Consider the following 70,787-nt stretch of genomic DNA (forward strand, 5'->3'; position numbering starts at 1 on the left):
TGTTGTCAGTATCCTTTCTAAGAGAGTGGTGTCCATCTGGGAGGATAGAACTCAGCATTCTGTCAGGAAATAGGCTAATGAAACTTGGGGTTGTAGGCTTGCACATCTACTCCCTGCTGAAATTAAGGCTGTGGAGATGCCCTTAGTGAAGAGGCAGTAGAGGGTCCCATCCAGGGTAAACTCAGCACCATCCTCTGTCCAGCCACCTGTTGGATCTTCCGCATGAAAAGACCAACCATTGGCTTGATTGATGACAAAAACATTCACAAATACATTTTTCAATACTGTGATTGCTGTTGTGTATGGCTAAAATAGCTTCTAAATCATTTTTGTGACTGGAAACCTTAAACTTTTGTTAAGTGATACTGAATCAAATTTATTAACAATCTAGATTTTTAAACAAGATCAATGTTGAAGCATCATTTATTAACTGTGTTTACATATAACTTCCATTACAGAGAAAAATAAGAGATTTTGTGCTCTATTGTAAGACTCTCTCTATAATAAACAATACAATTTCAGATATTACAAAATTGATTTGTAATCCTGCCAGAGCAGAGAATTACAGTATAATGGAGTGTTTAGAGTTCCTCATTCCATATCAAACACTAGTACTTATGACAAGGAAGGATTTCTAAAGAATGCAAGTGATTAAAGCACTGGAAGCATCGCCCTCTGGAGGAAAAGTAGTTCTGAGCCTTCTGGAGGAGAAGGAGCAATACATGAGATGGATTTGGTGAGGGGAAGTTCATTACATAAAGCTGGTTATTGCAGATTTTCAAAGAAAAGTATAAGAGAAAATCTAAATGCAAACGCGGTGGACAAAGTTGTAAAGAAAATGTGGGGAAGGAATCTCGGAAAAGATGTGTTACATACATGCCAGGCTGTCTCATGCAGAACAACTTGGAGCGGGGAGAGTGAGTTCCTCTCTCCTCCCCAACAGAGACCCCGAAGCCAAAAAACTCCAGCTGCTCTCCACAGGCTGGGATGAGCTTCACCCATGAGTAAATCTCCTGTATAAACATGCGTTTAATTTTAGGATTCCTGGAATGTGACATCTCATACTCCACATTCTGATGTACCAAGAGTAGCATAGCATATTTGATGGGATGTAAAGTAGAAGGCAATTGACCTCATGGGGAATATATATATATATGTGTGTGTGTGTGTGTGTGTGTGTGTGTGTGTGTGTGTGTGTGTGTGTGTATTGGGCACACAAAGCCCAATCTTTAACAAACATGTTAGTAATCTCTTATACAAGGGCCTAATGACTCCAGGGTAAAATACAACAATCTTCACACACTTTCCCACTTTCCTCTAAGGAAACGTTATTGGGCCATTTTTAGTGGATTTTTCATAACAAGCAATACAAAATTAATTATTCCAGTTCTGCTGTAGGTGCACAGTTTGGGATTTGGGGTGGAAAGATTTGAAATATGATGGTGGTTGCAATGGTGGTGGGATTGGTGTTAGAATATTAAATCTAATGAAATGTTGTGAACAACTTTATAAAAATTAAAGTAGATCAAAATTTTTTAAAAGATGTGCTGTGAAAGATCAAACTGAGTCATATTTAATGAATATGTTATCAGTGTTTTAAAATCAAACTGCATTCATAGAAAATCAATTGATACTGTGAAGATGATTTTTGGGAATTTCGAAGAAATTTTTGAACTACTGTCTGCTTCTGAAATTTTCTTTTTTTTTTTAATTTATTTATTGAATCAGGCTGGAGCAATAGCCCACCAGGTGGGGCAATTTGCCTTGCACGCAGCCAACATGGCTGATCAGTGATTGATTCCTCCACCCCTCACGGAAAGCCCGGCAAGCTACCAAGAGTATCTCACCCGCACGGCAAAGCCTGGCAAGCTACCTGTGACATATTCGATATGCCAAAAACAGTAACAACAAGTCTCACAATTTGTTGTGAGATGTTACTGGTGCCCGCTCAAGCAAGTCAATGAACAACGGGAGGACAGTTCTAATTTATTGAATCATCATGAGAATAGTTACAAATATTTCAGGTTTAAGACTCGGTCATACAATGATCAAACACCCATTCCTTCACCAGTGCAGATTTTCCACCACCAAGAACCCCAATATACACCCCCATGCCACTCCTCTCCATGCCTGTGAAGCCACTTAACTCTCTCTACTTTGATTACATTCATTATTTTGACAAAAGATGCACCATTATTATTTGGAATTTCCCCCCAACAATCAAACCTGCTGAAAAGGCATCATGAAATAATTTGTTTTCTATTGCTGGTTATGAAGACCACATGATGTCTTTGGATTTTGGATTTCTGATATTTTACTAATTAAGTCTGGAGAGATTTCTGCCAAAAACCAAATAGTTCCGAGATTGATTTGTGTGCCTCTAGGCCTATGGCCGCACCAGAGAACTGCTCATGGGAGGCAACTCGTGGTCTCAGCAGGGTAAGAAGCACGTGCCAGTTCTGCCCCCCATGCCATGAGGCCGCAATTGCTCCGTCACTGCCAGCTCATACCTGGCTGTCCAATAAGCTCTGAGGCGGTGGCCACCATGCCACGGCTGGGGCGGCGAGGGGGAGGGGGAGGAGACAGACACCCTTTCCCTCCCAGGGGTGGGGGGGACACAGTGTCGTAGCTTAATGCATAGTCCATTCACATTTCTGCCAGAAGCTGCTGGGTTCCAAATTAGGTCTGTGTGCCTCTGGGGTCATGGCCGTGTCAGAGAGCTGCTCATGGGGGCCTGAAATTTTCTTATTTAACCTATAGTAATCTGTCTAGAAACACCAAGGGTTCTCTTTGTAAAATACTTTCCTGTGCTTTCATGAGCCTTCATGCGATTCTCTGGCTATAGGAAAGTGGGGCACTTCTGTTAACAAAGAAAGAGCAGGGGATTTTTTTGACCAGGTTACTTTCAGTGTCAGTGCCTGCAGTCATGGCTCGCTTAAATACCTGAGTAGGTGATGTGTCTCGGTGACCCAGTCAACTTGTGACCCTCTAGTATTTCATGTTCCCTGATTCGATCTTAGGGGGCAATGCTATTAGGACCTCTTTCATTTCTCCTAGAATCTCAGAATGGTGGCATGGACTTGCTCCCGGTAGAACCACAGCCATTAACAGTGCTCCCAGCACGAGAGTGTCATTCTCTGCTGCGGGCAGGAGGTTGGGGGAGAGAGGAAGCTCACAGCTGCAGGATGTGTGGCGCTGAACAGGGGATTCATCTCATCTCAATGACAGAGAGTAACTTCCAGGCAGCCCTCCATATACACAGCAGCACCAGGCAATTAAAGCAAAGGTCCTGCATGGCACATTTGCAAAACAGACTTGAGGGGAAATTCAGTCAAGGGATAATCAGGGACATTTGACTTTACATTCTGTCCTAGACCTCTGGCTTTCCTTGGCTGTGGGAAATCCTCCCCTTAATAATAAGTCTAAGGAGAGTCGCTTAGGGGAAATAAATTTTGATTAACTTAGACTATCAGGGTTGCAAAAGTGTGCCCAGGCCAGAATAGAAAGGAATGAACCATGATGCTAATGATGAACATCAAAGGAACTTTCTGATCAATTATCACCTGTGGCCAAAGCTATGTAAACCTCCCAGTCTGGGCTCTTTATGTGCTTATTAGTTCTTGATGTACCTAGAAAATCCTAATGTATCTGCCAACTTTCTTTAATATACCTGGTAACAGAAACAATGGCTCACACCTCTGGGACCAGGAGCCAGGCTCGGTGGTCAGAAGTCATGCTCAATAAATGGCCAGCTGTCATGATTAGCAGCAACCCGGAAAGCCCAGTGTCTGTCAGTCTCACTTTTCTTGATGATCCTTCTGGACCGGGGTCAAAGGTGCCAATCCCATTGGCTTGATTGTGGTAGATTGCCACTCTGGAGGATAAGCCAGGGCTCAGCTTTGAAAACCGTATGAGGGTTCAGCACTGCTGAGACACACACACACACACACACACACACACACACACACACACACACACACATGCACATACACACAACCAAACAAAAAAAACAAAACCACGTCCAGGCTATTTCCAGAGAAATAGTCATTGCTTTGTGAGATGTTGTGTGCAGAGAACGTCAACTGCAAGTCAATGTTAACTTCATTGCTGTCAGGGTTGGTAGCAAACATGAAGAAGCAAGAAGGATGGTGACAGCAGGGAGTGATGAACCCACGTCCCTGCAGAGCCTGATGTCCAGGCCCACGGCTCTTCACCGGCCTGACTCCTTCTGCTGACCTTTGTCAGGGGGCCACACCCAATGGCCTTCGGGATTCCTCCTGGCTCTGCTCTCAGGAATCACCTCTGGCATAGCTCAGGGAACCCTCTGGGATGCTGGGGATGGCACCTGGGTGCCCTCCCATGACAGACAAGCTCCCTCTCTCTGTGCTTGACTGCCCTCAGCAGGTCAGTAGTCGTGGGCAACAGTCAGGACTGATCAGCCAAAACACGCATCTGTGTGGAACCTCGTGGACCCTGACCCGCTGCTAACAGCTAACCAGCCTTTGCTTTCATGGCCTTCCTCTTTGAACTGTAACCCAAGGCCTCCCTTATTTCAGTTTAGTTCTTTCTTCAAATCTGTGTTCTGTCGTGGTATTGGGGACCCACTCCTAGGAGCTCTCAGCCAAATGGACCTGACAGCTAGCTGCTAGAAGTTGAGCATCTCTTGCAGCTCAGGCCCTGTCAAGACCACAGGGCCACTGAACACTCCCCACCCAGCAGTGCTCGGAGCTCACCATGGGACCAGGGCTGTAAGCAGGGCTGAATAAAGACCCCCTAACCCTCGTTCTATATCCCCAAACTCAGAGGTGAATCCTGTGTGGCTTGCTTGATTCATTGACTGCATGATTAAACAATCAGGAAATACAAGATACTTCCTGTGTCATAGAGAAAACAGCATGGACAGAGGATTAAGAAATTTGGTAAGTGAAGGCTGGCATCCAGCTCATGGACTGGGCACACAGATTGCAGCAGAAGACCTGGGTTTCATCCCCAGCACCACAGGCTCCCCTGAGCACCTCCACAGAAACCATGAGAAGCCTCTGATCACCACAAGGTGGCACTCAAGAAAAAAGATGAAATTCAAGAAATGGATAAGAGCATGTTTTGCCAGAACAAATTTTTTTTCTATTTTTTTTCTATTTTTTTATAATTTATTTCTTTATTGAATCACTGTGGGAAAAGTTACAGAGCTTTCGGGTTTAGGTCTCAGTCATGTAAATATCAAACGCATTTCCCTTTACCAATACTTATTTTTAACCCCGAACCCCAATAGAACCCCACCTCCCACCCCTCCCATTTCCTGTGAGGCAGATGAGTTCTAGTTAATACTCTATCTACTTTGACTAGATACATTGTTTCGATAGAAGATGCACAATTATTGTTTAGAGTTTACGACCCCCCCCCAATCAGACATGCTGAAACAGCGTTGTGAAATGATTTGCTTTCTACAACTTGGTTTAAGAATAAAATGATGTCGCGCGACCGCAATAGCGGCCGCACAGTTTTGGATTTCTGCTGTTTTACTTATTGACCCTGGAAGAATTTCTATTAAAAGTTAGATAGTTAAGAGATTGGTTTCTGTGCTCTGGAGTCGTGGCCGTGCCAGAGAGCCGCTCGTGGGGGGGCAGCTGGCGACCTCGGTCAGGTGTGAAGGACGGCCCAGAACGCCCCCCCTTCCCATGAGGTCCCTGCCGCCCCCAGCCGCGGCTCAAACCTGCTGTCCACAAGGCTCCCGTGTGGCCGCCATCTTTCTTTCCAGAGAGGAGCGGGCGAGTGGGTCAACACCCTTTCCCCTCCGGGCAGGCATGCTGGCGCGGTTTAACACATAGTCCATTTGCTTTTCTGCTCCAAGCGGGTGGCTCTCTGTGCTAAGTCCTTGTGCCTCCGGGGCCGTGGCCGTGCCGGAGAGCCGCTCGTGGGGGACAGCTGGCGACCTCGGTCGGGCGTGAAGGACGGCCCATTACGCCCCCCTTCCCATGAGGTTCCTGCCGCTCCCACCACCCCCGGCTCAAACCTGCTGTCCACAAGGCTCCCGTGCGGCCGCCATCTTTCTTTCCCGCCAGAACAAATTTAATTCTGAATTTAAAAATATATATATTGAATATCTTGGGAAATTATTACGTTATGTGGAAGCATATATAATCTATGTGACTTCAATGGGGTAATGTCAATATTGCAAAAAATAATTGCTTAGAATTTATGCATTTTAAAAAAGCTCTCCAAATTATTAAAAATAGACCCAAATGTGACTCAGAGAGTGACCATTTCTTCTGGGAAATGTGGATCTCTGGAAGATATTTGCCTGTGATTCCGATGCACTCTCCTTCACAGCAGACAAGAAACAAAGACAGACTAAATGCCCCCATGAGAGAGCGTAACTGAACCTCCCCAGGAAGAAGTGGGGCAGCTGCCAACAGAATGGAACAATGTTCTTTGTTCAAACATGATGGGAACGGGGAGATGAAATTGGTCAAGAAGGGAGAATAAATTGTTGCATGTTTTCAAACACCTAAGGACAGGATAATTATGAAATAGCTGACAAGTCAACAAAACCATACTCAGCTCTGCCCAAAGAGCTTTCACCCCCAATTCCCAAGTCCTATGCCATTTACATGTTGAACAGTTGTGATTGAATAATCAGGACACAAACCCCTTAATCTGAGTCTTTATTATTTCATGGGGAGAAAAAGACCAGACAGGGGGAGGCAGCTGAGCCTGCAGGCGCTGCTCCCGTCAGCCGAGCACATGGGTCCCTCCACGCAAGCACATGAAGCTTCAGTACTCGTCAGCAAACGGGTAGTTGGGGTGGCCTATCCCACTGTGGGCAGAGGACGGGTCAGTGTGGTGGTTGCCTTCTCGTGGGATCGACCAGGGTGCCCAAGGGTGTGGGCTGGGTCAAGACCCCCCTTTACCCACCGTGTCAAATTCTCCCCAACATATGGAGGGACCCTGGACAAGTTCCCCACAGTCCAGGGGACATGGCGTCAAGGCCATGGGCGTGACAGAGATCCCAGTGTCTGGGCCGGAAGGACCGCGGCCCCAAGCTGAGTCCCTCCTTAGGGCTCCTGTGGCCCCTGGACAGGAGGAGCCCATGGGGCTGCCCTGCACTGCAACCCCTCCCCCCAGGACACCCAGCCCTGCCCCCACGGGCCGCTCTAAGGGGCCTCGGGGGGCCCCAGAGACACCCCACACCTATTTCCACAGCTCTTTTCCTGTCACTCAGTGGTTGGCCCTCACTTTTGCTTCCTTCCACGCTTTTCTTTTTGGGAGTACCCGGCCCTATCCCCCCAGCTGTTCTGCAGTTCATGGGGCTGGCATCTGTGAGACAGAATCAGGGAATGGGTCCCCGGGCACTAAATCTGGGGTTCAGGCCACAACAGTGCTTTCACATGAGGCCACAAGGCATTTTGCGGCAGTCCTGGATCCAGTTCCTGCTGTTGCCCACTCAGTACCCTGGCTGGGCCTCGGGCCTGCGGCATCCAGAAGCTCAGTTCCACATCTCTGCTCATACCAGCCCTTTGACCTGACCCAGGAAGCTTGTTCCCTACTATCCGCAAAATGTACAGATACCCCATTGCAATCGCCTATGCCACACTTACAATTCCATGCTGAAATAGCGGAAGTTTTTGTTAAGGCTCTCCAAGGCTTTCATATCCTCTGGAGTTAATTCAAAATTAAATATCTGCAGGAAGAATAGAATCTCATGAGGACTTATGCCCAATCGGCAATCTATTTAGGGCTCCTATCATCAGCTTTGATATATTGATTGAGATGTACCTTTGCCTCAGTTTCCCTGTAGGCCTTCCCCATCTCCTTTTGTCCACATTGGACAAAAAAGAAATAAGATATAAAAGTCACACCACTGTGGGGCTGGAGCAATAGTATAGTGGGTAAGGCGTTTGCCTTGCACGCAGCCAACCCAGGTTCGATTCCCAGTATCCCATATGGTCCCCTGAGCACTGTCAGGAGTAATTCCTGCATGCAAAGTCAGGAGTAACCCCTGTGTATCACTGGGTGTGACCCAAAAAGCCCCCCCACACACAAAAAAAGAAAAAAGTCACACCACTGGGCCATCATAACTCTGAATGATTTGCTTCTGAAGCAACTGGATTCCTTTCCTTTCTGTTTTGCAATAGAAGAAAACCAGGACCAAATGGACAAAGAAGCTGTCCCTAGGGTCACACTTTGGTGGACCTTTTCATCCCCACGACCCCTGTGAGTTGATGAGTTCTAGAACTTAAGCAAACAAGGGAGAGAGCACACCTGCCTGCAGGCTCTCTCCAGGGTTAACTGGTCTCAGGAAGACTCCCTGACCACGGGCGTGACCACCCACTTGCCCAGGATGGGCCCCACACTCTGCTTTTTGCGTACAGAGTCCTCCCTCCACCAGGAGAAGCCCAGTGTGTCTGGGGATTCACACAGATCCCACAGTCAGAGAAGGCCCCTGTGAATGAAGCCTCTCCCCCACAGCCTCGATTGTGGCCTTTATTGGCGTCATGGTCTGTTTGGAGAGTCCATGAAGCAGACAGAGCAGCAGTAAGAGAGTCACAGTGGGAAGCAGAGGGATTGATGGTTAGAGAGCACAGTGGTCCTCTCTCTGTCATCGGCCTGTCCCTCTGCGGTCTCCTGAACACGCTGCAGGCAGGCTATAGTGCCGTGGATTTGGGGTAGCAGGTTGAGTGTACAAGAGCAGAGGATGACACTTTTTTCTCACTGTCCCAACCAGGCAGAATTGTCCTTCAGATTTTCCCCACTAACTAAATAAAACAATTCCAAAGCCCAAGAATAGGAGTATTTGCTTTATAAATCACTTGCCAATGTCTTCCTCTCCCAAAATAAGCACATTATGAAATACTTAGCCCTTATCTAAAATCAATATGGAGCTCACACAGTTCCTCAAAGTGTGTCCAGGTTCACAGGAAACCCTGGCAGCAAGCACTGTCCATAGGAAGCCCCAGGAGAGAGGAGAGAACTCTGGAGACCCCTTCCCTGTGAACCTTCTTCCTGCTCTGGCCTGCCAAGAGCTGTGTAGGGACAGTGAGCACCATGGCCCAGAGCCAACACTGCACCGGGTCAGACTGGAGAGCTCCAGAAACCTTTCTCATAGACTCAGTTTCAAGACATTGGGGGCCACACAGCACTGAGGCACACGGTGGGGCTGGGTGTCCCCTCCGGAAGGCCAGATCCCGTGGCTCCACGTGCAAATAGTGTCACCGGGTAGGAAAGGGAGGAGGGGAACCAAGGCTTTCTAGTTCTTTGTATAGGGAAGGACCCCAAGCCTGACGCTCACAGAACTAAGTCTGCTCATGTCACACCCAGGAAGTGTCTGTGCTACCCTGGAGGCCAGCAAAACTGGCCCAGGTGCCTGTGCTCTGTCGCCTGTCTGTGGTATTTCCCCCTGGACACCAGGAGGATTAAGTGGGAAGAGGACATGTGGGTGTTTGCTCACAGGTGAGAGAGTCAGCAACTCGTCACCCTCGTCACCCTCGTCACCCTGGCCACCGTGCCCATACCTGGAAGTTCTCCTTGATCCTCTTCTCCGTAAAGCTCTTGGCCAGCACCACCACTCCCCGCTGCAGCTGGTAGCGCAGGGCCACCTGCCCCGGGCTGCGGCCGTGTTTCTTGGCAATGGCTGTCAGGACTGGCTCCTCCAGGAGATGCGGACTGTTTTCAGGAATGCTAGAAAAACGAAACACAGGCACAAGGGTGTGAGGTATGAATGGTATAGATCATAACACCCAAGTCCCCATATGCCCGTAAACTGGAAGAAAAGGGGGATGAACATGGTTTTATTTCAGGGTCGATGTCAAGGGTATGCATAGATTCATTCCTAATTATAAGTCATTGATTGCAACCAAATTCACCATCAATAGCCAAATGGAAAATAATCAGAGGTAGATGCCCAACTACAAAAGTGACTTGTCAGGAGATGAGATGAAGAGATGGTATGCTAAGTAAGGAAGCTGGGTGCAGAGAGGGCCTCGGTGCCTGCCTCTCCCAACAGCCCATGCACAGGAACCTGCCCAGACCAAAAAATAAAGACGAGAAGAGGTCCTGGGGCAGGAGCCATGGGTGAACGTAGCACGGCTGGCCCCTTCGGGTGGTGGAAGGTTCTGTCTCCCTCAGGCTGCGGCCCCCACAGTCCACCCGTTTGTCAAACTGAGAAACTTAGAGTGCATGTGTGCCACGTGGGCAAACACGTCCATCCCCTCACTTTCTAAGTGCACGTAGGCTGTGAGAGGCGGTTCCACCTGAACCTGGCATGCTTAGAACATGGGCCCAGCCCAGTGTGAAGCGCCTTCAGCACTGCTGGCAGGTCTCCACACCAATAGTGAGAAGAGAATAGTAGAGTGGGTTGGAGTAGAAACATGGGTGGAACAGTTGTGCAAAAAAACGGCCAGGACCTCAGCCTGGAAGGCAGGAGGGCGTCTGCAGCTATGATGTTAGTGCATCTGTGTATGAACCATCTTGCAACATAGAGACATGATTTGGTGAGAAGAGGTTGGCAGGAGGGTTGCTGAGGCAGGAATAGCAGACTGTCTCATTACTAATTTGGAATTCTCTGCGACCCCAGGGCGCTGTAGGCCACAAGGATAATGTCCCTGGACTTGCAATAGTCCAGCAGCTTCTGCTGGTTCAGGAAAGGATGACACTCCACCTGTAGGACCAAAAACAGAGATGTCAGGTCCCTGGTCCACTGGCAAGGCCCAGAGGAAGCTCTCCTGAGTCAGGAGCAAATGGGGAGCTTGTTCCTGCACGTCCTTTCCACAGACCCTCACAGACTGGTCAAGAGCGCCATCATCAGACCTGAGGAAACTGTTTGCTTTGCTTTGCTTTGCTTTGCTTTGCTTTGCTTTGCTTTGCTTTGCTTTGCTTTGCTTTGCTTTGCTTTTTGGTCCAACACATTGATCAAGAGTTAAGGGTTACTCTTGGCTCTGCACGTGGGAATTACTCCTGTCGGTGCTCAGGGGACCCTATGAAGATGCCTGGGGTCAAACCCGGTCAGATGTCTGCAAGACAAATGCCCTCCCTGCTGTGCTATCGCTCTGGCCCAAGGAAACCAGTTTCTTCTGGTTCTTTATTAGTGTTTGGAAAAAATAGACTCAGACCACGTGGGAACCCTAAATGCCATTTCTTCCTGGGAGAAACCAGGGTGCTGAGACCCACAGCTGGTTCTGACTAAGTGCTAATGGAGTCAGGAAATGGAATCACATCACAGACCCATGCTCTCCACTGACCAAGAGGTCAACAGTGGGGTCCTCAGAAGGGCAGTAACTGCAGTTGGGACAGCAGTGGAGAGATACAAGAGCTGAGGCAGAACTTCAGTACAGAAACCAGTAAGTACAATCAGCTGTGTGGAGAAATTAAAGGAAAGGGCTTCATTTCCTTCGAATTTTTGGAGAGGAGGTGGGAGGAGCAGACGGTAGGAGGGGTGGAGAAAGAGCAACAGAGGAAGGAAGAGAGGAAATGAGAGAAGAAAAGGTGATCTCTTGGCTTAAGAGGGAGATGTGGCATTTGCTAAATGTTCAGTGAAGATGCTGTGTCCGCCTGCCAGCCTTCCAGATGCAGCAGAGGAAATGTTGGGGCTGGCCTATAAACTGATTATTGCATAAACGTGGAGATGCGTTGAGGAAGGGGGCCATTGTTAGAGTCTTGTACCATTTTACAGGGATATTACAAAGATAAAAAAATCTCCTAAAATCTACAAAAAGAATATCTCCATGCTTTATATTTTCTCAAAAAATAAAAAATCCATAAAACAAACACAATGCCAACAGGAATTCCATTTAAAAAAAACAAAAATTTTTCTAGCCTCCCATGCTAATGTTTCATCATTTTCCCTCATAAAGGGTTACGGTCTTTGCAGCATGGCACACGCTGTCCGTTCAACCAGCCTGACTGCATGTCATCACTCTCCCCTCCCGGACTCCCTGTCCGGGCCCCAGGAGCAGTGACCCTCTGGCCCCATTGCTGTTGTTAGTGGTGCTGACCCAGGAGCTTGGCTCCATCAGCAGTGCTGAGTGACCAGGACACCCTGGGGGGCCCTTGAGCAGAGCTCCTAGAGTCCCAGGAAGGCCCCATCATGAGTAGCGCCAGCCTCCTGCAAGCAGGAGCACAGGGCCAGCGTGTCTACCAAGCAGCTGGCCTCTGCTCCCAGGCCTGTCCGGATCCCCCATCAGAGGCTCCCTGACCATCCCGGCCCTGGGGGTACTCTGGGTGTGCAGGGAAGCACTGCCCTCCCCACAACAGCCTCCCGACCCACCCCAGCACAGATCTTCAAAACGCAGCTGGAAACTGCTGACCTTCCCGTTCTACAAGAGCTCTAATGGTTTTAGATTCTCTGAAAAGCTCCAATTAAAATCTTAGGATAGTTTTCTATTTTTTTCCAAATCTTTCCAATAATTCTTTACAAACAGATCCCTAGAAGCAGAGTAAAAGAACAAGTATTTGTTTCTGAATGCATTATTAGATCATTTTCAAACTCACTAAGAGTTGCCAATCTGTGTGGGCCACGAGTGACCATGGGCGGAGCTGGTACTTGTGGAAGGTGTTTTCAGGGGATGGTTCCAGCCCTCGTCTGCACCTGTCATGTCACAGCTCCTGTGGGGCTGCGCTGAGCCCCCAGAACTGACCCAGGGACTGTCTCTCCCGGCCTGGTGGCTGCTCACCCAAGCCCCTAGGCTCACTCAACCCATCAGACTCTCAGACACCCGCTGCTCCCAGCTCTCGGCCTGGCGGGTAATGCTGACAGGCCTCTGGCCAGGCCCTGCCTCTCCCTGGTCTTGCAAGCTCTGAGCTCACCCAGGACTGACTGTCCAGCTTCGGGAACACAGCTGGCCAGTGCAAACGGGGAAAAGACCCCCTCCAACTCCTTGGGGGGCTCCAAACACAGGCCCTGGGCAAGGACCCTCCCAGGGCATATCCACAGGCCCCTGCGTGCTCACCCAGGAGAGGGCTCTGCCCCCATCCGCCCTTCCTGCTCACCCAGGCATCTCTGGAGTCAGGACCCCTGGGGGGGACAGTGGGGGCGGGGAGGGAGCAGGAAGAACACAGGCCCACCTGCGGCTCACCTGGTTGCACACGGGCTTGTACTTGAGCCCCGGCTTGCTGAGGATCATCTCCAGCTGTTTGCGGTTGAAGTTGGACACGCCGATGGACCTGGTCAGCCCTGCGTCTTTGCAGCTCTCCAGGGCCTGGGGACGGCGCATGGGAAGCCCTATCATCTGCCCGCACTCCGTGACTGGGTGCCCTGAGACATGTCCTCAGGAGCCCCCTTTCCACAGGTGGGTCACTGCCTTCAGAGCCGCATGGCTTCCCGCATCCCAGTCGTGTCCAGGCATGGGACCTATCCCTGGCTTATGGGACCCACAAGGCTCTGGGCTCATACAGGGCCAGGACGGAACCCAGGCCTCCCTGTGCCAGGCTGTCCTTGGCACTCGGGCCTTCTCCGTGCCCTGTGGAGGTTCCATACCAATGGGCACCAGTGTTGGCCTTAGAGACTGGTGCTCTGGATGGAGGAAGCATCTGCCCGCGGGTGTGGAGAAGTTTGGGACAGGCACTCTGGAGGCTTTACCCCAAACTAGCACCCTTCCTGGGGCCCCAGCCCCTGACCCCCTACAGTAACCTGGTGTCCCCTGGATAGCCCCCATGGCCCCGACTGTCTGCCCCCTTGTTTGGCTCCAGTCTCCTCACTAAACTGGGGGCCCAGGACCCAACAAAGGCATCCCAACACCACGATAGGATGAAACCCTAGAAGTCACCCCAGCACTATGACATGGACAGACACCCCTGCCCTGGGCTCTGGGACTCGGGCCCTGATCCCTCACCCCGTTGGTGACTGTCGGGCTGTGGGGCCACACTTACCTCCCACGTCTGACACAGGTCCACAGTGTCTAAGATGATCTTCCCGCTGGTGTCCATGGGCAGGAGATCCTCCCCTGGCTGCGGGGTAGAGAGAGCACAGGGAGACGTCTCACTCACAGCAGCTTCACTGCTCAAATATGCACAGTGTGTGTGTATGTGTGTGTGTGTGTTTGAGTGTGTGTGTGAGCGTGTGTATGTTTTTGAGTATGTGTAAGGGTGTATATGTGTTTGAGTGTGTGCGACTGTGTATGTTTGTGACTATGTGTGGTTGAGTGTGTGTGACTGTGTGTGTGAGTCTGTATATGTGTTCGAGTGTGTGTGAGTATGTGTGTTTTTGGGTGTGTGTGACTGTATATGTGTGTTTGAATGTGTGTGTATGTGTGTTTGAGTGTGTGTGTATGTGTGTGTGAGAGAGAGAGAGACAGAGAAACAGAGAGAGAGAGAGAGAGAGAGAGAGATCCCAGATTTCAATTCTCTGAGTCTTGGATCTGGAATAAAAACAGGGCTGGGGCTGGAGCAATAGTACAGGGGGGAAGGCATTTGCCTTATGTGTCCAATCCACATTCAGTCCTAAGCATCCCACATGGTCCCCAGGAGTAATTCCTGAGTGCAGACCAGGAGTGATACCTGAAGATCGCCGGTGTGCCCACGAAAACAACCCAAATTACAGGTAGAAAGGTGGTTCAAGGGGAGTGGAAATGCCCACACCCATGTTGATCTCCTGAGGCTCCTCCCCGCCAACAGCAGCCATGCCGCCAGAGCAGGGTGAAGAGTCTCCTCTCAGAGAGAGCTACCTGCAGGGGGACGGGGATGTGAATGAGGACAAGGTCCACATAGTCCAGTCTGAGTTTCTTCAGGGATCCGTCCAGGCACTGACGGACCAATTCTGGTTGTAAGAAGGTTCCCCAGACCTGCAGGGGCCAAAGAACTATTAATAGCTTCTAGTTTTACACATTAGGGGCACAGATCCAACCCAGGCATTACAAGCATGAATACCAGAAGCTTGAGAGACAGACCAAGGGGCTGAGGCTGTCTGCGCAGGACCCCTGGGACCCTGGGTATGAAGCAGAAGTTTTCAGGTGGGGGCACTCCAGGTTGGACCCTGACATGGCTCCATCCTCGGGGACAGACACACATCTCAGAACCCATCCCTCACTGATGACACCATCACAGACAGTGCCCAGGCAGGTCCTTCCTCTCCAAAGGCCTAGGCCATGCAGGAGGAAACAGACACTCATACCCAGACTACCTGGGACACCCTCCAGGGTAGCAAGGCCTCACCCACAGCCCAGCCCTGTGTACCTTGGTGGTGTAGAACAAGTCCTCGCGCCTCACGGTGCCATCAGCCATCTTTGCATGCATTGCCTCTCCCACCTCCTCCTCATTTTCGTAGAAATAGGCAGCATCAATGTGCCGGTAGCCAACGTCAATGGCCACTTTGGTGGCCTCACGGACTTTGCTCTTTGGAACCTTCAAAACACAAGTGAAGAGGATGGTTGGCTTCGGGACTCAGGGGGAGCATTTCCCCCAGCTCCTCCCAGGGTACGCCTGAGGGCTCTGTGTCACCTCCTCCCTGAGGCCCTCCAGCCTCTACAGCTCCCCATCCCTGCCCTCACACTCCCTTTCTCCTGCACTAGGGGTGACCCTGAGCCTGGGGAGGGAGCTGGTGCCCAGGGAAGCCAGAGTCTCCACCTCCTCAAAGCCCAGGGCAGGCCCATAGGGTCCCCGAAAACTCCCCCTCCCACAGGAGAACTGCAGCTGGGACCAGGCTGGGCATGGCTGGTGCCCCCCAGATTCCCTCTGAGGGCTGAGGGATGGTGATGGCCGGCTAGTTGCTTGGACCCCAGAGAGCCAAGGGGTCCTGCTGCTTCTGCCCCGGAAACACCAGGTACTTCTGTTTTGAGACCTGCCTCAGCCCTGAGGATACCCGTCCCACACACTGGTTTCCCTGCCAAGGGTTGTGGGGTCCTGGGGTGCTGGGGTGCCTGAGGAAGAAGGACAGAATGGTGGTGCAGGACTTGGGGACCTTGAATTTATGCAGGACCCGTAGCAGAAGCCTCACATTTCACCGAGACCCTCGTCTTCCACACAGGCACAAAGCCTCCTCCGAGCTCAATTCATGACTCCAAGGACCAGTCTGCACCAGGCCCCAGGGGTCACCTGCCCTGTCCCGGGTCCAGCCTCTCAGGCCTGTGGGGACCGTCAGCACCCGGGACAGAGGCATCCTCATCAGAGGAAGCAGAGCAGGCGCCCATAGGCTCCTTCCCTGGGCCTTGCACAGTCAGTGCACTTTGCCTGTAAATACTGTGATTAAAATTCCTGCTGTCTAGAGGGCGAGGGACAGACACTCTGACTCTGGACTGTGTGACTTCACCTGAGAGGTAAAGTTGGGAAGGACACTGTAGGTGGTGAGTCCTGAGCCCCTTCCAGACATACCGTCCTGGGGTTGCTGTGCTGGTGTCCTGCTGACCACAGCGGCCTCTGGGCTCTGCCTCCAGGGCATGATCCTCCCAGCCCCACCCCACTGAGCTCCCGGAGGAGGGTCAAGGCCCTCAGTGGGGAGCCCAGCCCAGCCTCTGGTGCCCGAGCTCAAGGCGCCCTTCAGAGTTCCTGGCCTGGACTCGTGCAGCCTCTCAGGGGACAGCAGCTCCCAGCTGGGACCCTCCTGTGGCTCCCTCCAAGCCCCAACTGCAGCTGAGCTGCCAGGCAGCACCAAGATTTTGTTGACCTGTCTGATGCTCAGATGTGACCCTAGAGGAGGTACTTGGCACTTCGCTGCAGACCAGCTGTGTGATCCCTGCGGTGAGAGCCCCCTTCCTCCCCCCACCCCCACCCCACACGTGAAGGGAGCAAAACCGTGTCATCATGGCAAGATGTAAGAAGATTCCAGAAAGAATCCCTGGTGACCCAATGTCCCGGCCTGTCCCCGGGTTGATTACGTGCATTAATAATAGGGACCCAGGTCTCCACACAACTGGGAAGTGACTCTGACGATCCATCTTCCACCAACAGTACCTCAGGGCACCCCATCTGTCTGAGAGCCACCCCAGCCAGCCACACGCCAGGAGAGACCCTCAGAGCTGGGACCAACTCAACCCCAGCACACTTACACCCTTAGTGGCATAGGTGCCAAAGCCCAGCATCGGCATGCAGTGCCCGTCACTCAGCTTCACACTCCAACTTCTCTTGAGATCCATCCCCATGCAGAGTTGCTGGCCACAGTGCTTCCACTGGCCCGGCCAGAGCCTGGAGTGCTGTAACAACACGTCTTGCAGTTCTTATCACTTCGGCACAAATAGGCGGACCAGGGCACGATGCCAAGGATTCCGAAGTGAAACCGGGCCAGATGCTACAGTTTCTGGGCATCCCCTGTGTCCACAGGAAGCTGCAAGGGCCACTCAGCCCCCCGTGGCACAGTGCCCTGTGGAGGGGACAGACCCTGTGTGGCCCGTGATGACAGCTGACTGAAGTGCTCCCACCTCCTCGCAGGGGAGCAGCTGGGCCTAAGCCCCTCTGAGCACTCTTGTCCTCAAGGATGAACCCTGCCCCCACCAGGTGCCCCTCACAGCCTCTGTAGATCTGGCGGGTCCCCACCTGTGGCCAGCACAGTGCCCGCACACATCCCCCACAGCAGATGGGTCAGCCCTAAGGACCCTCCACACGGGACCCTCCTGCACCAGAACACTCCAACACCGGGACCCTCTATGTCTCTATCTATATTTGTGATGAATTATGTGTCATGTGAGCAATGCAGATTAAGGAGATGAGCCTTTGCTGTCTTAGTCCAAAGTCTGAAAGAATAGAGGATGGATGGAGAAAAAGGGAAGAGAGTCCAGTACAAAAGGAAAGGTGAACATCTCAGAATTAATGAAGTATTGACCTAATGTGTTTTTGGTGAGTAGGGTTAGGAAAGGAGGAGGGATACTGGGGACATCAATGGTGGAGAATGTGCACTGGCGGAGGGATGGGTGTTTGATCAGTGTATGACTGGAACTCAAACATGAAAACTTTGTAACTGCAGCTCATGGTGATTCAAATTAAAGAAAAAAAGCAAACGTGATTAGAAAATGCAAAATTCAAGTTTAAAATAAACTCAGGCAACTGTAAGTTTCTATTCCTTTGACTCCGTTCCTGTATCTGGCAGCTGTAGAAATACCTTTACTCTTCTGGTCCCTTCAGCCTCTCCTGTCTTGACATGCATGATGGAGAGGCACAGGAGAGTGGAGAGAAGGTTGGGGAGGGACTGAGGCATCCAGTGAGACAGGCCACAACAGGTCTTAGAGTGAAGGAGGGAGAGAGGTGAGGGATATTAATCAGCCGTTTCTCTACCGATAGTTCTTAACTCTGAGAACCTGGCAGGCTACCAAAAGTATCCTGCCCACACAGCAAACTCCCCGTGGCGTATTCAATATGCCAAAAAGCAGTAACAATGATGGGTCTCATTCTCCTGACCCTGAAAGAGCCTTGAATATGGCACTTTCTAAAATTTTAGGGCTAGGACGAAGGAGACCGTACTGGTGCCTGCTCGAGGAAATCGATGAACAACAGGATGACAATGACAGACATTGATTCTTTAACGAAGTGCTGGAGCGGAGCCTGCAAGGAGAAGGGCAGTCTGTGAGGCCAGCTGGGTCACCCAAGAATGAGACTGAAGGAAGGCAGGCTAGAGGGCAGGGAGACCTGGGGGACATCCGAAGTGTGCTGCGGATCTTCCATTTCAGAGTCACCTGAGGCAAAGGGGAAAGGAGGCTCTAAGGGAGATTCGAGATCACAGAATGAATCAGTTCAGAGATTCTAGGTTTCCCCAGGATAAAGACATGGAAGAGGCCTGAAACACTAAGACTTCTTGGGAGGTGCCCAGGGCTCGGCCCTCATGTGGCCACCTGGGTTCAAAGGCTGAGCCTAAAATCAGACACACTGGATACCTTTGACACCAAAGGAGAGCGAGGACCGGCCCAGCCCACCAGCATCTCCAAGTCCTCAAGCCAGGAGCCGGCTAGGTCACCAGGCACTCACCTCTCTATCTCCCAGCTTTGGGCACCAAATTACAAAACTGAAAGGAGGTTGCCATGAATGACAGGTCAGATTGGAGGTGAGACAGAGAGGTTAAATTAAAGAAAAGGAACGTGATGGGAACTGTAAAGTTTGCTTCACAATGTAGAACTGAGAGAGCAAAGGAGAGTCTCTGGCCCCTAAAACAGCAGGAAGCAGGTTTATATACAGAGAGGGCTTCACGTAGGTTCATAAAGAACAAAGGAAAACATTCAGGAATGTCTTTTCTTTAACCGCATTTTCTTCGGGCTAATCTCCCCATGTGGCTGTGGGAGCAGGAATTGGCTTGTCTACCACATACATGCTGGGAGTGGCATTTTAGCTAAGCAGGACCTTTTACTTCACCGGGGCTGACTCGCAGCGTCCCTGCTAACAGTGCTCTGTTCTCTGGATGAATCTTACCCTAAGACTCCAGCCTGAATAGATGCCCTAACAATATCCTTTTCATGGTTCCATCTAGGAATGAAAACTCTAAGGTGTGTCTTTATATGATCCTTAGGGATTATAACTTTCTACCTTTGCATGGTATTACCAAATTTGATTTTTAAATAGATTTTTTAATTGGATTAAAATCAGCACGTAGTGTTTTTGTGCTTTGGGAGAGATGCCAAGAAGTGGTATTGCTGGGTCATATGGTAGTTCTATTCTTACTATTCTTATCAAGTAATCTCCATATTGTTTTCCATAGTAGTTAAACCAGCCGATATTCCCAGCAACCTTGAAAGAAAGGTCCTTCTCACGACCTTCCCACCAACACTGGGTGTTATTACAATACTCTTTGACATAGGCCTTTCTCACTGATGTACTGTGATACATGATTATTGAGGGTTTTGTGCATTTCCGTAGTAATAAGTGGTGGTGAGTATTTTCTCATATGCCTACAAACCATTCTTGTGTCTTCTTTAAGGAAGTGTCTATCTTCTCTCGTTATTTTTGGATGAGGTTATTAGATTTTTATCTTGTTGAGTTTTGTATGTGCTTTATAAATATTGGCTATTCATCCTTTTTCTGACATATTGTGTGCAAATATTTTCTCCCTTTCTATTTTAGTCTTTTATCATGCAAATTGAATCCAAAAGGTATATGCACACCTGTGTTCATTGCAGCACTTAGTACAATAGCCAAGCTAAGGAAACAATCCAAATGTCCAACTACAGATAAATGGATCAAAATTGGGTGGTGTGGGGGCTGGAGCCATAACACAGAGGGTACGGCATTTGCCCTGCACGCAACCGACCCAGATTCCATTCCCAGCATCCCATATAGTTCCCCAAGCACCACCAGGAGTAATTTCTGAGTGCATGAGCCAGGAGTAACCCCTGTGCATCGCTGGGTGTGACCCAAAAAATAGAAAAAAAGAAAAAAAGGCGTGGTGTACTTACACAACAAAAGACTGTGCAGCAGTAAGAAAGAATGAAATCACACAATATACCTCTCTGGGTGGAAACAAGATAGAAATATCATATCTTAAGCAGAGTGAGAGTTAATAAAAGCTTTGTGAGCATTTTAATATCAACACTGTATTTATTTCTATAAAGCTAAACCTTAATTGCATTTCATATGTCAAAAAGATCAGCTCTCTTAGAAATTGTAAACAGAATCTTCTAGGATTCCTATCTGATTCTGAAATACTTTTATCATTTGGAAATCTGCTTAGAAAAACTGTGTTTTTGCAAAATAGTTTCATGTGCTTTCTGTCATCATTAGATTCTTGGAAAATGAAGTCTTTTCTGTTAAAAAATTGTGAAAGGATTTTCCTAACAGCTAACTTTCTGTATTAGTCAGCAGCTTTGATTTAACTTAAAAAACATGGTGTCAGACAGCGTTCCATGCCTGCTAAATAGTACCTCACCCAGACCTGCTGCAGGTTTCCTCCTTCCCCTGATTCAATCTTGAACAGATGTAAGCTGTTAGGGTCTCATTCCTTACTCCGAGATTTTCAAGCTGAGGATAACAGGTGCTGACTTTGCACATGCCTCATCTGGATGGTGCAAGATCATAAGGATACCCCAAGCCCTGCTGGGATTGAGCAGGTTTTTCCCCTCAAACAGAAAAATTATCAAGCTATGTGAAATAGGCTTCTTTATAATAAATTATATGTGAGGTGTCTGTTATTTCACCCTGACCTGATTTATTTATTTTCTTTTTTTCTTCAGGAATCTAGATAAGAGTTTGCCAGTTGTTTATTCTTCAAGTGTGCTTAGTTTCTTTGACCTTCTGTTTTGTTTTCTTTATTTCTATGTCATTGTTTTCTGTGCTGTTTCATTATTTTCTTCCTCCTACTTATTTTTGAGTTCTTGTTGTCCTTTCTCTAGGTTTGCAAGTTTAGAGATTAGATAATTTATTTGAGCTCTTTCTCATTTCTTTATGTAAGCCCATACTGGTATGAATTTCCCCCTTAGTACTGTTTTTTCTGTGTCCCATAGAAAACTGTGTAGACTGTAGGAAGGAGGAAGGAAGGAAGGAAGGAAGGAAGGAAGGAAGGAAGGAAGGAAGGAAGGAAGGAAGGAAGGAGAGAAGGAGGGAGGGAAGGAAGGAGGGAAGGAAGGGAAAGAAAGAAAGAAAGAAAGAAAGAAAGAAAGAAAGAAAGAAAGAAAGAGAAAGGGAAAAGAAAGAGAGAGAAAGATAAAGAAAGAGAGAAAGAAAAAGAGAGAGAGGGTGGGAGAAGGGAAGAAGGGAGGAAACCCTTTCAGAGACTCTTTCTGTGGGTATAGATATTTATTATTCAGCATTACGTTCTAGTAGTGTGCAGAAAATGCTAAGGGCATACTGACCTGTTGAGTTCATTGCTGTTAGAGTTGCTAGAAAAAGGAAAATGGCAACACAGATTATGGTTGCAAGTTCTTTTGAGCCAGGTCTCAGATCCAAGGCTGCTCACCATCCTAGCTCTTGATGACAGCTATGATGAGGAAGGTCAGTTCTCATCAGTCAAAACAAACATTAGCCAGACCCAAACAATGACCCCAGTAGACCCTGACCCCCCCAAAAAATAATTACAATAAACAAGACTTTGTTTTCATGGTCTTCTTCCTCCTGTAGACTATAGACCTAAGTGCACTCTTTCCTTTTGTTTTAGAGTCACACTCAGCGATGCTCAGGGGTTACTCCTGGCTCTGCACTCAGGGATAACTCCTGGCAGTGCTTTAGGGACCATATGGGGTGCTGGAGATTGAACCCAAGTCAGCCATGTGCAAGGCATACACACTTCCTGCTGTGCTATTGCTCTAACCCATCTTAGTTTAGTTTAATTCTTTCTGGAGAGCTGTGAAGTGGCACTTAGGAACCTGGGGGCATCCCAGGGGCTCTCAGCAAAGTGTACCTAACAGTTCATTGCTAGAACTTGGGCTTCTCATGTTACTTGGCACTGCTGAGAACCCAGGGCCACCAGACACTCCCCACACAGCACTGCTTGGCGCTCCCCATGGTGCAGGGGCTCTAAGCAGGGTTGGGCTAAAGAAAGCTCCCCCCTCCCGCCCCATCCTGTAGTGCTTGACTGATTAACTCGTGAGACAATCAGGCAAACAGAATATTTAAGAAATTCTTCCTGCACCAAAGGAAAAACATGCAAGCAATGCCAAAAGTAGACAGACTATTTTGAAAAATGATAAATGAAGGCTGGCATCCAGTTCAAGGACTGGGCACATGGTTTGCAGCAGGAGACCTGGGTTTCATCACCAGCATCACTGGGTCCCCTGAGCACCTCCACAGCAAACCCAGGAGAAAGCCATGAGCAGCCTCTGAACACCACCAGGTGGCACTCAAAGCAACAAATGAAATTCAAGAAATGAATAAAGATGCATACTTCACCAGAGAATAATATAACACTATAATTTTTTTAAATTTTTATTAGTGAGACATCATGAGGTACAGTTGCAGACTTACAAATTTTTGTGCTTGGGTTTCAATTATACAATGATCAAATACCCATCCCTTCACCAGTGCCCATTTCCCACCACCATGGATCCCAGTATCTCTCCCACCCTCCATCCCCCCCATCCCACCCTGCCTCTGTGGCAGGGCATTCCCTTTTGTTCTCTCTCTCTTATTGGGTGTTGGATATAACACTATAATTTTTTAAATAACTGATAGCTTGGGAAATTATTGCATTATGTGAAAACATTTATAATCTATATAACTGCAATTGGAATCTCGGGTAGAGCATTTGCCTTGCACACAGCCAACCTGGGTTCAATTCCTCTGATATGTCAAAAACAGTAACAATAAGTCTCACAATGGAGACGTTACTGGTGCCCGCTCAAGCAAACCAATGAACAATGGGAGGACAGTGCTACAGTGCTACACACACATACACACACACACACACACACACGCACACACACTTAACATGGCCACCAGAAAACATTACCAAGATTTCTTTAATTAAGTATAGACCTATACATGACCCAGCAATTCACCTTTTATCCAAGGCAAGGAGGACACTGGTTGGAAAGATATTTTCCTGAGATCTCACTTTTGTCAAGCTTTGTAGAAGCCAAAAAGATAAGCAAGTACCCACTGAGAGAGCAACTGAGAACCCCAGAGAGGAACATGACTCAGCCCAAAACAAGATGGAACACTTTGCACCAGCATGGAGAGACCTGGAGGCGATTATGCTCAGGAAATAGTGGTCAATGAGAGATGACTCTGGGATGCTTCATACATACACGGAACAAAAATGACAAACTCAAACAAAGAAACAAAACCACTCTCAGGCCAGCAACTGAACCGGGCACAAGAGAGTAAGTGGTGGGTGGCTGGAGAGTTTCACACAGCCTGTGGCCCTCACAGGCAGAAACAGCGCACTTGACACACAGAATTGTAAGCCGGTGACATCAGTACAAGAAGATAAAAAGAAACTTCTGAAGGAGCAAACCCTCTACAGAAGTGTTTCCACGGGCATATTACAGCTCCTTTTATTCATGGAACTGGAAACTGAGAGCTCATCAATAAAGCAAGAAGGAAAAACAGGGAAAATCATGAAGAAAATGTCCCCCAGTGACGCAGTTTTAATAGGTAAGTTGAAAGTTGTTTCAGTCTAATTCTTACCCTTTTACTTCCAAATTAAATGTAATTGGTCTGTGAATAACCTGTGACTGAATAATCGAGACACAACCCCTCAATCTGAGTCTTTATTATTTCCCTGGGAAAAACAGGCCTGTCAGGAGCGGCTGGGCTGAGCCGCAAGTGCACCCCCATCAGCCATGCACATGGGTCCCCCCTACCACATTCAGCTGAGGAACGGTGTCAGATGGCACTCTCGCTCAGTACTCGTCAGCAAACGGGTAGTTGGGGTGGCCAATCCCACTGTGGGGAAGGAGAAGCCCGGGTTAGTGTGGTGGCCGCCTTCTCGTTGTCATGGCTGGGGAGGGGTTGGTCAGGATCCCCCAGTCTCCTACTCCTGGGCAGGGGAAGTCCCCAAACACCTGTCCAACCCCAGAGCACTGCTAAATGCTGCTCAGCTCCGGACGCTGCTGGGCCCAGGGGTCTGACCGAGGCTGAAGAGCTCCAGCCCGGGACTGATGCGCTTCCTCCCGGGTCACACTGTCCCGACAAGAGAAGGAGGCCCATGAGCCCGCCCTGCACTTTCTCCCCTCCCCAATGAAAACCTAGCCCCATGGGCCACTCTAGGGGATTTGGGTTACCCCCTGGAAACACCCCCACAGGGGACGCCAGGGGGCGTGCAGTTCCTCCCCTTGAAATGTTCCTTCTCTGTCACTCTGTAGTCGGCTCTCTCCTCTGCCTCCTTCTACATATCTCTCCTTTGGGATGCCCTGACCTGTCCCCCAGCTGTCCTTCAGTCCCTGGGGTGATCTTTCTGTGTGAGACAGAATCAGGGAGCGGGTCCCCAGACACAAAGTCTGGGATCAGGCCACGACAGTGATTTCTCAGAGCTGACCAGGGCATTTTGCGGTGGCTTCTGGGCCCAGTCCCCCACTGCTATCGACCCTGCTCCCTGGGATGGACATCAGGTCTGCGGAGTCCAGAAGCTCAGTTCCAAGCCTCTGACACTACAAAGCCTGTCCCGCTAAACCTCCAACTCCCCGAACTCCCCAGGAGAATCATCACTTCACACTCACAAGTCCATTTTGAAATAGCGAAAGTTATTGTTGAGTCCGTCAATAGCTTTCATGTCCTCCGGGGTCAGTTCAAAGTCAAACACCTGCAGAAAAGAAAGAATGTGCTGGAAGTCACCCAGCACCCAGCAAGCAGTCTCTCCTCAGGACAGGGCTCCTGCAGACACAGAGGGTGGGGTCTGGCACCAGTCCCATGTGTGTTGCTCATCCCTCTGCCTTGGGTCCCCCCGCCGGGATGCCCCCTCTTTGACTATCTACATTTCACTGAAGGAAGCCTCAGGTCTCAGCCAAACAACTCTTTCCAGGCAGATTGCTGTGAATCCAGGGAACCTTTCTTTGTCCTTCTCAGAGGAACAGCAAGGTCGACTGAACAAAACCACTGTTGCACATGTGGGGTCCCTCCTTCCTGCAGAACCCCAGGAGTTGGATGAGCCTTGTATCTTGAGCAAGCTTGAGATGAGACAACAGACAGCCTGGACGGTCTCTCTATAACTGCCAGTCTCGGGAAAATCACTGATCTTCCTGTCAGCCTCTCTGAGTGACGTCCTCAGTCCAGATTAGTTTCTACTTGACATTCATGGTCCTGATGGAGATGCCATTAGCATCAAGCGGGCAGACACCGGCAAGAAACACTGAAGTGGGGAGCAGAGAGATTGATCCATTGGACAGCCTCATGGAGAGCACAACGGTGCTCTTGCTGTCACCTGTCTGTCCCTCTGCTGTTTCCTTCAAGTGCTGCAGGCAGGTCAGGGTGCCATGGGCTCTGAAGAAACATGTCAGCCTGAGCCAAAACAGAAGTTGGCCTTTCCTCTCCCTGAGTTGCCTTCATATGTCTCCGTGGATCGAATGATGAAAGCCCAGAGCTTCAAGGCCAGGAACGTGCGCTCTAGGACTAATTGTCATGGGTCCCATTCTGCAAACTTTAAACTGATACTGACCTCTCAGGCTGCCATCAGTGGACACAGGCTCTCCAAGTGTGTCCAGGTTCGCAGGAAACCCCGGCAGTGAGCACTGTCCGTAGGAGGCCCGGGGAGAGGAGAGGACTCTGGAGACCCCTCCCCTGTGATCCTCCTTCCCACCCCGGCCTTCCAGGTTCTGTGTGGGGACAGTGAGCACCATGGCACTGCACCAGGTCAGGCTGGAGAGCTCCCGACACCTCCCCCTCAGATTCAGTTTCAAGAGGAGATGCTGGGGAGCCAAAAAGCACTGAGGCCCGAGGTGGGGCTGGGCGTCCCCTCCCAAAGGCCAGACCCCATGGCTCCAGGTGCAAACAGAGCATCACGGGGTAGGGAAGGGAGGAAGAGAACCAAGGTTTCCTAGTGGCTGTGTACAGAAGGGCCCCAAGCCTGACATTCACAGAGCTAATTTTGCTCACATCACACCCAGGAGGTAACAGAGCCAGCCCAAGGCCCCAACTTGTGTCTGGGAGTGTCCTGTGCCACTGAGGCTGGGCCCTTGGACAGCAGGGAGAGACGTGAGGAGTGGGTGTGTGGGTGCCGGCTCACAGGTGAAAGTCGGTGACTTGTCACCCTCATCACCCTGGCCACCGCACCCATACCTGGAAGTTCTCCTTGATCCTCTTCTCACTGAAGCTCTTGGCCAGCACCACCGCCCCCCGCTGCAGCTGGTAACGCAGGGCCACCTGCCCCGGGCTGCGGCCGTGTTTCTTGGCGATGGCCCTCAGGACTGGCTCCTCCAGGAGATATGGACTGTCTTGGGGGATCCTAAAAACAAAACCCAAACACGTGATGTGAAGCATGTGGGTGACGTTCCTGGCCCTCAGGTTCCCTGGAGAGCTGAGAGGCGGGAACATCTACTCTGACGTAAGGCTGGAAATTCCTGAGTATTCACGGAGATTCATTTTGCATCGCACCAAAATGGAAATGACAACTTTTGTTACCAAGCAAATGGGGGAGCAATCTGATGCACCCACAAAATCACACAGCAGGAGAAAGGGATGCTTGAATGTCAAGAGCCCATCCTGGGCCTGACGGCGGCCTCAGAGCCACATGCTTCGCTGCCGTGAAGACTGTTTTATGACTTCTTCTGTAGATGAGCACTGCAACCTACAGACACTGAAGTGGCAATAGAAGCAGCGAAAGGGTTCTGCTGAGCGAGAACTTCTGTGAGGGGACTAGGGGGTGGATGTTCTGTTTTCACCAGTGGGCAGTCACATCATCCACCCATGGTTAAACAGGGACAGTTACAATGACCTCACGCCCAGCTGGATGAGATGCAATCTAGGCTCATTTAGCAAATAACAGATGTTCGGGGGACACAATGCTCTTGGGCATCCCTTGTATGACCTAGGCCCCGGAGTCCATCTCTGGCACCACAGTGCTGCCCGGGTTGGCTGGCTGTGCTCTGCATGACAATAGTGACCAAAAAATATGAATCTGAGCAGACTGATTCATGGACCAAAGAAGGATGAACTGATGGAGAGTGCTTCATGAAACTGATGGCAGAGATTTAAAAAGTCTATTAGAAATGCTAAAACTGTTTCATTGTCAATAGATTGCTTAATTACTAGGTAAACAGAGACCCTTCATTACCATCGAGGGTCCCTGTGGGACCCCAGGGCGCTGTAGGCCACAAGGACGATGTCTCTGGCCCTGCAGAAGTCCAACAGCTTCTGCTGGTTCAGGTAGGGGTGACACTCCACCTGCAGGACCAAGAACACAGACTCAGGCCCCGAGGAAGCTCTCCAGCGTCAGGAGCAGATGGGGAGCTTGTTAGGGCATGTCCTTCCCATAGACCCTCTCACAGGCCAGCCAAGAGTGCCAGTGTCAGACCTGAGGAAACTGGTTTCTTCTGGTCTTCATTGGTGTTTGGGACACCTACACCCCTGTTGACAGAGACCAAGGTGCTGAGACACCCAGCTGGCTCAGTGCTGGCAGAAAAGCCACAGTTTGAACCCAGAACACCTGACCCCATGGAAATAGGGACAGCGGGTGCCAAGATTCCTGGGAAGGCCTCCTGCTGACAATGATGACAGTTGGCCCTTAGCGATCACAGCAACGGCACAGCTAAGAAATGTGCTTCTCGTCACGACTCAGGAACCATGATAATGTACCAATGTGGTCAAATCTTCAGATCTAACCTCCAACTACAGGAATGTCTCTGGGATCAATGAGAATAATTTCAATGTAGTTGAAGAATTAAGAAGGAAAGGTTGGGTTTCCTTTACAAGTAAATTTGAGGAGAGATCAGAAGCAAGAGAAGGTGGAGGGAGAAGAGGTGAAAGCAGAGATAAAGATGAGAGTCAGAAGAAGAGAAGAAAAGAGAAACGGCACGTATAAATTAAAGATATTTCAAGTGATTAAACAGCTGTAATGTTTGGACCTTATTTCATACCCCCTGTGAATAACAGCTAGAAAATCAAACAAAGACAGCAATGATTTAATCCTTGTATGGTGTTGGTAAGGAAACACTGCAGGCAAAGCCCGTTTGCTTGTCTACGCTTGCAGGTAAGATTAATCTCTGGCTGATGGGAAGAAGAGTCCCTACTTTTGACCTAGGTCCAGCAATCTCCATGGCCGACGTCTGCCATGTTAACAGACCCACACCACAGCCACTGAAAATGGGCAGCAAGGGAAGAGCAGGGCCCATCTTAATCCTTCAGCACCTTCTCTACTGGGTCTGACCACAAAGACCCACCCCAACTCTGCAAACGCCAGGAAACAAGCGGGGAAAACAGACGCCCACCTAGTTTCGTGAGGGAAACAATAACCAGAAGGCATAAGACACCAAGCAGCTTTGTTCATGCCCAGACAGTGTTTAATGCGCTCCCAGAAACGCTTGCATGCGTCATCCATGAAGCCTAGGAAACTGCTTGGCAATTGTGCTCTTGAAATGAGAAAACTGCCAACAGAAACCCAGTAGATGGCAGAGGCTACCAGACTCACTATCTCTGTGGTAGAATCACGGCGACTGAGGAAAGAAACCGAGAAGCTCCCAGGTGAAATGGAGAACACTCTAGAAAACACCAGAAGATTAGGGAAGTCTGTAAAGACATGAGCAGTGCACCAGAGACATATGGAACAGCTCAGGAGGGACAATAGAAGAATCAGTGGGCTCCCTGGGGACCAGAAAGGTGAATTTGATGAAGAACCAATAGTTAAAGGCATCATAGATAATTGGAATGAGAGTACAGTGGGGAGGGTGTTTGCCTTGCACGTGGCTGACCAGGGTTCAATCCCTGGCATCCCATATGAGTCCCCAGTCATTGCCAAGAGTAGTTCCTGGGTGCAGAGGCAGGAGTCATCCCTGAGCATCGCTGGTGTGACCCAAAAAAAAATAATAATAATAAAATAAATAAATAAATAAAAAAGAAAGAAAGAAATCATAGATAAGAATTACCTAGACTTGTAGAATTCAGGCAACCAAATACAAGAGGTCAGTAGAGTTCCAGTGAAAATAGATTCAACTAGGAAAACTCCAAGACACATAATGCTCAGAATGATAGAAGCCAAAACTAGAGACAGAGTAGAGAATGCATCAAGATCCAAAAAGGGAATTGCCATATGAAGGAAAACCTGTGAGCTTCTGGGATCTATCAGATGGGACTCTGCGCCTGAGGAGTTCGCGGGATAGAGGACAAAACACAAGGGATGGAAACCTCACCACGGACAGCCTCTGCACTCAATCCTCACTCAGAGGTGAAGGGACGGCACAGAAAAGCAATGGCTGAGGGATTCAGAGCCTCAGACCCAGTTTTACAAGAAGCACTAAAGGAGCTTCTTGAAAGGCAGGACAGGTTTCCCAGACGTGGCCCTGGGCCTGCCACTCATGGAACTCAGGGGCTCCCTGCGCTGTTTGGAAATGTTTGTTTACACAACTTGCTAAGGGCTTTTTATACATTTTCAATAATGAATGAAATCCCACTTACATTGATTGTTCTATGTCTGATCAGTGTTTCTTGCATGCATAGAGATTTTTACTGCAATTTTTACTTATAATACTATATTATTTACTGTATACTAATTACCATACTCAGGTACTATATTAAGCAGTATCAATAATTTAGTGTTCCCTAATAAAAAGCCAATATTTGCATTCTTAGGGTAAACATTTGTATTTATAGAGGCCTGTTCAGATTTTTCATGTTTAAACTTTCTTCTGTTCATTCTTACTAAATTTGATAGTTTAGGTTTCACCTATCTCATTTAAATTCTAAAATGTATTAGTAGATAATTTTTTTAAAGTTTCATTTCTGATAGGTCGAAGATATGATAATTACTACATAAGATTCAAGCACAAAATAAAATTTAATGCAATGTATTTTAGATGCCAGGGTTAAAAACTTATTTGTGTAAGTGACAATAGGCATAATATTATGTTGTGTTAAATAATTTGAATTTTTTTTCTTTTTGGGTCACACTGGCAATGCACAGGGGTTACTCCTGGATCTACACTCAGAAATTACGCCTAGTGGTGCTCAGGGTACTATATGGGAATCAAACCCAGGTTGGCTGCATGCAAGGCAAACGCCCTTCCTGCTGTACTACCACTCCAGCCCATAAATTGAATTTTTATTGACGCAGGTTAAAATCATACAACAATCAACCACACCAAAAAAGGCTTGTTGATTTGTTTTCTAATAATTACATTTGTCATTCTTTTAAGTTATGTTGGAGTAAGCAATATGAAATAAATTTGTTATATGCCTGGTGAGGCAGCAGGCTGAGAGGTGAAGGGAGCATGGAACTCTGATGGAGGGATTGGTGTTGGAACATTGTGTATCCAAAACAACTCTATTATGAGCAACTTTGTAAATCACATTATCTAAAAATAAATAAATGTTTTAAAGCTTTGCTAGGGAGGCTGGAGCAATAGCACAGCAGGTAGGGTGTTTGCCTTGCACACGGCTGACCTGGGTTCGATCTCCGGCATCCCATATGGTCCCCCAAGCACCGCCAGGAGTAATTCCTGAGTACAGAGCCAGGAATAACCCCTGGGCATCACTGGGTATGACCCAAAAAGCAAAAATAAATAAAAAATAAATAAAGCTTTGCTAGATGTTATAATGGTATAATGTTATTACAGCTATGTTTCTTAAAACATCTATATTTTAGAAACATGAGTTAAATACTTGAGATTAAATTTCTCTCCCCCAACAGCTCCTGCAGGGTTGCACTGAGTCCCCGGCACTGACCCAGGGACTGTCCGGCTGCTCACACAGGCCCCTTGGCTCACTCAGTCGATCAGACTCTCAGACACCCCTGGCTCCCAGCTCTCAGCCTGGCAGGTAACGCTGATGGGCCTCTGGCCAGACCCTGCCTCTCCCTGGCCTTGCGAGCTTTGAGCTCTCCCAAGACTGACCGTCCAGCTTCGGGAGCACAGTTGGCTAGCACAGACAGGGACAAGACCCCCTCCAACTCCTGGGGGGTCTCCAGACACAGGCCCTGGGCAAGGCTCCTCCTAGGACATGTCCACAGGCTCCTGCGTGCCCACCCAGGAGAGGGCTCTGCCCCCATCCGCCCTCCCTGCCCGCTCGGTCATCTCTGCAGTCAGGACCCCTGGGGACAGTGGGAGCTGGGAGGGAGCAGGGGGCAAATGGGGCCCACCCTCGGCTCACCTGGTTACACACGGGCTTGTACTTGAGCCCCGGCTTGCTGAGGATCATCTCCAGCTGTTTGCGGTTGAAGTTGGACACGCCGATGGACCTGGTCAGCCCTGCGTCTTTGCAGCTCTCCAGGGCCTGGGGACGGTGCACAGGAAGCCCTGTCATCTGCCCGCGCCCCGTGACAGGGTCCCCTGAGACCATGTCCCCAGGAGCCCCCTTTCCACAGCTGGGTCACTGCCGTCAGGGCTGCGTCTCTCCCCGCACCCCAGTCGTGTCCATGTCTGGGGATTGTCCCTGGTTTATGGGGCCCTCAGGAGGTGCTCGGGGCTCACACAGGTCCAGGACGGAACTTCCCCAGGTCAGGCGCGTCCTCAACCCCTTGGGCCTTCTCCTGTCCTGTGGAAGTTCCTTGACAGGCACCAGCAATGGGCCAAGAGAGAGAGAGTGGGATGTGTCCGCAGTGGGCATGTGCCTGCCCCAGGATGGAGGAGGCCTGGACAGGTTCTTTGATGCTTCACCCCAATACTCCCTCCCCTCCGCTGAAGTCACAGCCCCTTCCCCATGTAGGTATGCCAGAATCCCCTGGCCTGACCCCTACTGCCCTGTGTGTCTCACCCAATCCCACTAAAGCAGGGGCTCAAGAAAGCCCACTGTGGCCCCCTGAAGATCAGCTGGCAACCGAGACTGGGCAAACCTTACACTCCACCACTGGCAGACGAGAACCCCGGAGCAGGGGCAGACTCGAGGCTAGAGCCTCAGCGACAAACTCTCCTTTCCAGAGATCTGGGGGCAGGCATCCCTCGTTGCAGGCTGCACGTACCTCCCACGTCTGACGCAGGTCCACGGTGTCGTGGAGCATCTTCCCACTGGCATCCGTGGGCAGGAGTTCCTCTCCTGGCTGCGGACAGAGACAGGGCAGAGGAGATGTCTCACAGCGGTTTCACATCTCAGCCACCGCACAGAGGACATGTGTGGGTGCACGTATATGTGTATGTGTGTGTGAGTGTGTGTATAGGTACACATGTGTGTCTGTGTGTATACATGTTTGTATGTGTGCATACGTGTGTATGTGTATGAGTGTGTGTATGTGTGTGCACATATATGTACATGTGCATACGTGTATATATGTCATCCCTGATTTCAGTTCTCTAAAGCCTGGGACAGGGAATAAAAACGCAGGTAGACAGGTGTCTCAAGAGAAGCAGAAAATGTCCCATCACCCACATCCACCTCCTGGGCCCCCACCCAACAGCAGCCGTGCGGCCAGAGCAGGGTGAAGTCTCCTCCCAGAGTGGGCTACCTGCAGGGCGACAGGAATGTGAAGGATGACAAGGTCCACGTAGTCCAGTTTGAGCTTCTTCAAGGATCGGTCCAGGCACTGACGAACCAATTCAGGTCGGAAAAAAGTTCCCCAGATCTGCAGTGTCCAAAGAACTATCAGTAGTTTCTAGTTTTACACATTTGGCAAATAAATTCAGTCAAAACATTCAAAGTATGAACATTAGGACCCAGGAGACAATTTCAAAGATTAAAGCATATAAGTCATGTGCAGGGTCCCTGGGTTCCACTGACCTCTTGGTCCCCGTGCACACACCGGGGGGAGTCCCCAAGCACTGAACCCCAGAAGGCAGGCTAGACCAGGGGCCAACTGCAGCTGCATTCCCACATAACAGACCCCATCCTGGGCCCTCGCCAACACGATTTACACCATCACAATTTACACCAACACGATTTACACCAACACGATTTACACCACCAGGCAGGTCCTTCCCTCTCCAAAGGCCTCGGCCACGCTGGAGGGAACAGACACTCACACCCATACTGCCTGGGGGCGCCCTCTGGGGTAGCAAGCCAGCCCCGCATACCTTGGTGGTGTAGAACAAGTCCTCCCTCTTCACAGTGCCATCAGCCATCTTCTTACGCATCGCCTCTCCTACCTCCTCCTCGTTCTGGTATAAGTAGGCAGCATCTATGTGCCGGTAGCCAACGTCAATGGCCACTTCGGTGGCCTCACGGGCTTTGCTCTTTGGAACCTTCAAAATACAAGTGAGGAAGACAGTTGACCTCCTGGCTCAGGGGGAGTGGTTCCCCCAGCTCCTCTCAGGGAATGCCTGTGGGCCCCCTGTCACCTCCTCCCTGAGGCCCTCCAGCCTCTGCAGCTCCTCCTCCCTGCCCTCACACTCCCTTTCTCCTGCACTAGGGGTGACTATTTTAACCCCGGGGAGGGAGCTGGTGCCGGGGCAGTCAGAGTCTCCACCTCCTCAAAGCCCAGGGCCGGCCCATGGGGTCCCCACAAACTCCCCCCTCCCACAGGAGAACTGCAGCTGGGGCCAGGCTGGGCGTGGCTGGTGCCCCAGGATTCCCTCTGAGAGATGTTGACTGCCCCCGGTTGCTTGGACCCCAGAGAACAAAGGTGTCCTGCGGCTTCTGCCCCAGAAACACCAGGGGCTTCTGTTCGGAGACCCGCCTCAGCCCTGAGGAGACCCATCCCACACGCTGGTTTCCCCACCAGGGCCTGTGGGCGACCCTGGGTGCTGGGGTCCCTGAGAAGGGGGAGGACAAGTCACAGGCCAGGACGTAGTGATGAGACGGGCAGAAGCCATGCGATTCACGGGGACCATGACCTCCCCCACACTCACAGTTCCTGACCCGGAGGGGCAGCGAGGGTCTGCACAGATCAGTCTGCCCGGGGCTACAGGGGTTACCTGCCCTGTCCCAGGTCCAGCCTCTCAGCCCTGTGGGAACATCAGGACCAGGATGAGAGAAGCGGAGCGGGTGCCCAAAGGCTGTTTCCTTGGCTCCCCTGGCACAACCAGTGCATTTTGCCTGGTAAATATTTGTTATTTAAATCTCTATTCTCTGGCGAGCAAGCTCCAGGGGCCTCGGGCCCTCCAGGGACCAAAGAAGCACAGAGAGACTGGCGACTGGCCACTCTCTGAGGGGACTGGAGGAAGGACAGGACATATGCTGGGCACAAAGGAAGAGGAATGAAAGATCTGGGCCGGAAATCAGAGCAGCAGGACAGCAGGTGGGGACCGGCCTTGTACATGGCTGACTGGGTTCCAGCCCCAGCCCTTCTAGGAATGATCCTCAAGCACAAAACCAGGAGGGAGATATGAACTGCTAGGTGTGGCCCAAAAACAAAGAAACAAAAACCCATCTCTGTGCAAAGCCTTAGGGTCACTGGTAGGATTCAGTCCATGTGAGTTGACCAAAATGATCAGAGTGACGATAATAATATATGAAGATAGGAACATTATTAATATTTATCTGTGTTTATTGCTTTATGTATAATAGCCCAATCATATGAATGATAACAATAAAGATCTCTCAGCATCACAGTGACTACTACTGTGTCCACAAGTCAGCGGCTGGACATCCTGCTTCAAACAGGTCAGCGTTGGTAAGCCTCCTTCCACAGTACTTAGGGGCAGGCAGGACCCCAGGGCAAAGGCACTCAGCTTCGGTCCACGACATTAAATATGGTCCCTGCGCACAGCCAGGAGTGGCCCCTGAGCAACACAGGGTGTGGACCCAAACCAAACAAAACAAATAAAAAAGAAAGCAGCATTCTGGAGAGCAGTGCATCCAGCATCCTCATGAATCCCCTACGTGACGGGGCAGCACCGGATAACCGTCCCCTCATGCACCCCACAGACACCCTGGCAATTGTGGCCTCCAACACTCATGGGTTAGTAGAGCCCCAGGTCACCCGGGAAGCAGCTGAGTGACAAAAAAAACTCGGGGACTGCCAGGATCACCATGTCCCATGCAGCCCTGCTGGTGTCCTGGGCATCTGGTGTGCCCTGGGCAGCCTCAAGGCACCCTCCGCCCCTGTGTGCCAGCGCTGAGTCCTGTTTGCAGGAAGCCCTCGGGCCAGCCCTGTGTCCCCGTCCCACTCACATCGGGAGAGGCGTAGGTGCCAAGCCCCAGCACTGGCATGTAGTTCCCGTCACTCAGCTTCACGCTCCGACTCCCCTTGAGGTCCATTCCACACAGTGCTGCTTTCTGAGGTGCTTCCTCTGACCAAACCCAGAGTCCAAAGTCCTTCACTGGCAAGTGTCGGGGTTCTTATTCCCCCCTAACAAATAGGCGGGCCGGGGCATGATGCCAAGGATTCCAAAGTGAAACTGGGCCAGGCACTACAGTTTCTGGGCGTCCCCTGTGTCCACAGGGAGCTGCAGGGGCCTCTCACCCCACCCCCACCCACGGCCCAGCACTGGTGGGAGGGGACAGACCTTATGTGGCCACTGGTGGCAACCAACCTGCATGGACCTTTCTCGGCGGTCATGGCACAGAGCTTGGCCACTGTCCCTGCTGCCTCCTCAGACACCCACGGAAAGTTGAGGCTTATAATGGGCAAGCCCAGGACGCCCCTTGGGCTGAGCCCACCCGCACAAACGCCCCGGGGCCTGCCTGAGCACCTGCTGCAGAGCCCCGAGCTGGGCTTAGAATCTTCCTGGCAGGAAGTACAGTGGCCTGAGGAGCTCGAAGGCCCAGGCCCTGTGTTGGCCCCGTGGGCTCCCACTTCTTCGTGGGAAGCAGCTTGGCCTGGGCCCCTCTGAGCGCTCTTGTCCTCAAGGATGAGCTCTGCCCCCACCAGGTGCCCCTCACAGCCTCTGCAGATCAGGCAGGTCCCCTCCTTTGGCCAGCACAGTGCACTCACACGTCCCCCACAGCAGATGGGTCAGCCCTAAGGACCCTCCACAAGGGACCCTCCTACACTGGGACCCTCCTACACTGGGACCCTCCACACGGAACCTTCCTACACTGGGACCCTCCTATACCAGGACCCTCCTACACCAGGACTACCCCCATACCGGGATACTGAGCGTGTTCCCCTGTATGATTGGCATGGGGACAGCAGTATCTAGAGCCAATCCGGAAGGAAGCTGGTTCCTAACTTACTCAGCCCCTCCTGTGGCTGGTAGCAAGTGCTGGCCTTGTCCATTGGCCATGTTCAGTGGCCCTGTTAGTGTCCTGGGCCCCCTGCACAGAGGGCAGCCACCTTCATGCCAATAACAGGGCGAGACAGTGCAGGTGCCCCTGCTCAGCCTGGACCTGGACTAAGGCCACCCAGGCTCCACTCATGTGTGCTCTTCCTCCCTCCCTCCCCTCAAGCTCTGGACTCCAGCTCCTTGGTTGTGAACTCAGCAACACACTCCCCTGTGACATCCTAGACCAAGACCCTACAGCCATGTGCTGTGCTTATCTATGCCAGCCCCTGCCCCACATCCCCATTGTGTCACACACACACACACACACACACACACACACACACACAGTCTCCCTGTGGCCCCAAATGTGTTGTGTCATCTCCAAGTCCTTAACTAATGAAGCTGAACTTCCATGAAAGGAACAGCCACACTGGCTAGGGGGCACCTTTCAGGGCTAACAGGCAGGCAGAGATTATATGCTTGTTTGCACTCATCCTGCTTGCATTCCTGGCCCACCCCAAGTACTACCAGGAAAATCCCTGAGCGTAGAGCAAGCAGTAAGTCCCGAGCAACACCAGGTGTGGCTCAATACTTGTTAAATGCATTTCCATCATAAAATATCCACAAGAGTTGGCCCAAGCCCTGCCACACTCATGCTGAAGCAGCACAGGGAGCACCAGCCAGGTTGATATCCTTAGTCATGCTTGTACTGTTCACCCCCACGTGGTGTCAGCAGAACCCTAGCTGCACCCCTTCAAGATCTGCACAGAGAACCAGCTGAGCCATGCCTGTTGGGTGTCACCAATCCCACAAGCTGGCATGAAGCCCCGAGCATGGGGGACACACACACAGGATGCTGGGAGAACAGGCCGTGGCTGAGCCCACCCAGCCCAGAGTGGGGCAGGCACTTCTACAGTGACCTGCGTGGGCTCCCACAGTGACTCACACTCACGACCCCACACACACTCGGCCAGTAGCTCCCACGGGCAAGACACAGGCCCATGGCACCGTACGAGGGTCTCTTCAATGAGTTCATTACCCAGCACAAGATGGGAGAGTCCAAGGAGGAGGGCAGCATGGGAAAGGGGCTGAGGCAAGAAGGTGGGCAGGACACTCACAGAGCGGCAGAGCGGCAGGAGGAGGGCTGGGGCCCACAGCCAGGCTTGATGCCTGGATTTATCCCACATAGAAAGATCAGAAGGCCAGAAGGATGACAGCAGGGGTGGGTCTGGGCCTGGAGTCTGGAGTTGCCCAATGCCAGGTCAGGGACGTGGATGATGGGGCAGGACTGCGAGAGGCCAGTTTACCTCTCCAGGGGGAATTGAGAAAGCCATGTGAGATAAGGAAGGAGAGAGAGGAAGAGAGGGAGAGGGAGAGAGAGACAGAGATAGGGAGAGAGGTAGAGAGGGGGAGAAAGAGAGACACAGAGAGAAGAAGAGGGAGGGAGAGAGACAAAGACAAAGAAGATTGAGAGAGATAGAAACAGACAGACAGACAGATAGACAAGGGCATAGAGAGACAGAGATAGAGAGGAAGAGAGGTTGATAGAGATAGAGGTAGACAGAGAGAGGAAGAGGGGCAGAGACAGAGACAGACAGACAGAGGAAGAGAGAGAGACAGAGAGAGAGGGAGGGAGAGAGACATAGACAGAGGAAGAGAGAGACAGAGACAGAGAGGAAGAGAGAGGGAGAGAGACAGAAAAGAAGAGGGACAGAGAGACAGAGACAGAGGAAGAGAGAGAGACAGAGACAGAGAGGAAGAGAGAGGGAGAGAGACAGAGACAGAGGAAGAGAGAGAGACACAAAGAGAGACAGAGAGAGGAGAGGGATGGAGAGAGACCAAGAGAGGAAGGGGAGGGGGGCACTAGCAGACAAGCCTAAGCAACCAGACTCGGCCATTTGGCTCTTGTCCTGAAACACAAAGTGGAAGGAGAAGGGGGCCGGCCTGCGCTGGGCAGGGCCCAGGGGGTGAAGTCTGGCTGGGGACAGGGGGCAGTGAGGGGTGGGGGAGGGGAGAGGGGAGGGGCCTTTGAGCCACAGGGTGTGGAGGTAAGTAGACATGGTCCCACAGAGCAGACAGTGAGAAGATTAGGAGAAATGGGGTGAGGGGTTCGAAGTGGGGCCAGAGAAACTGTGCTTTCTGGAGTCGTAGCAGGCTGGCTCACCCCAAAATACCATTTTTCTGAGGCTGGATTTAGTGCTGTGGGAGCAGTGGACTGGAGATATTTGATTCCTTGCAGGGGGATCTGTGGATTGGTGGTCTCCACAGCCTCACTTTCAGAGCAAGGTCACTCCCCAGGAGCCCTAGACCCATCTCCTGGAGATGGCGACTGAGTCCGAAGGGGCAGCTCTCCTCTGGAGAAGCACACCCCCCAGCTGCACCCAAGGAGCCTACCAGGTGCAAGGGAAAGCAGAGAGCACACGACAGAGACCTCCGTCTGCACAACTCTGCACACCTGTCACACCCACTCTCAGCTGCTCTCCTTCCCAGCCCTGCCCCTGCCTCACTGTCCAGGAGACCAGGGGAGGGTGGGCTGCAGCAGTGCTGGCCCAGAGAGGTACGGACCTCCGGAGGCCTTGCACCCTGACCACAGGTCATTTTCAAGGTCATGCCTGCGATTTCAGGATTTTGTTCCTTACTTTTCTGATTCTCAGACCCCACGCTGGCACACGCTATGGGGCACCTGAGAAGCCCCGGGAACTAAGAACCAAGAATTCCTCTCTGGTCTCAGGGCAGCTGGGTGGCAGGATGGGTCACAGTGGGAAGAGAAGCTTCCAGAACTAGAATGATCTCCATAACCGACATCCTCATCTACAAACTTGACCCCAGCGGGCAGGGATTGGGAGAGAGTGTGAGCAGAGGTGGGAGCTCAAGGGCCTGAACACTCGTAGAATCTTCTGGGAGCTTCTCTGGGCTGAGCAGAGGTTTCCTCGGTGAACCCAGGTGGGACAGGAGCAGGAGTTACACAAGCTTCTCGAGGGCCTACACTCGGGCCGTTCTTTGCTGTTTGTTTTGAAAAGCCAGGCAACTGGTATTCTGCCCAGCCCTTCACCTCACACCACCCCCAGCTCTTACATAACCACTCACCCTCTCCTGAGTCATTCCCTCTGGCATGGACAGGAATCATTAAGTTTCTGCCCTAGGCAAAGCAAAAGTTTGCAGCATTGAAGTTCCCTGGTTTTGGATCTCCCTCCTACAGGTATGGGCTCCAGATACGCAGGGTCACTGTCCCGACACCAACTCCTGGGGAGTTGGGGAATCAAAACCACCAAATGCTTGAGTGATAACACACCCTGCATCCAAGTGTGGTTGCCTCTTGGCAGCCTCGAGCAAGCGACAGGAGCATCCCTGCCGTCCCCCAGGCACTGTGCAGACAGGCAAACGGACCCCACTCCACCCCCCACGAAAGAATGCTCTCCCTTTGTCTCCCAAACTCTTGCAAACAGGAAACCTGCGTTCTCAAGACAACACAGGGCCCCTGTGCCAAGCTCTGGGCATGCAGGGTGAAGCTGCAGAGCACGTGAGGGCTAGAGCTCAAGCAGCCCCCAGAAGGCTGTGATAAGCAAACAAGGAGGGAAAACAAAAACCCCCGCTTTGGCCCTTTTCCATGAAGGAAGAGACACTCTGTTCCCTCTTTGCTTCCTGATGATTTCTAATGGCCCAGAAAATGCAGAGTCCCACACACAGGCCTCAAGGACCCTCCTCAGGCGGGGGTGAGCTGGGGACAAAGAAGAAAAAGGTCTGAATGAGAACTGGCCATTTGGCCTCAAAGATCACCCCTGCCAAGCTCCCTTTGGCAAACAGAATGGGACAAGTGGATTTTCTCTCCCCAAACATTCCTGCGTTTCTAAGAGGAAGATTATCCTACTGACCCAGGGCCAGTAGGATAGGAAGTTGATAGGAAGTTGAACTTTGAGTAAGTCCTACAAAGTGCTGAAACAGAGAGCCTCTGGATCAAGTTCTGCAGACAAAAAACAATTGCAATTTTGCAAAAATACAACTATACAGACACAATCTAGATTTCCTGGTTAAGGTCGCCAAAAGGTGACATAATCCTGGACACAGACATTTGGGCAGAATGGGGCCAGGGACAGCTTCCTGTGATGGGATGGTGCTGTCCAGTCACAGGAAGGAAGTCCCACGTAGGAAGGAAGTGTTCCCAAAGGTGGCCGCACATGGGAAAGCAAGAAAAATCTGTTCTTGAGGGGTCTGCAATGGCCGTCATGAGAAGAGATGCATGCCTTGCAGAAAAACGGCAGAGAAACAGAGTTGGAAGAAAGCCACAGGCGGCACAGAGCAGAAGGGGTGAGGAAGCAGGGAAGGACCCTGTGTGCAGCCGGCAAAAAGGGAAGGGCAAGAGGCAAGTGTGCTGTGGGTGGACAAGAGACAGGCACAGGGACCCCAAAGGCCTCCCCAGCCTCCCGCTGACATGTGAGAACTCTGAGAACTGCAAACATGCTGCGTGAGCTTAAAGGCTTTGTTTGCTGGCCAGCAAACCTGCAGAAACAGGTTCTAGTGGACATGATTGCAAGAACCCTGAACTGACTTCAGAAAGAAGCGGGCAGGAGGCAAGGGCTTAGGAAGCTCGAGAGACGATACTGTTCAACATCTCAGTCCTGAGGTGCAGATCGGGTGTGGCAGGGACCCCTCAGAGGCTCACCTGCATGTCCAGCGGCTGACTCTCCCCTTCTGCCCTTCTTTTCAAATGTCAAATCTCCATGAGAGAAACTGGAGCTGAGAATCGTGATTCTACTCCTTGGCTAATCCGGAGTCAGCCAAGATCACTGATGTGGGAAAGGTGCCAGAAGCCCAAAATGCACCAATCTGGAATATGGATTCTTATAAGGCAAAGACAGCCACGAGTTAGAAGACTCATCAGCCACAATTCCTGTCTCTTTGTGAGGAATCGGGTAGAGAGTTACTCCCAAAGGCCATCGTTATCATCCTGAGGCTCTTAACTGAAGAACTAGGCAAACTTTATACACCTCCTCCGGTCCCACTCCGAAAATTTCCTCCCAACCCTGAAGTCCTCAAGTTCTTCTATCTTGACTCAAGTTATATATTCTTGTTTTCCTAAACTGCCCACGTGAAATTCACTTCTAGGTACTTTCCCCATACTAACATAGTTCACTTTTCCATCCTGTTAATCTACCTGAAGTCTATGTGATTACACAACCATCCAGAGAAGAGCAAAGAATTGGTAGGGGGAAATTTCCCCCTTCCTGACTATATATTTGCCTCAAATCTTCATTGCTTGTTCCCTGCATGTGCCTCTGTTCTTTGAAACTGGAAGGTGCCAAGTGGATACAGATATTCTACTTTCAGAAAATTATACTAAGGAAATAATTAATTCAAGGTTATTTGTGTGGAGATGTTTATTTAGTCCATGGTAATACTTACAATAGTACAATTTGAGGAGGTAAATCTATGTGTCCTAATATTTAGAATGCGGTAGTGCGTTTGCCTTGCACGCAGCCAACATGGCCGACCCGAGTTCGATTCCTCCGCCCCTCACGGAGAGCCCGGCAAGCTACCGAGAGTATCTCACCCGCACGGCAGAGCCTGGCAAGCTCCCCGTGACGTATTCGATATGCCAAACACAGTAACAACAAAGTCTCCAATGGAGACATTACTGGGCCTGCTCAAGCAAATCAACGAACAACGGGAGGGCCTCGAGCAATTTACATAATTAAACTCCAATCAATCACTAAAATGATGCTTTTGAAGAATATCTCAAGAAACAGGAATATGGACAGGACACATTAGTAATTTTTTTAAAAAATCAAATCAATACACAATATCCACATTGATTCATCTTGCTGAAGATTTTTAATCCATGGACATTTTTAGGCCTTTCCAAAATCATAACCGTACCTCTCCCCCACCCCCAAGATGTTACCTTTCAATCTTGGGGACTCAGAGGTTCCCCAGTGTAGGTCTCCTGGCTGATTCGCCAAATAACATTAGTGGGAGAAGAGGGAAGAGAGCAGGAGAAGCCTCGACATAGCTCCACCACCTTCCTGTGTGCGCCATTCTGCTGCCCAGGGAGGAGTTCCAAGGGGGGTGAACTGGTTAAGCAACATAAATGACTGCATGGCATGGACCCTGGCATCCCACTGGGCAGCTGTGAAGTTGCACCACTTACTCTTCATGGCACAGGAACTGGTCCAACACAGGAGCACTTGGAAGCCCATGGCCTCAGAGTAGAACAAAGGGGCTTCCCTTTGCAGGGAAAGAAAAATGTGTCCTGACCTCTGCCCAGGGCCTCAAGTCCATTATCAACCATCACAGAAAAGAAATTCCAGGAGAAAAATCGTGAAGTAAAACTGCTTTACTTAGAAGATGAGAGACAGAGGAGAGAAAGAGAGAGGGAGAGGGAGAGGAAGAGGGAGTGAGAAGGGAGAAAAGAGGAGAGAGAGGAGGGAGAGAAGAGGAAAGGAGAGAGAGAAGAGGAGAGAAAGGAGGGAGTGAGAGAGGAGAGAGATGGAAGAGAGGAGAGAGAAGACAGAAAGAAGAGGGAGAGGGAGAGAGAGGAGAGAAGAGAGGAGGGAGAGGAGAGGAGAGATGAGGGGTGTTTGATGAACAACACAGGCTTCTCCAGAGGGAAGCAAGGAGACCACACCTGTACCAAGGTGAGAAGCAGGAAAGTCCCAACACCAGAATGGGGAGTGGGTGTTGTTTGCCTTTGCAGATTTAATTTTACAATTGTTGTGCGTGTGAGTGGGGGGGGGGTTATACCCCAAAATGCCCCCACTTGGAACCTTCTCTTCAGCTAAAAGTCTATTGCTACAGTAAGAGTTTGAAATTGTTCACCCAATAGGAGAGAGAGAACAAAAGGGAATGCCCTGCCACAGAGGCAGGGTAGGATGGGGGGAATGAGGGGTGGGCGGGATACTGGGATCCGTGGTGGTGGGAAAAGGGCACTGGTGGAGGGATGGGTGTTTGATCATTGTATAATTGAAACCCAAGAACAAAAATTTGTAAGTCTACAACTGCACCTCATGGTGTCTCACTAATAAAATTTTTTTTTAAAAGTTTGAAGTTGTTGATGGTCTTCCTTCACGTTCTTGTCTCAACACTTTGTTCCTGCTAATGCTTCTCTCCTGGGAAGATCTTGCCTCTCTGGCACCAGATAGAGTCTTACCAGTCTCAGTCCCTGTGCCCACGAATAGAGCCCAGTGTCATGCTTTTTCTGACTCCTTGAGAGATGGTGACAGAGTTACTTCTTCAAACGCATCTCAGTTTAATTCCTTCCTGAGAACTCATTTTCAACACTCCCATTTGCCTCCCTGCCCCTCTTGGATAGTAATGAAACAAACATTTCAGTGCTTCATCCAAAACACAGTCAGTCAAAGTTTCACTGTTCTTATATCTCCTACCAAATTTAATGCCATGTACTAATCCAATTCCCATGTATTTCCTCTGTTGAAAGGTGGGCCAAATTTTCCACTGAGAAGTAACTCTGAGAGGAAAGATTAGTGTTGTTCCCTTAGTAGGGCAGGGAACTCTCAGGTCAGATATGTCTTATGAAATCGTTGATTTGGCACTGCCAAGGTCAAAATGATTAAAACATGGTTATTAAATATTTACAATACAGCAGGGTGGGTTCAAAGTGTGTGTGTCTGTGTGTGTTCAGTAGACAAGAACCATTTCCTGGCCAGCCAATGTTAATAGATAAATGAAGGTACAAGGGATTGGTAATAAGTGACCATTTACTTCAGTCTCACAGTGCTATACAGAAATATAGTTATATAGAAATGGTAAAGGGTGGGGTATTGTAGGTGGGGTTGAACATTATCATAACAATAAACAGATGTAAAACCCTTCCTTCAGGGAAAGTTCTGGGAGATTGACTCAAGGACAAAAGCTCATCTGGGGGTTCAGCACTCTAGGTTACTAGGAGATCACTCTCAAGGGGTGGGATTCCATCTAAGGGAGCATTGATTTCTCCTTTCCTTAGCTAATAATCCATTTAAACAATCACACTAAATACTAATATTTTTGGGCCATTTTGTATGAACACAGGAAGAGATATATTTAAAGCTCTTCCTGGGGACAGACATCTCTATGTATTCCAGAGTATGATTCTCAGTCCATGTTAGTCTTTCCTAGCAAGTAAGTAACTGGTCCTTATCCAGTTATTTCTTTTTAGGTCTTGACAGGGTTTGTTCCATGACTATGCTCTTATTATACTACTTGTGGCATCTAGCTTGTTCCTTTTCAGTGTTAGTGTAGCTTACAGCTTGCCTTGGGTCCATCCTTGTTCCTCGCCTGGGCCTTACTTTTGGGGTTGTTAGGAAGTAAGGGCAACTGAAGCTGAAGTCAAGTAAATATGATGAACACTCAGGAATAAATACTATTTGGAGTCAATTAATCCCAACTTGCAAAAGTATAGCTTTAACTCGCTTCCTATGTCTATACAAAATGGACATTGCAAAACCATGAAAAAGACATAAAGGAAAGAGAAAAGCAAAATGGGATTAGGAGTGCCTGATGGAATTGTGTATGCCTCAGGAGCACTGTGATGGGTGCAACTCAATAAACCTAAGCTCCCTGAGGGAGGAGCAAGGATAACCAATATTATCCTACATAGCCTCTAATGTGTAAGCTGATAATTTTGTGTAACCCGAAAATAATGTTATAAGTACATAAATGGCCCTTGGCAGAAATAAAGGTTTCCCGTCCTTGCGTCAGAGAGATTAAGGTGGCAAGGAGGACAATGGGGTTCCACATTCCAGGTCACTGAACAGTCTCAGGAACAAGAGAGGAGGTTGGGAATATTTCTGGGTGCTAATCGTGTGACTGAGGTAGAAATTACAGAACCTGGTGATAGCCAATGACAATCTTCTCTTGCTTTATTTGAGATATAACTCTCAAGTTTCTCCTCACTTTAGAGGAAAAACTAAAAACAAGATTGTCTGGCAACCACATAATTCCTCTCCACACCAGCAGAACAGAAACACTTTATTACTGAATGTGCCTTAAACCAGACTGAGCACCACTTATAACACACTAAAACAGAAAGAAATCCAATCAATTTATAAAGCCATCTGAACATATTCTCAAGATGAATGATGACCAGTCTAGGTCAGAAGCCTGAACACCACCATTGTGATACATTATGTCATGATTCTCTCCGAAATCCATCTGCTATTCAGTAGTGCCCATCAATGTCCGTTTACAGCCTTAGGAAAAAATAAGACTATTGTACCAGCATCAGTCATGGCCTGAGCGACATTCCTAGAGAGACAGGACTATCTTCCCTGTTATTCACATTTCAAGGATAGGGTTTTTAGTCCTTTAAGGAAAACTTCAGCAAAACTGACAAGCCTTTAGGAAGACTAGGCAAGGAAAGAAGTGAGAGAGTGAGAGGGCTAAAATAAATAAAATGACAAATAAAAGGAAGTCATGACAACAGATCATAAAAGTCTGTTGTAAAAAATACTATTATTTAACCCTTGGGACAACCTAGAGTAAGTGGAAAAATTCCTAGAAATATAAAACCTACCGAGACTGAATCATGATGAAATAGATAGTCTAAATAGACTAATAATGAATAAAGAGACCGGATTGGCAAGCAAAAACCTCCCAACAAAGAAAAGCTCAAGATCAGATAGCTTCATTAATGAGTGCCAACAAGCATGTGGAAAAAAAGAATTCACAGAAATCCTTTCCAATTCTTTATAAAAACTAAAGAGGAACTTACCTCCTACCTCCCTCAATTCATTTTTTGTAGCTAACATCACCCTGTTACGAAAGCTAGGTATTGATTTTACCAGAAAAAAAAATCCTCAATGAATAAAGATTAAAAACTTTATAGTAAATGTTAGCAAATAAATTCAGCAGCACTTGAAAAGTAGCAGATAATCAAGTCAGATTTATCTGTGGAATGAAAGGATGGTTTAATATAGACAATCAGGTACATGAGTGAAACAAAAGATTAAAATCACATAATTATCTAATAAATATATAAAAATCAGGTTACAAAATTCAACATCTGTTCATGATTAAAAAAAAATACTCTGGAACCAAGTACAGATATAGGGCACTCTCCTTGCACACCACCAACCTGGGTTCAAATCCCCAGCACCAGGTATGGCTCCCTGCACTCCACAAGCGACCCTTGAATGCCAAGCCAGGACAATCCCTGAGCAACACCAGGTGTGCTTCCCTCCCCCACCAGCAAAAACAAACAAACTTCACTTATCGGATTTAAAAGGAATGTACCTTGGGGCTGGAGAGATAGTACAGCAAGTAAGGTATTGCCTTGCCTGCAACCAAACTGGGTTCGATCCCTGGCATCCCCTAGGGTCCCCTGAGCACTGACAGAAGTGACTCATGAGTGCAGAGCCAGGAGTATACCCTAAGCATCACCAGGTGTCACCAAGAAAAGGGAATGAACCTCAACAAAATTAAGGTCATATGTGAGAAGTCCACTGCTAACATCATCCTGAGCAGTGAAAGGTTGACAGTTTCTCCTACCAAGGACCGCGGCAAAAATCTCTTAGAACTATTCAGCAAATTCAGGAAAGCTAAAGATACAAAGGTCAATACTAAAGAAATTGCCTAGATTGTTAGACAATAAATCATTCGAGAAAAAAAGAAGTAAACAGTAATCAGCATTAAAAGCAATAAAATATTTGTGAATGAATCCCATGCAGGAGCTGGAAGGGCTGAAGACAGAGACTATCACACAGATTTGACGTGCGGAGGGACAAGAGACCCCATGCTATGGATCTGAGGGTGTTTCCCCCATGGACCCAGAGGTGCTCCATCTAGGAGTACTCCCGAGCTCGCAGCTCATGACGCTCACCTTTGAGCCCTGGCAGTGGCTCACGCCTGAGATTAGTGCCTCAGCTTGGCTACCATGGCAGAGCAGCCGTGGGGGGCGGGGGGGGGGGGGGTGGTACTGGAACCTTGGCTGCAGATTTCCCAGCATTCTCAGGTGGCCAGTTCCAGGCAGAGGTGCTGTCGTGACCAGGTTTGGTGGGCTGGTCCCTGTGCCTTCTCCCCGTGTCAGCAAACAAGGGAGGAAGAGAAGAATGAAGGAGAGCTGGTGGGGGCAGTGATGGCATCATGTCATCTGATGTCTCTCTTTTTCCCCTCCAAATTTCATTTTATTAAAGCACCATGAGTTACAAAGTTATTCAGAGTTAGCTGGTTCACAGCCAATGTTTTGTCACCCCTCTGCCTCTGGTGTCTCTGCTTAGAAAGCCGCAGTCGATGGGACCATCGACTCGGGGCCCGCTCTGAAGCCCTCTGTCACCTAAACCACCTGCCCAGACTCCTTGCTCAGATGCAGTGAGAGGGAAGGTGGGGGCTGGGGGAGAAGTAAGTCAGCGCTGAGCGGCTCCTCTCAGCCCAGCTGCCCTCAATGTCTCTGTGCCCTGCTGGTTTCTGCACACATCCCCAAGACCTAGGATCTATGATTACCATCTGCTGGTGGCAGGGAGGTCGCTGGCGCAAGGATTCTCCTTCCCTGTGCCAACCCTTTCCGGAAGGAGCACAAGTGCCCCAGACCTGCCCATCGGGGAGAGCCAGATCTGCTTCACCCTGGGCTCTGGAAGAGGAGGACCATGAACACCCCTGGGCTTGTATGCCTGCCGTGCCACATTCCAGACACACACTCCGGCCCTTGGAGCTTTCTCCCAGCTCTGAGGGCAACTATTATTGACAGGAAAACTTAGGAAAGGCTGGAAGGAGAATGGACCCCTGGGAAGACAAAGGTCAACGAGCCCTGCAGTTCTGGAGGAAAGGGCATGAGAAAAGTAATCACGGCGCAGGGCAACGCAGGGTCAAGCCCCTTAACGATCCTCCCTAAGCAGGTGGGGTCAGCTTGCCAAGTGGCTGGGAGAAATTTGGCCACAGGAGGGGACAACCCTTCACCCCACTTACACAGTTGAAAAAGCAGAGCAGGAAAGAAGTCAGCTCTGCAGCTCTGAAATGTGCCAGGGGGGGTCTGAGGATCCCTCCCACCATGCCCTCCCCACCTCCCCAGCAGGGTCTTCTGCCCTGGCAAGCTCTGGGCAGCACAGGACTGAGCCTTGGCGAGTTGTCAGCCTACAAGGCCTCTGAGCACACTCAGACCTTGAGCATCTGAACAGAGGTGCTCATTGCTGCAGAGTCCCTCTCCACCACTGAGGGTCTCAATTCCCACGTCACCTCCTCCACGAAGTCATCCTTGCTCCCTCTTCTCCACACACCCTTTCACCGTCACACTTGCCTCTCTCTCAGGGAACCCTTCCACCATTATTCACCGCTGCAACCCGTCCAACAGTAAGATACAAAATCAGCCCTGGTGTCTGGTGTAGGCGAGCAGATTAGGAAGATGGGGTCTGCAGACCCAAGGGGATACTACACAGCTGTAAGGAGCGATGAAATCAAGCAATTTGCTGCAACACAGTAGAACTGTTGTGTGAAGTAAGTCAGAAGAGAAACAAACACAGGATGATCTCCCTGATCTGTGGTGTATAGAATGCCGGGCAAGGAAAGAGGGGAGGCCTAGTTCCCCCTGGGCCCCAGAGGTTAGGGAGGAGGACGGGGAAAGAGAGAATCTAGGGGAGAAGAGAGCAGGAATAACGGGTGAGCAGGCACTGGGGCTTCAGTTATGCCAAGGTGGGGTGAGGGGTAGAGCCACAGACCCACACACAGACTCAGCAACACTAACGACACGAGAGCTAAGCTCAACCCTGAAACTTTGTCAGGAACCTGTCAAGGTGACGGGGGAAGGGGCGGGGAGTGGGGCTGGAGGGAAAATGGGGAGAGTGGGGGAGGGAAGCTGACCTGGGTGGTGGGATGGGTGTTGAAATGTTACACACCTAAACTTCAATTATCTACAACTTTGTAGACCAGAGTTCTTTAATACAAAGTAAAATCTACCCATCAATAAAGCGCCCATCCTCGCTGCTGTGCTTTCTAATGGGCAGAGACGTGGGTGTGGGAGTGCTGAGCCCGAAAGCACTGGCTGCATGTGCGCGTGTCAGCCCCAGCCTGGCCCCAGTGTCTCCAGATCCTTCTCAGAAGAAGTGTCCGAAGTGTGAGCTCTGGGGCTCTCACTGCCTGCCACATGGCAGCAGAGATAGCACCACTGGGCTCGCAGGAGTTTGGGGTGCAGTGGCGGGCAGAAGGCAGGCGTCTTGTGAGCGTCCATCCACAAAGAGGTGATGCACAAAGACCCTGGAGCCCTGGGTCAGCCCCTCATCATGGTGACCTGGAAGCAAACAGCAGAGTTGGGGTGCTGACCCCTGCAGCGACCACAGCCCGGGAGTGGGGGGGGGCGAGCGCAGAACAAACGTAGGAGCTGTCACCCGCAACCCCTCTGAGAAGAAGGCCCTGCCCTAACCCTACACCCCACAGTGACCTGGGCAGAGAGGGCTGAGGGGTGTGGGCCAGGGGACGGGCAGGAAAAGCCCTCCTGCCTGGCCCCACTCAGGAATGTGAGGGTTTGGGGGGCACCAGTGTAAGGAGAAAGCCTCCCCTGGGAAGAGGCCAAGCTTCCGGGTGGCCTTGCGGTATGGGCGAGCACAGCCAGGGAACAGGCTGACCTTGGCACGGCCACCAAGCAGGGCACAGCCTGGCAGGCACAGCAGGGCTCATTGTTTGCAGCAGTCTCTGCTGAGGACCAGCCCAAGACTCCAGCTCCACACTCTCAGCTCTGGCACCCTGCTCTGGCAGGGACCTCCCCTGTAGTGAGGATGAGAGCATCGTCAGGCAGGGATTCCAGAGCCCCTAGTCCCTGGACAAAGCAGTTCCCAAAGCAGAGTCCGGCCACGGGGAGTGTGCTCTGACCACACCAGAGGTTATGGCCGTGTATATGCCATGATGAGGCCAGCAGCTTCCTGTGGTGGAGTGGGCCAGTCGGGAGTGCACGGCGAGCCTTTGTACAGGGCCCAGCAGGACAGGCTGCGGCACCCCGGACCCCACGATGGCCAGGGCATAGGGGCAAGGCCCGTCCTGAACAGCCAGCTCCATTATGGTGGTCCCCTCTGGAGACACCTCCTTGTGGCCCCCGAAAGGCCCCAGGGGCACAGCAGGCAAATGCTGCCCCAGCCCCCCTCCACACTGGGGGCCTGGATCTGGGCCTTGCTGCCTCTTCCTGCCCGTGGTTCCGGGGCCCAGCAGGCAGGTGGGCACACGGCAGCCTCAGGGAGCAGCCATGGGCGAGGCAAGACTCTCCAGAGGGTCTCTGAGAGCCTGGGGGAGTCCTCGGCCAGGGGCAGGGCTGGGCAAGGAGGGTTGGGGATGGGTGAGGTGGGAACGGGCGGGGTGGGGTGCACGGTGCTGTTCCCTCAGCCTCCCAGGCCCTCAGCACCGGGCACTGCGGACAGCTGCCAGGCAGGAAGGGGCACAGCTGCAGGGGCACCAGCAGGTGGCAGGGCACACTGCCCACACAAACATCCCAGAGAGGCTGCAAAAAGGAGTGGAGAATAGGGCAAGGGAGATCCGTGGGGCTGGCAGTGCGGACCAGTACTGAGACGGCCAGCCAAAATGGAGGTTGCCACATAGGAGGTCAATGCTGTGCAAGCTCAGTGCCACGGGAGGGAAGTGCCACAGAAAGGTATTGCAACAGGAGGACAGTCCACGTGGGGGCTGTGCCAGGCAAGGGCAATGCCACGAGAGGGTAGTGCCACACTCGGGCAGTACACACGATGGCCGTGCCATGCAAAGGCAGTGCCACGGGAGGGCAACACCACAGAAGGGCAGTGCCACAAGAAAGTGGCCCACAGAGCAATAGCAATGGACGACAGGCTTCCAGGGCTGGCACAGTGGTGGGGACAGGAGAACCAAGGCTGGGGTGGGGCCTGGGCTGCAGCTGCAAGGTGCTTGCTCCCTACTCTGCAGCTCTCGGGGTGCCAGGCGGAGACACCACACCCCAGGACGAGGATGCCAAGGCATCCCGGCAGGAGCTCACACCCATAGGTGGATGCTGGCCCCTCCCCCACCCAGCATCCCCAGGAGGAGGCATCCAGAGCTGGGGCTGGAAAGGCATCAGCAGGTGGAGGTCAGACTGGCTTGAGGGACCCCAGGGACACAAATGTGTGCACATGTATACACGCATATTCCATGTACGCATGCATACACAGGCAAGTTTGCATGGCACGTGTGCATGCACACTCCCCGTCATGTACCAGCATGCACACATATATGTGGCACACATGGCAGACATGGGGAGTTTTTTGGTTTTTTTTTTTCCACAAACTGTGTGGAGCAGCTTCCACTGGGCCCTGTTCAGCCGACAGTACGAATCCGCAAAACGAGTGACCAAGCACACTCAGAGGAGCTGCTGTGTCTTGCTGAAGAGTGTTTCCAGTCAGGTCTGTTGCTTGCTGTCTCCTGGAGGCCTGGGTCCCAGATGGCGGTCCTTGCGCATGTGACATCTGTCCACACATCTTCCCTTCGTGTTGGGACACAGCATCTTGAGGTCTCAGGAAGGAGACTCATATCCTCGGCTCGATGGCAACGGAGCCTCAACCCCTCCCCATGTCCCCCGGGAGCATTTCCTCAGGAAACCAAGGCAGACTCGCCCCTATTGTTCTGCCTTCTGGGGTTCTGGAATAACCCTCTCCTGGCTCCCTCGGATCGGGCCAAAGGACATGAACAGAGAGAAAGCACCTTGTTCAGGGCTTTCTCTCCCTGCCCTGCCTGACTGGGCCAGTTCTCCTGCTTGAGGGCAGGACCCCATTACCTTGGCCTTCTATGGTGTTCATGTGAGCTGGCCTGTGTAGAAGTCCTCATTGGCATAGCACAGGCCTTTGAAGATCTTTCCAGAGTGCAGGGAGCCTTCAGGAGGAGTCGTTCTGCTGCCTGGGGCCTCCTAGGACTGCACTTGCTCCTTTTTCCAGGAGCACTGTGGCTGCTGCACTCTGGCCCTCTCATCACTCTCGTCCTCATGATGCTGTGGTGGGGGTGGGACTCAGTTACCTCAGCATGGACTGGACGTGCATGCAGAATGAACTGGGCACCACATAGGAAGCTCCCCAAACACTGGGTTGTACAGATACTCCCCCAGGGCCGCCATGTGCCTGCCCTCCATCCCCATGGCCCTGGATTCGGGGAAAGCTAGAGAGAAACTTAACCGTGTCCAAACAATCAACCCTTGTTCTTCCTTGTACTCGAGCGCAGGCTAGTCCCTTGTGACCCAATCTGCCCATGGACACTTCGGGCACTAGGAGAAAGGACTACAATTATGCTCTTTGTGCCATTGCTCATTATGGAAAATCAAAAAAAGAGCTTAAATTTGGTAAAGAAAACTATACTAGGGCTAGAAAGATCCCACTAAGGGTATCACTAAGGGCTAAGTTGCGTGCCTGGAGTCACTGACCCTGGTTCAAATCCCCCACTCTGCATATGGGCTCTAGCACCACCAGGAGTAATTCCTGAGCACAATATCAGGAGTAAATCCTGAGCACCACTGGGAGTGTCCAAACAACAAAAAAAATTAAAAATTTTTTTAAAAAATTTTAAAGCGTGGGGAACTATTCTATACCAAATTGCAGCATCAGAGATACCCATGAACACTAAACATTATTTCACAAGCCACACAGAGATGCCAGAAAGAGAAGAACCACAGGCAGGGCCCTCACCCTGCATGTGGCAGACCCAGGTTTGATCCCAGCACCCCAGATGGTCCTCAAGCACCACCAGGAATGACCCCGAGCACAGAAATAAGCCCTGAGCATTGCTGGATGTCGCCCAAAAACAAAACAAAAAGCCACGTAGACATGTGGAGACATTCTCTACATCAGATCAGATCAAAGTGGAAGAAAGCCTAGTGTGTATATAAGCACACTGTCATGTGACAATTCTGCAGCCAGAATATTACCTTCTGACCGACTGTAGGCAACATGTCTCATGGCCATGTAGTCAGGTCCTGGACACTGCTAGCTCCTACTGTCAGTTCCCGTCTCCTCCAGTTCCTACAGTGAAAGGCTTCTCCAGCTAAGGGCTGACAGTTTGCGGGATTCACTGCATGCTTGCTCAGAGCCCTGAGGGTGTCCTGGGGCCTCCAGCCTGACAGACCATGGGAGCTGGTTCCCTGCAGCCGGCACCGTCCAGCCGTGCCCACCATAGGAAAGAACCCGGAGCGGGCAATGGGGCTCTGCTTCCTCTTTGGCACAGAGACTCCGTGACGTCTCTGGGGGCTCCTTGAACACAGAACCTTTTCACGACCCTGCAGCTGTGCAACTGAGCACCCAGGGGAGCAGACGAGCTGCACCTCTCATGGGCAATGTCGCCCTCTGTCGGACATCCCAGTGCTGCACCAGACAGGCCTGGGTGGTGAGCCCCCACGCAGGCTCCAAGTTCCCTCAATAGCTCTCCTCTGCGGGGCAAACTCCAAAGTGAGGGGCACTGCGGAATTGTGGGCCGAGAGGAAGGGGGGCTGTGGGCCACACTCCTGTCCCCCAGCTCTCCTCCTCCACAAACCCCATGCTTCAGAGCTCCAAACCCGGGGGTCCTCAGAAACCCTAAAACACAGACGAGAACTGCTCAAGGACCCATCCAAGCCCGCCACTGTGAACCAGCCACACTGGGGGGCTTGGACTCATCTGGGGGTCCTCCTGGCAAGAAGGCCAGGTCTTTGGGCAAGAGAGCCTGGCAACAGGAAGAAGGCTGCCTGCGGGGGCGGTGAGGCAGCACGGGGACGCCCCTTCCCCAGCATGGAGACCCGGGTTGACTGGCAATGTCCCCATGCTCCCTGAAGGCCAGAAGTCTCCTTGTGTGGGGCACCTGCATATAGCACCCGTGGGACATCCTGATGGGACCTTCCAGAAGGCCACCCACCAGGCAGGTCAAGCACAAAGGGAGGGTTTCAGTTACATACCTTGAAGCAAGACATAGGGGCTGCCCGGGCAGGGGTCTCACACTCAGGGGACCCAGGAGAACGCAGTATCCCACGTTTTTCAGGGAACAGGAGCACTTTCTATTGGGTGTGCTAAGTCCTCCAACAGGGACAGAGAGGGTCCACGTGTCCACCCCCAGGGGCCAGCAGAGGCCTTGTCCTCAACACAGTGGCCCAAAGAGGAGAGGACGCCGCGGCTTTGCACAGGGAGGACGGCGTGGGGGCTGGAGGAGCCTGATGTCCCCCAGCAGCTCTGAGAGGAGCTCAGTGACCGTGGCCAGCCTTGGACGCAGGCAGACAGGTTACTGGTGCTGACAGGGAGGACTGTAGTAGAGGGCCGGGCCTTCCTCGGCACCCAGCCCTGGCCAGGACAGCTGCTGCAGCAGCGCCCCCTCCTGGGCCGCTTAGCCCTCACACCCCATCCACACTCATCCACCCCCCACACAGGCTGCCAGAAGGATGGTTCCAGGGTCACTGGCCCAGACGCTCTGTCCATCTTCTCTCTCGCCACACAGATTCTATAGGCTGCGACCGTCTGGGTCCCTGAGAGAACTTCCAAGGGTGCCACCCCCTCCTGAAACCGGAAATGGCCTTCGCTGCCCCCAGATCAGTGACTCAGAGAAAGGACACAGGCGGAGGATGGCAGCCGCCGGCCCCTAATCAAGGTTGAAGTGTGCCACCGTCATGGGCTCTTCACGGAGAAGGGAGCACAGGACGAAGGGGGTGGTGCCTGAGCTCCAGCGTCCAGTGCCCCCTGGAAATTCCCTCTCCCTGTGGAAACCACCCACGGGGCAGCCCCGAGAGGGGCTCCGGGGCAGGGGCAGCAGAGATGAGAACCGATCCTGATTCAGCGCCCGTCTCTGCTCCCCTCCGGCTCGTCTGCATGCAAACCGCAGCAGCGCCTGTGTCCCAGGACAGTAGCTGGACAGCTGGCCTCATTGGAAACTGACATACACGTGTGGGCAGGAGGAGCAGAGGACCATGGTGATGAAGTGTCCACTCGGATATCAGCTCCTGCCCTGCCCACAGAGGCAGGCCGCGGACAGAGCCCGCGATCTAACTGAGTTTCCCTGTGCCTCGGAGCTCCGATTTGCCCTGATTTCATTTGCGATTTGCGGAAGCTGAGAGCACAGATGCCTCATGGTGGTTTAATGCGATTGGAGGCCTGCCTCCCACCACAGGCGATTGGGAGGGGGTGGGGACACTGGCCAGCACGGGGCTAGGGGACGAGAGGGTCAAGGGGAGAAGAATTGGGTCCAGCTGCAAGCACAGCCCAAGAGGCAGCACAGGGTGATGGCACTGGCCTGGCATGTGGCAGACCAGGGATCAACACACGTGTCAATGGTGACTTACGCGTGCCAATAGTGGCTCACACATACCAGTGGTGGCACACACTTAGATCTGGCTTAATTCACACAGATGGCGGCATAGGCCTGGCACCAGTGTGTTCATCAATTATCTTTTTGTTACTCTACACTATGAGAAGTTACATCTTATAATTTTTTTTAAGATTGTGAATATATTTTGCAGATCAAGCTAGAAGACAAAGAAGTCAAAGGAGTCTGCCATGGGTTTGAGTGTCAGCTGGTGGGAGGCGGGCAAGAGAAAACTGCTCTGCTCTGCACAGCATGTGTGGAAATAGAGCTGTAGGCATCCTGGGTAACTCCACACGCGGAAATAAGCTGGTCTCAGCCACCAGCACCTGGAGCATGGGGGGCATTCCTGAGATAGGTCTGACCACGCCTTCTCTCCACTCAGTACCCCTGATGGGCGTGTGACCCACCTCAACTACAGGAATGGAAGTTGCTAAGGGCTTTTTTTTTTCTGGGGACCAGTGTTTGCCTGTGGTGTGGTGACATTTATCAAGCTCCCACCAGGCCACATTAGGACACTCCGCGCGTGCAGTCCAGTGCCAGAGACTGATTTTCCTTCACCAGCAAGGGCTCTGCTCCCACAGACCCAGCTAACAAGCTGCTAACGAGTGTGCTGAGGGGCTTGTGAAAAAGAAAAATGCAAGGAATTAACAAAATGAAGTACTTTTTCATTAGCAAAATGAAAACAACGCAAGTACTTAGCAAAGTGAAAATGTATGTGGTACGTGATGTGTTCATGCGGTATGTATGTGTGGTGTGTGTGTGGTGCGTGATGTGTTCATGTGATATGTATGTACATAGTGTGTGGTGTATGGTGTGTGTGATGTGTTCAGGTGGTATGTATGTGTGTGGTGTGTGTGTGGTGTGTGATGTGTTCAGGTGATACGTATGTGTGGTGTATGTGCGTGGTACGTGATTGTTTATGTAACATGTATATGGTGAGTGTGTGTGTGTATGTGGTGCTGTATGTATGGGTGTGGTCTTCTATGTTATTCTTTCAGTCTGGCACTTGGGTCCAAGAGCACCAATGGAGGACATGTCTAGCACACCCACGGGCAAGAGGGCAGACAGGAGGCCAGTGCAGGAGGGGCCGGGGAAACAGCAAAGGCTCCCCAATATCCCACAGGGTGAAGGGGCAGGATCTCTCGTCTCAGCCTTCATCTGGCATCATTCCAAGGACCAAGGGCCTCCAACATCCCATTCCGATCCAAGGAGAGAAAGTCACAATCCCTCAGACACCCCATCCCTGTATGGGGAGAAAGTCACAATACCTCAAACACCCTATCCCTGTACAGGGAAAGAGTCACAATCCTGCAGACACCCTATCTCTGTCCAAGGAGAGAAAGAGATTGTTGTGGACGGTGACAGACAGGATCAGAACCCCCACCCTAGTGACTGAGACAACAGGACACCCGAGGAAGTACCCTCCACAAATCCACCCCATTGGTGCTTTACTACCTCAGGCTAGTTCGCACTGCTTCTGCCTGCCAGTTAGGGGCAAAGGTGCTGGGCTGTCCTAAGATGTCAGGACGTGCCAAATCTGTTGGGGCTCTGCAGGGGGGTTAGAACCAGTCCTGCTCCTTTGAAGTACAGCGTTATCTGCTTTGCTGTCAGCAAACTGCCCGCTGAGGAGAAAACCATCCATCAGAGCTCTCTGCCAGGAAGAGCCTGTCAGAATAAACATGTTTTCCAGAAACTCTTTGTCTCTTTAAGTGAATAATCAAGAAAGGTGAGGGAAATTTCACCACTCACCCAGAAAGACAAATTTGGGGCTTGATTTTGGCTAAAAAAAAATCTTCCTTGAGAATTTGCAACCAGGCACCCACACTTCATGCTGATGTGGGGTTTATAATCATGTGCTGTAAATGGACTAGAAGTAGTCAAGCTTAGAAATAAGTATAAAATGGGGCGTGCCCCCTAGTAATGCCCTCCCCAATAAGGCTTCAGAGATACAAGCTAAGCCTTACTCCACTCACACCTCAGCTCCCAGGCATGAAGGTGGTTTCTACCTTAGCTCCCAGCCAGGTGAAATAAGACTCAGACAGGAAACAGTCAGATAAGAAGGATGTCTTCATGGATGCAGGGGAGGGTCTTACAATTATGACAAGGAAAACACAAACTCACAACCTTCAAAACACTTGGACCCTGCCTGAGTCCAAAATTGATAATTTCTAGTTGGAAATGTTCACTCTGGACAAGAACAGAGTGCTGAAAGGAGGTAAAGGGATATATACAATAACCTTTTAACCTTTCAGTACCTGTATTGCAAGCCACATGCCTAAAAGGAGAGGGAGAGAGAGATGTGTCTGCTATAGAGACAGACTGGGGGTGGGGGTGGTGATGGGAAGGAAACTGGGGACATTGGTGGTAATGTTAAACCGGCCCAAGATCTCCCCAGAGGAATCACATGAAGACAAGTTGCAATGCAATAAGCAAAGGGTCTTTATTGGCTAAGTTGGCTAGCTCAAGCTAGGACCCTCATCCGGCTCACCAACACAATGACAGCCTTCTCAGAATGAGTGGCCCGAGTCTCAAAAGTGAGGGACTTTTATACCATAACATTATATAACATGGACTTTTTGCAGACCACCCTTTTGGCCGCAGTCTGAGGGGCTTTTCACTACTTTTACTTAACTGATTGGTTATAAGTTGGAGTTCCACAAGTGTTGCATAAAAGTTACATAAAGGTTACATAGATGGGGGACTCCCTACCTGTGTCTGATTGGAAACCCTTAGTTGACCACACCATGAGTTTCTCACTTCGGGGAAATCATTGACTTAATTCTAGATATCTGCGCTCAATTCCAGGAATTCTGTAACTGAAACCTAGACCTGGTTTCTTCTGGCTTCTTTATGAGTCTGTCATAGCACTGCCTTTGCTTCTCTGTCTATCAGTAGGAAATGTACACTGGTGAAGGAATGGGTGTTGGAACATCATATGACTGAAACCCAATCATGAACAACTTTGTAAATGTGTATCTCACTGTGATTCAATTTTAAGAAAAAAAATAATCATTTTCCACTTTTGGAAAAGCTTCATAGCACACACATCAGACATTAGGCTGTATCCTCTGGGGTCTGAGGACACTCAGACTCAGATGACTCAGATTTTTTGCTGAAAATACTAAAAAGGTCATGCCAAGCCTCCCACCAATGAAACTTGAGTGATTCCATCACTTGAGTTTAGAGAAGTTCTGCATTTCATAGCTTTGTGGGTTCTGCCATTGGAGATGGGAGGTTCAGGGTTCATAGTGCAAACAGCAGTAATGGGTTTTTATTAGCATTGTTTTCAGATGGCAGTGAAGAGGAAAATGGCAATGGTAAGGTGTTGCCAGCGCCGCTGGGAATGGAGGTGGTGAAGGTGATGGGCAACTGGCAAAGGTTTCTCAAATTCCACAATATCTTCCAGGATGGGGGGAGTGTGGAGCCTTTAATCCCACAGTCCTTCGACATCAACCCTAACCACCTGAGATGCAGAGGGTAAAGAGGAATCCCATCCTGCAGCAGTGGGTGTCCATCCCCTCCCCTCCCCACCACCTGAGGGATAGTGCTGCTGGGGGTCGAGTCCCGATGAACTCTGTTAGTTCAAGATGTGGGTGCACCACACATTCGTCCAGTGGCCAAGAACCACCTCCCCAGCCTCCCCAAAGAGGAAGGAAGAGATGGGGGACCACAGACTGATGGTGAAAATGGCCTGTTTAATGCAGAGCTGTTGGCATCCTTAGAGCACATCTGAGGGGGGTTGAGGTACAGGACAGTACATAGATGTGATTGATCACTCACAGAGCTCAAGCATTTCAGCAGAGGTAATTCTCTTGGGGGGATTAACTCTAGGAGATGCTCTGTCTCCCAGGGGGCACCTATATTACTTTTCTCTTTCCATTTAGTTGTACATATTAAACAGTGAAGTTTACTTCTTACTTGCAGTTATTTGGATAAACGTAGTAAGAGATATAGGTTCCAAAACTTAGTTCTCTGGGCTCTGAGGGCAAGCAAGGATTTTACCTTAAATTCCTGGCTAGCATAAACTGGAAGAAACCTGAATGCTCAAGAACGGATGACTGGTTAAAGAAACTTTGGTACATCTACACAATGGAGTACTATGTAGCTCTTAGAAAAGATGAAGTCATGAAATTTACATACAAGTGGTACAACATGGAAAGTATCATGCTAAGCGAAATGAGTCAGAAAGAGAGGGATATACATAGAAAGATTGCATTCATCTGGGGGATATAAAGTAACAAAATATGAGGTTAATACCCAAGAATAGCTGAGATCAGCACCAGGAGGATTACTCCATAGCTTAGAGGTCAGCCAGGCATTCTAGGGGCAAGGGCAGCTCAGATAGAGAAGGGAGCACCAAATAAAGGGTGTTTGGAGGATCCTCCCAGGAGGGGAGATGCATATTGAAAGTAGACTATGGACTGAACATGTTTGCCACTCAATGCCTCTTTTGCAGACCACAACACCCAAAAGGAGAGAGAGAACAAAAGGGAATGCCCTGCCACAGTGGCGGGGGGGAATGGGGGATGGGGGTGGGAGGGATATTATCCATTGTGGTGGAAAATGGGCACTGGTGGAGGGATGGGTATTTGATCATTGTATAATCGAAACCCAAGCACAAAAAAATTGTAAATCTACAACTGTACCTCATGGTGTTTCACTAATAAAAAAAATTCCTGGCTAGGTTCTCAGGCCAGCTTGTCCTTCCCCATGGGGGTCCTGTCTCTTAACTCATAATGGCTTTCATCAAGACCATGTTTTTATGCTTTCTAGACAGTCCCATTTTGATGCAGAGTAGCTTTGCCACTTTCCCCGGGTCCATCCGAGTCCTACAGCGGGACCTCCCTTTGTGGGGTGTTAGGAACTATGGCAACCAAAGCCTGAGTCAGGTCATTATGACGGATGCCCAGAAGTTGATAAATTTCAGAGTCAATCAACCCCCAAATATTAGGAGCACAACATTAATGGTCTTTCTGCATTTAAGCAAGAACATTGCTTTATAGTAAAATATGAAAAGGCTATAGGGGAAATAGAAAAGCAAGTAATTCACTACAAATGCAAAGTCCAGAATCACCAGAAGTTTTGAGTATAAGTAACCAAGACTGACTCAAGAACTTTAGTAACTAACACAAAGGAAAGGTTGAAGATAAACTTGTGGGACTAGGGGTGCTCGCAAGAGCACTGTAAACTTCTCTGGGGGGAGGAAAAGGGGTGATTCACTGATGATGCCTAAAACACAGAGGCTCAATTTCCAACACCACTCCGTTTTTAATCTCTGCATTACGATGCCCCCTCCCATAGGCACTTGATAAATATGGTTTGAGTGAATAGATGACCTTACCAAACACTCAGCTCTCCTTTCTCACATAAAATCTATTTTTAACACCCAGAACATTCCTCTTCAAGTGGGACAATTAAGCAGTCCTGTCACTCTGAGCAGGCAGCGTGGGCTTCCTTTGTTTCCGGCTGATACAGATTTATCCCTGACATTTCCGAGGCCCCCTCCCACTGCCCCCTGCTGAAGGAATTCTGCTTCTGGGTGAAGGCTCCTCGTTTGCATGGCGTTCCCTCAGACACGCACCAGAGAAGGAGGAGGACTCTCAAAGGTCTGGGCCCTGCAGAAGAGCAAGCTTCGGGCACCCAGGTCATGGCGCGTGCGTCAGCCGCTGGAGGAGGAAGGAAACGAGGGAGGCAGCAGAGATCCCTCCGTGGGTGCCGGAGAAATGGGAGTTCTGTGGACATCCACTTCCCAGGACATGTGTCTGGCCAGGAAAAGACCCAGGGTAGCACCCAAATAGGCGAGCACAGCAGGCCAACACCATGATAGACAGAGCCAGAACTTTCTGGGCTACCCGGGCTGGAGTGGGGCTTCCTTCCTCTTAGAAGGAACTGTTGTGTTTCTTCTAGAACACAACACCTGCCCATGCAAGAGGATCCGATAAACAATCGTGAGAAGCTGGTGTCTTGGGTCCCCTGACAGTCCAAGGCACTGTAGCACTGTAGCACTGTCCTCCCGTTGTTCATCAATTTGCTCGAGCGGGCCCAGTAACGTCTCCATGGTGAGACTTGTTGTTACTGTATTTGGCATATCAAATACAACACAGGGAGCTTGCCAGGCTTTGCCGTGCGGGCGAGATACTCTCGGTATCTCTGAGAGGGGTAGTGGAATCGAACCCGGGTCGGCCATGTGCAAGGCAAACGCCCTACCACTGTGCTATTGCTCCAGCACAAGCCTTTCATGAACCTCAAACTGAGCAGGATGAATGAATCTGCGCCAGAAACGTTTCCCCCACAGAACATGTGACTGGCCCCACAGCTGCCCTGGAAGCTCATCTCCCAGCCCTGCCCCAGAGACTCACAAACAAATCCTGAAAGAGAACTAGCCACAGAAGTTTCAGCTGAGAACTCTGGGTCTGTCTCGGGGTGGGGCTGGTCAAGTTCCAGCCCTGCAGAAGTCCTGCCAGCTGTACCCACTCCCCAAAGCTGCCGCCATGCCCTGGGCCCAATTGAATATTCTCGATTTCCTGGAGCAACACCTCCAAACTCTACAACACTAACACCCCAGTAGAGCACACCGGATTGAAGGGAAATGTAGCATAGAAGCCAACCAATCTTTTTTAGGGCCTATTTAATATAATCAAAAGTTGTTGTTTTTTTTATTGGTGAATCACCATGAGGTACAGTTACAGACTTACAAACTTTCGTGTTTGTGTTTCAGTCGTACAATGCTCAAGTACCCTTCCCTCTACCAGTGCCCATTCTCCACCGCTGATGATCCCAGTATCCCCTCCCACCCCCACCCCATCCCCCCCGCCCCACCCCACCTCTGTGTTAGAAAAGATGAAGTCATGACCTTTGCATATAAGTGGATCAACATGGAGAGTATTGTGCTAAGTGAAATGAGTCAAGAAGAGAGACAGACATAGAAAGATTGCACTCATCTGTGGAATATAAAGTTACAGAATGGGAGACTAGCACTCAAACCAACCATTCTTGACTAACAAAAACATTCCCACAGGAGGCTCAACTAGCAACAACAGCTCAGTAAACCTTCAGATGGGGACTTAACGTCCCCAGGGTGAGATACAATTCTCACAAATTTTATTTTACTGAAGTTTTTTAATTTTTTTTAATCATTCTAAAGGCCATTTAGTGGTAACAAGCAAGATCAAATAAATCATTGTGGGCCTATTATGGGGGCAGGCTTGAGTGGTGGTTGGGAAAATGGGGACAGTGGTGGAGGGAAGGTGACAGTGGTGGTGGGACTGGGGTTGGAATATTGAATGCCTGCGACAAATCATCATGAACAGCTTTGTAAACCATGATGTTTGAATAAAGGCAGTGGGGGAAGGGGGAGGGAACAGGGGGAGAACATGTAGCTGATAAAACTGCAGAAAATGTAGGTGCTGATAGTGAATCACACGCTTTGGTCTCCGGACCCCTTTAGACTGAGTACAGAGAACTGTTGTTGAAGTGGTCCATGTCTATCGACTCTTAACTGCAAAACAGAAAACCTTGAATGTGTATGATTCATTTCAAATAACAACAGCATGGGCCAGAGACATAGTGCAGCAGATAGAGAATCTGCCTTGCATGTGGCCGACCCAGGTTCGATCCTTGGCATCCCATACAGTTCCCTGAGTACCACCAAGAGTGATTCTTTTTTTTTTCTTTTTTTAATTTCTCTTTCTTTAATTATTTTTTTTATTAGTGAAACACCATGAGATACAGCTGTAGACTTACAAGTTTTTCTGCTTGGGTTTCAGTTATACAATTATCGAGTACCCATCCCACCACCGGTGCCCATTCTCCACCCCTACCAATCCCAGTATCCCTCTCAAACCCCCATCCCCCATCCCACCCTGCCTCTGTGGCAGGGCACTCCCTTTTGTTCTCTCCCAAGAGTAATTCTTGAGTGCAGAGCCAGGAGTAAGCTCTGAACACTACTGGTTATGGCCAAATAAAATAAATAACAATAACAAACCTATTATCTAATATAAATGCAAATGTCTAAAAGTAACAATACAATCCAAAATCAAAACTAAATTAAGATAAAAATATCATTACTGGGGTCAGAGTGATAGTACAGTGGGGAGGGCATTTGCCCTGTACACGGCCAACCCTGGCATCCAACATGGTCCCACGAGCATCGGCAGAAGTGGTTCCTGAGAGCATCACCAGGTGTGACCAAAATGCCAGAGAGAGAGAGAGAGAGAGAGAGAGAGAGAGAGAGAGAGAGAGAGAACATTGCTTTATAATGTTACAGTCTTTTTAATATTGAAAACACTTTTTCGTAAGTACTGGATCGCAGTCTTTTTTTTTTTTTTTTGGCTTTTTGGGTCACATCCAGCGATGCCCAGCCCCCTGAGCGTCACATCAAAATTACATCACTAGAAATCAAAGAGCGCCCCCTTGCCAGTTCACAAGGGCCAATTATGCCCAGAGTTGGATTTTTGACTTTTGGGCAATCAGAAGCTTTTCTAAGAAAGGGAGGAGGTGAAAGTGGCCCCGAGGCCACCTCTGGGCAGGCCTCATTTGCAAAGGGTGTCTGGACGGCAAAGCATCGCCCATAAGCCAGAGATGCTCCTCCAACAGGGTTTTGCTCAGTGTTTCCCACAGACATTCTCACCTGGGATTCTGGAGGGAAGGGGTGAGTTCCTCAGAGATGAGGAGAGACTGCACAGCTTCTAGGCTCCCAGGGATGCCAGGAAAGAAGGAAGGAAGGAAGGAAGGAAGGAAGGGAGGGAGGGAGGGAGGGAGGGAGGGAGGGAGGGAGGGAGGGAAAGAAATGAAGAAAGAAAGAAAGAAAGAAAGAAAGAAAGAAAGAAAGAAAGAAAGAAAGAAAGAAAGAAAGGGGTAGGGAGGGCAGAAGGAGGGAAGGAAGGGGTGGGGAGGGGAGGGGAGGAAGAAGAGCAGGCAGGCCAGCCCACTCTCCCTGCTTGGAGCAATTCATCCTTACCCTTAGGAATCATAAGCCCCAAGTGCATATTCGTTTAGTGCTTTTTTCTCTCTTTCTGTCCCTGTTTTGAAGGCACACGCATGCACTCACATACCCCAACTTTAAACCGTTCCTTCTTCTTTCCTAATAGACACTAATTGTGTGGTCTACAGGATTGAGAGCAAACTATTAGCGGTGTTATTACCCTCTAACCTTGCTGGAGAACTGCACAGAACAAAACACACATTCCTCTTCCTTCTTTGATTATTGGAAATAAATTGGAATCTCAATGTAATCTGACTCCCTATATTTGTCTTTTTAGATAAATATCTAATAATCTCTGCTTTTATTTCATTTTAAAGATATTCTCTTCATTTACAGGCTCCATGTCTAGAACTATCACTCATTCACAAGGCAAATGTCTGTTTGCTTCTTGTAATCAGATTAGGGTAGGCATCCAGCCTCCCTGAAGCTGGCCCGGGGTGTTGGAGTGGTAGGTTGGCACTAACCTGCAGCGTGTGTCAGGCCAGCAGGTGATGCCACACACCTGTGCCTCAGCATCTCCTGCTGAAACAATAAAGAGTCAAAACTAGAACACAAAGTCCCTTATGCCGAGCATTCTATGGTACAAGAGTGATTCACAGAAACCAAACATTCAAAGTCCTAAAGATTCCCTGTACAGGTGCAGGAGACCAGTTGCAACTAGCACACACATGGATAGAAGTTCACTCAGTCTGCCTCTGCCTAGATTTTACATATAAAACAAAACATCAAACAAATCATAGGCAAATGACTTGCTTCCTTTCTTTACTCCTTCATGGATTCCCAGTGTGGTCTTCAATAAAAGTTACACACACACACACACACACACACACACTCATCACTCACCAGCAATACAAGTAACCCCTCCAGTTGTCATAGCACTCTCACCACATCCACCCCCAACACCATCACTGCCCAACCACCAGTCACACTCACTACCACCTCGCCCAGCCCACAACCCCACGCTCTCATCGACATTTACCCGATTTCTGCATTCATGGCCCCAGACCTCGCTTCAGCAATAGCATTTCAGATGTGGGGTTTGGAAGGGTTGTTCACCTTAACCTTGGTTTTATTTTGTTTTGATAATAGTAGGAGCCTTAATCCAAACAAAATTTGTGCAGAAGCCTGATATAAGAAATAAAAATAGCTACTTTGACTGCAGCAAGGCGGGCCACTTCTCACTGTCCTCCCCGCCTCTGAGCCCACAGGAGGAAATGCCTCAGTGTTGCAGCACCTTTCAGAACACCATTTCCTCTTCAGTCCTTTCACAAAGAGCATTCTTTGCTTGGGATGGAGAGAAATCTAAAAATTTCAAGGCAGAAAAAAACTCTCCTTGATAATTTTTATTAAATCTTTACCTCCATTTTCCATACCGCACCATATTTGATACGGTTCAAATATGGTGTGAACCATGGGAACACCTGTAAGGGTGATTAGAGGCCACCCTAAAAGCCTCCATCCCTCTAAGAGAGCCCGGCAAAATGCCAAGAGTATCCCGCCCACACGGCAGAACCTGGCAAGCTACCCATGGTGTATTCGATATGCCAAAAACAGTAAAAACAATAGGCCTCATTCCCCTGACCCTGAAATAGCCCTCAATACAGCAGCATTAAGAATGATGAGCAAGGAGAGGTTGATAAAATCTCAGGGCTGAACTAGGCTGCCAAAACAAAGAGGGACTAAAATGACTGTACTTTCAATGCACATATGCTGGCATCGGAAGCATCCATTGAGGACCTGATGGTCAAGTTCAGAAGATCAAGTACGACATCATTGGTTTGACCAAGATGAGAAGGCATCAATCACATCACACCATTTTCGACACTGGAGAAGAACTATTCCTCAGGTCATGTGACAATAGAGGCATCAGTGGTGTTGGTATCCTTGTCAACATGAACTTGACCATGAGCATTGATTCATTTGAATGCCTAACAACCCGAATCAGATGACTAAGCTTGAATAGATGTGGCTCACTGCCAGCAGTTTCTATCTTTGTCATCTACATGTAGCTGGAGAAGCTCTATAAAGAAGACCACAGCTTCCACAAGATCATTGTCGGTGATTTTAATGCCAATACAGGACCAAGAAGGTTGCCTGAAGAACTCCACAACAGGAGTGGCCTAGAATGGAACGAACAGGGTGAGAGACTGTCTGAGTTCATCATGTCGACCAAGACCATCCGTGGTAACTCACAGTTCCAGAAGGCCGAATCTAAACATTGGACGTGGGAGTCTCCCCATGGACAGTTCCACAATGAAATTGACCACATCATATTCAATTGATGGTTTTGTCTGACCAATGTTGCTATTGTCCCAAAATTCCAAACAGGATCGGACCACCATCTCCTTCGTGAAAAATTCTACTTCACAGAGCGGGGAGAAAGGACTGCAAAGTTTAAGAAGAGAACTCTCAGACTGACCACCAACTGGGAGCTCTTTGGCACTATTGTGACAACGTGGGAAAATGCCGTCGTTGACAACATTGATGAGGAATACAATCGACTGGTTCAGCACCTCCATGACTGCACGAGGAATATGGAGAATGAGAAAGCCACAAACAGACGCCTGTCTTCGGAAACTCTCGAACTCATTAGTCAACATGGTTTCACACGAGCCTCAGGCAATCGCAAGCTAACGTACAAGCTCACAAAGCTGTGCAGAGAAACAATAAAGGAAGACCTCAAAGAGATAAGAGCAGCAGTGTTGGCTGATGTGGAAGAAGCCAGGAATAGTATTCACAACACTTGCCTGTCCTTCGCCAACTACGAGACCAAGATGACTGCCCTCTGACATCCTCATGGATCTATCACATCTTCCAGAAGGGCAATGGAGAAGATTATCCATGACTTCTACTCAGATCTCTTTGATAGCCACGTCTACCTGCCCACATACCAAATTCCGCAGGATGAATATGTCGTTTCCAACGTTTTCCTTTCCAAAATATGACACGCTGTTTCATCTGTAAAGAAGCGTACAGCACCCAGTCCAGACAAGGTCAGACCCAAACACCTGAAGAATCTGCCACCAATACTTGTCAATACACTGGCTCGGCTTTTCACATACTACCTGTATGAATACAAGGTTCCATCCCAAAGGAAAACCAGCAGGACTGTTCTACTGTACAAGAAGAGAGACATCCACAACATTGGCAACTATCACCCAATCTGCCTGTTGTTCGTTGTCTACAAGCTGTTCACTCTAGTCATCCTGAATAGGCAGAACACTATAGACAAAGGACAACCATGCGAGCAAGCCAGGTTCTGAAAAGGATTCAACACAATCCACCATATCCACACGGTGACCAAGCTCATTGAGGTTTCAAGAGAGTTCAAGATGCCACTCTGTCTAACATTCATCAATTTAAAGATGGCCATTGATTCTGTTGAGATGGAAGCGGTCATCGAAACCCTAGCCACACAGGGCATTCAAACTTAGTACATCAGGATCCTCCTTGAACTGTATTACAATTCATCACCAGGATCTTACTATTCTACACGGAAGTGATCATCGACATAAAAAGAGGGATTTGGCAGAGTGATACCATTTTACTGAAACTCTTCAGTGACACCCTCAAGAACATCATAAGATGATTGGAATGGGAAGAAATGGGAGTGAAGATAGACAGTCGGCAACTATACCACCTCTGCTTTGCTGATGACATCATTCTACTAACACCAAACATTAGCCAAGAGACACAAATGCTGGTTGACTTCAACCATGATTGTGGAAAGGTCGGACTGCAGCTGATCTCACCAAGAAAATGTTCATGAAAAACAAACTATCCCTGATATTCCATTTTCTCTCAATGGAACAAACATCTCCAAATGCAGCAGCTATGTGTACCTGGGTCAAGAACTCAACGTGAGGAATGACTTGGCACAAGAACTGTGCAGGAGGAAGAGAGTAGCATGGAACATCTTCAATAGCATTGAAGAAGCTGTTAAGAGGATGAAGAACCTCCGACTCTGAGCACATCTTTTTGACTCCACTGTTCTTCCTGCACTAACATATGCCTCAGAGACCTGGGCCCTATGAAAATAGGACAAGAGGGGGGACGGTGCCACCAGCAGGTCAATCTGTACCTGTGAGGTGAGTGCATCAGCAGCCTGATGGCACTGTCAGACTTTCAGATACCCCAAAATTGCTGCTGTGCCTTTGGCAAAGTTTGGCAAGAAAGTAAACGGCCAAAAGTTAGGTATATGGGAGACACACCCACAAACCACCTCCGGCTCAGCTATATAATTGGAGGCATGACTCTCTGGTTCCTGATCAAGCTGATTAATGGCCATGATCCCAGAGACTCAGAAACGAATCTCGGAACCCAATGGCTTTTGGCAAAAATGCATCCTGTTTCTGTAGTAGGTTACCAGCACTGGGCCATTCCAGGTGGGAATAGGTTTCGTGCCTTGGCCTGTTCTCCCTGGTAGCCCAGTGGCTGATATACTCCAGAGGTCACTGGACAATAAGGTTTGGACCCACAGTGACAAGACACGTGGGGCCTCATGGGATGTGGGTGGAGCCGGCCCTTTCCTCCACATCCCAACGAGGACTCGGAGTTGCCGCCCACGAACAACCTCTCTGGTTCCTGATCAAGCTGCTTAATGACCATGATCCCAGAGACTCAGAAATAAATCTCAAAACCCAGCAGCTTTTGGCAGAAATGCATCCAGACCATGCAGTAGGTTACTGTCACCGGGCCACCCAAGGGGGTTAAGTGTGCTATCCCTCTGCCTTCTCCCCATTGGCAGCTCAGTGGCTGCCATCCTCCAGAGGCCATTGGGCAGTCAGGTTTGGGCCCACAGCAAATGTGTGTCACATGCACATGAGCAGCTATCTCCGACAGGTCCAGAAGTCCTTGCCCAAGACTGCAGTGGGGAGCTCTCAGGGGCATCCAGGGTTGAGTAGCCAAGTGGGTGTGGGTGCAGGTAGGGGTTCAGTTGAACACAGCATCTTCATCACTGATCACCAGTGTCCCCATGAGCCAGTTTGCAGGGAGTCATCTGAAGTCATCTTCATTCCGCAGGCTTTATTGAGATGCCGCCACACAGAGGGCTGCTCCTTATAAGGCATAAGAGTAGGGACTGTAGGGGCCAGGGGGAGCATAGTCCCCAAGAAGCTCAATGTCTAGTGGGGAGACAACGTCTGTTCACTCTTAACAGGAAGGTTCTGCCCCGGGCACACATCCACGTGTAGAAATGAGCATCTAACTCAGCACACAGTGAGTCTGCAACTCACTGCCATCTCAACACACATGAATCTGATCATCAGAGTCCTCAACTTCCAGGGGATACAAGAGGACCACAGGCCAAAAGCCAGAGAGATCAGCCCAAGCCCTGCAGTTCCCGGCTGCAGCAAATGTCCCACTGGTCTCAGCCTCCTGTGCCACCCACATCCTTCGCCCTCCTGCCTGCTGCCCGTATTGAAGCCTGGGAAGCAGTCTCTAGGGAGGGAATCCGGCCAGCCCTGCCACCCAGGGCCAGCTGGAGGACCCGGCTCTCTGGGTCCCTGAACTCCCTCCCCTGCTGGCCCACAAGTTGCTCTCTCTGGACTTTGCATCTTCCTTGAAGCCACAGGAGCAGGAGGAGGCGTTCCGGCCGGCCTCAGCCTGGTGCCTGCAGAGCTTACAGAGTGAGTCCTGGGGCCATATCAGAGCACTGTTTACACTGGGGCCCACAAACAGAGCCCAAAGCTGCCATGCCTCCAGGGAAGGGGGCACGGGAGCCGCCTGGCAGAACCTCCCTCTGCCTCTCCTCAACCACCTCCCACACCCGCTCCCACGTGCTGACAGAAGCAGCCTCAATCCCCCGGGTCCGTGAAGCAGAGAGACTTTCCCCCGGCCAGGAAAAAGAAATGCTTCCCATCTCTTCCTGGAACCGGAGGCCAGGAAGCTCCAGATCCAGGCCAGTGGGGTCACTGGCTGCAGTGCCATGGGTCATCCAGACACCACTGCATGGGGGCATCCCGTCAAGTACAGAAAGCAGAGCAGGGTGGACAGACCGGCAGGAGTGGGCAGGCCCAGCAATACAGGGCAGTCCACAGGCGCCCTTCAAACCTGAGCTGAAGCCAGGAACCGGGAGGGGAAGGCAGAGAGCATGGGCA

General features: G+C 50.2%; 2 protein-coding genes across 3 annotated transcripts; both read right to left on the reverse strand.

Annotated features, from left to right (window-relative positions):
* Nucleotides 1–6,761: 6,761 nt before the first annotated feature.
* LOC130024074 (aldo-keto reductase family 1 member C15-like) lies at nucleotides 6,762–17,066 on the reverse strand. 2 transcript variants are annotated; one of them, XM_056114720.1, is made up of 9 exons: nucleotides 16,974–17,066; nucleotides 15,166–15,333; nucleotides 14,658–14,774; nucleotides 13,864–13,941; nucleotides 13,071–13,193; nucleotides 10,548–10,657; nucleotides 9,513–9,678; nucleotides 7,599–7,681; nucleotides 6,762–6,817 (listed from the first exon to the last, which is right to left on the reverse strand). In XM_056114720.1, exons 1-9 carry the CDS (start codon nucleotides 17,064–17,066, stop codon nucleotides 6,775–6,777), a joined length of 981 nt encoding a protein of 326 aa, XP_055970695.1. In that variant the 3' UTR covers nucleotides 6,762–6,774. The 2 variants fall into 2 exon arrangements, with proteins under 2 accessions (XP_055970695.1, XP_055970696.1); XM_056114721.1 differs by lacking the exon at nucleotides 13,864–13,941.
* Nucleotides 17,067–23,860: 6,794 nt separating this feature from the next.
* LOC130024072 (aldo-keto reductase family 1 member C15-like) lies at nucleotides 23,861–35,654 on the reverse strand. The gene is made up of 9 exons (XM_056114716.1): nucleotides 35,458–35,654; nucleotides 33,420–33,587; nucleotides 32,855–32,971; nucleotides 32,375–32,452; nucleotides 31,567–31,689; nucleotides 27,542–27,651; nucleotides 26,548–26,713; nucleotides 24,993–25,075; nucleotides 23,861–24,219 (listed from the first exon to the last, which is right to left on the reverse strand). Exons 1-9 carry the CDS (start codon nucleotides 35,542–35,544, stop codon nucleotides 24,177–24,179), a joined length of 975 nt encoding a protein of 324 aa, XP_055970691.1. The 5' UTR covers nucleotides 35,545–35,654; the 3' UTR covers nucleotides 23,861–24,176.
* Between the last annotated feature and the right edge of the window lie 35,133 nt (nucleotides 35,655–70,787).

The sequence above is a fragment of the Sorex fumeus genome, unplaced genomic scaffold (genome assembly GCF_029834395.1).
Source record: "Sorex fumeus unplaced genomic scaffold, SorFum_2.1 ptg000026l, whole genome shotgun sequence".
Taxonomy (NCBI): Eukaryota; Metazoa; Chordata; class Mammalia; order Eulipotyphla; family Soricidae; genus Sorex; species Sorex fumeus.

Bases quoted from the DNA above. Each gene is read 5' to 3' on its own strand.
- LOC130024072 (XM_056114716.1), bottom strand. From the start codon at position 35,544: ATGGACCTCAAGGGGAGTCGGAGCGTGAAGCTGAGTGACGGGAACTAC. The intron at 31,690-32,374 runs GTACGTGCAGCC...CACCGTCCCCAG, and splicing joins ACCTGCGTCAGACGTGGGAG to GCCCTGGAGAGCTGCAAAGA. The intron at 26,714-27,541 runs GTAATGAAGGGT...TTTTGTTTTTAG, and splicing joins TCCCACAGGGACCCTCGATG to GATCCCCCAAGACAGTCCAT.
- LOC130024074 (XM_056114720.1), bottom strand. From the start codon at position 17,066: ATGGGGATGGATCTCAAGAGAAGTTGGAGTGTGAAGCTGAGTGACGGG. The intron at 13,942-14,657 runs GTAGCTCTCTCT...TCTACCCCGCAG, and splicing joins ACATCCCCGTCCCCCTGCAG to CCAGGGGAGGATCTCCTGCC. The intron at 10,658-13,070 runs GTGAGCCGCAGG...TTGGTCCTACAG, and splicing joins ACAAGCCCGTGTGCAACCAG to GTGGAGTGTCATCCTTTCCT.